The 71,637-nt window shown below is 36.7% G+C and overlaps 1 protein-coding gene and 2 non-coding genes across 3 annotated transcripts; all 3 read left to right on the top strand.

Moving 5' to 3' along the window:
* The first annotated feature begins 533 nt into the window (after positions 1 to 533).
* LOC112764244 (small nucleolar RNA R71) lies at positions 534 to 641 on the top strand. Its single transcript, XR_003183065.1, has one exon. It is a non-coding gene; the product is annotated as a small nucleolar RNA R71 (small nucleolar RNA).
* A 12,672-nt stretch (positions 642 to 13,313) lies between these two features.
* LOC112765803 (small nucleolar RNA R71) lies at positions 13,314 to 13,421 on the top strand. Its single transcript, XR_003183925.1, has one exon. It is a non-coding gene; the product is annotated as a small nucleolar RNA R71 (small nucleolar RNA).
* Positions 13,422 to 26,426: 13,005 nt separating this feature from the next.
* LOC112746940 (probable serine/threonine-protein kinase PBL9) lies at positions 26,427 to 28,978 on the top strand. Its single transcript, XM_025795050.3, has 6 exons — positions 26,427 to 26,591; positions 26,892 to 27,274; positions 27,504 to 27,642; positions 27,729 to 27,871; positions 27,987 to 28,110; positions 28,470 to 28,978. Exons 2-6 carry the CDS (start codon positions 27,008 to 27,010, stop codon positions 28,847 to 28,849), a joined length of 1,053 nt encoding a protein of 350 aa, XP_025650835.1. The 5' UTR covers positions 26,427 to 26,591; positions 26,892 to 27,007; the 3' UTR covers positions 28,850 to 28,978.
* Positions 28,979 to 71,637: the final 42,659 nt, after the last annotated feature.

The following is a 71,637-nucleotide window of genomic DNA, read 5'->3' as shown; positions in this document are numbered from 1 at the left end:
GATGATGGAAAAGGCTTGCCATTGCTAAACCTGTTTCTTCCACCATTACTATTGTTGAAACCTTGTTGAGGTATCTGTTGATCCTTCCATGAGAGATTTGGATGATTTCTCCATGAAGGATTATAGGTGTTTCCATAGGGTTCTCCCATGTAATTCACCTCTTCCATTGAAGGGTTCTCTGGATCATAAGCTTCTTCTTCAGATGAAGCTTCCTTAGTACTACCTGGTGCATTTTGCATTCCAGATAGACTTTGAGAAATCATATTGACTTGTTGAGTCAATATTTTGTTCTGAGCCAATATGGCGTTCAGAGTGTCAATCTCAAGAACTCCTTTCTTCTGACTAGTCCCATTGTTCACAGGATTCCTTTCAGAAGTGTACATGAATTGGTTATTTGCAACCATTTCAATTAGTTCTTGAGCTTCTGTAGGCGTCTTCTTCAGATGAAGAGATCCTCCAGCAGAGCTATCCAAAGACATCTTGGATAGTTCAGAGAGACCATCATAGAAAATACCTATGATGCTCCATTCAGAAAGCATATCAGTGGGACACTTTCTGATTAATTGTTTGTATCTTTCCCAAGCTTCATAGAGGGATTCTCCTTCCTTCTGTCTGAAGGTTTGGACTTCCACTCTAAGCTTACTCAATTTTTGAGGTGGAAAGAACTTTGCCAAGAAGGCATTGACTAGCTTTTCCCAAGAGTTCAGGCTTTCTTTAGGTTGTGAGTCTAACGATGTCCTAGCTCTGTCTCTTACAGCAAAAGGGAATAGCATAAGTCTGTAGACCTCAGGGTCAACCCCATTAGTCTTAACAGTGTCACAGATTTGCAAGAATTCAGCTAAGAACTGATGAGGATCTTCCAATGGAAGTCCATGGAACTTGCAATTCTGTTGCATTAGAGAAACTAATTGAGGCTTAAGCTCAAAGTTGTTTGCTCCAATTGTTGTTTTCGGCTGCCATGTGTTCTTCTTCTTTGAAGATTTCTGTTAGGTCCTCTACAGAGAATTGTGCCTTAGCTTCTCTTAGTTTTCGCTTCAAGGTCCTTTCAGGTTCAGGGTCAGCCTCAACAAGAATGCTTTTGTCTTTGCTCCTGCTCATATGAGAGAGAAGAGAACAAGGAAATATGGAATCCTCTATGTCACAGTATAGAGATTCCTTGAGGTGTCAGAGGAAAAGAAGAATAGAAGGCAGAAGTAGAAAATTCGAACTTATCAAAGAAGATGGAGTTCAAATTTTGCATTAAGGAGTAGTGTTAGTCCATAAATAGAAAGATGTGAGAAGAGGGGAAGCAATTTTCGAAAATTAAGTAAAAGATTTTGAAAACATTTTGAAAAACACTAATTGATTTTCGAAAATAAAAGAGGGAAAGAAATCAAGTGATTTTTGAAAAAGATTTTGAAATTAGAAATTAAAAAGATATGATTGAAAACTATTCTGAAAAAGATGTGGTTAAGAAGATATGATTAGTTTAAAAAGATGTGATTGAGAAGATATGATTTGAAAAACATTTTAAAAAAAGATTTGATTTTAAAAATTAATGACTTGGCTAACAAGAAAAGATATGATTCCAACATTAAACCTTTCTCAACAGAAAAGGCAACATACTTGAAATGTTGAATCAAATCATTAATTGATAGCAAGTATCTTTGAAAATGGAAGGAAATTGATTTTGAAAAAGGTTTGATTGAAAAGATTTGATTTGAAAAAGATTTGATTTTGAAAAGATTTTGAAAACTTGAAAAAAAATTGCATTGAAAACAAAATCTTCCCTCTTGTGCCATCCTGAACGCCTAGAATGGTGCACATTCTGGCGTTTAACGCCCAAAACTCTACCCTTTTGGGCGTTAAACGCCCAACCAGGCACCCTGGCTGGCGTTTAAACGCCAGTCTGTCCTTCTTCACTGGGCGTTTTGAACGCCCAGTTTTTTTTCTGTATACTTCCTCTGCAGTATGTTCTGAATCTTCAATTCTCTGTATTATTGACTTGAAAAGACACAAATTAAAAATATTTTTGGATTTTTAATAATGAGGAATAATCAAAATGCAACTAAAATCAAATAACAATGCATGCAAGACACCAAACTTAGCAGTTTGTATACTACTGACACTAATGAGAATGCATATGAGACACATAAACACTCAAGTCAAGAGAATTCAAAGATCAGAGTAAGAAATCATCAAGAACATCTTGAAGATCACTAAGATACATGAATGCAAGAAAAACAGAAACATGCAATTGACACCAAACTTACAATGAGAATAGAGTCTCAATAGGAAAAATATTTTTGGTTTTTATGATTTTGTAATTTTTTTGTGTTTTTTTTTCGAAAATTAAGTGGAAAAGAAAATAAAGGTATCAAAATTCTTAATGAGAATTCCAGGAATCATGCAATGTTTAGTCTAAGACTCCAGTCCAGGAATTAGACATGGCTTCACAGCCAGCCAAGCTTTCAAAGAAAGCTTCGGTCCAAAACACTAGACATGGCCAATGGCCAGCCAAGCCTTAGCAGATCACTGCTCCAATAGCAAGATTGATAGAAATCAACAAGCTCTTGTGATGATAAGTTGAAACCTCGGTCCAATGAAATTAGACATGGCTTCACAGCCAGCCAGACTTCAACAAATCATCATGAAACACTAGAATTCATCTTCAAGAATTCTGAAGAAAAAAAATACCTAATCTAAGCAACAAGATGAACCGTCAGTTGTCCATACTCGAACAATCCCCGGCAACGGCGCCAAAAACTTGGTATGCGAAATTGTGATCAATACTTTTCACAACTCAAATAATCCCCGGTGATGAATCCAAAAACTTGGTGTTCAATACCATGGCATAAACACAACTTCGCACAACTAACCAGCAAGTGTACTGGGTCGTCCAAGTAATAAACCTTACGCGAGTAAGGGTCGATCCCACAGAAATTGTTGGTATGAAGCAAGCTATGGTCACCTTGTAAATCTCAGTCAGGCAAACTCAAATGGATATGGGTGATATACGAATAAAACATAAAGATAAAGATAGAGATACTTATGTAATTCATTGGTGGGAATTTCAGATAAGCGCATGAAGATGCTTGGTCCCTTCCGTCTCTCTGCTTTCCTACTGTCTTCATCCAATCCTTCTTACTCCTTTCCATGGCAAGCTTATGCAAGGGTTTCACCGTTGTCAGTGGCTACCTCCCATCCTCTCAGTGGAAATGTTCAACGCACCCTGTCACGGCACGGCTATCCATCTGTCGGTTCTCAATCAGGCCAGAATAGAATCCAGTGATTCTTTTGCGTCTGTCACTAACGCCCCGCCTTCAGGAGTTTGAAGCACGTCACAGTCATTCAATCATTGAATCCTACTCAGAATACCACAGACAAGGTTAAACCTTCCGGATTCTCTTGAATGCTGCCATCAGTTCTAGCCTATACCAAGAAGACTCTGATCTCACGGAATGGCTGGCTCGGTTGTCAGGCGAGCGCTCGGTTGTCAGGCGATCAACCATGCATCGTGTATCAGGAATCCAAGAGATATTCACCAAATCTAAGGTAGAACGGAGGTGGTTGTCAGGCACACGTTCATAGGTGAGAATGATGATGAGTGTCACGGATCATCACATTCATCAAGTTTAAGAACAAGTGGTATCTTAGAACAAGAACAAGCGGAATTGAATAGAAGAACAATAGTAATTGCATTAATACTCGAGGTACAGCAGAGCTCCACACCTTAATCTATGGTGTGTAGAAACTCCACCGTTGAAAATACATAAGAACAAGGTCTAGGCATGGCCGAATGGCCAGCCTCCCAAAGTGGGTTCAATCATAAAAACATGATCAAAAGCTCTCTAAATACAATAGTAAAAGGTCCTATATATAGAGAACTAGTAGCCTAGGGTGTACAGAGATGAGTAAATGACATAAAAATCCACTTCCGGGCCCACTTGGTGTGTGCTTGGGCTGAGCATTGAAGCATTTTCATGTAGAGACTCTTCTTGGAGTTAAACACCAGCTTTTATGCCAGTTTGGGCGTTTAACTCCCACTTTGGTGCCAGTTCCAGCGTTTAACGCTGGGAATTCTGAGGGTGACTTTGAACGCCGGTTTGGGCCATCAAATATTGGGCAAAGTATGGACTATCATATATTGCTGGAAAGCCCAGGATGTCTACTTTCCAACGCCGTTGAGAGCGCGCCAATTGGGTTTCTGTAGCTCTAGAAAATCCACTTCGAGTGCAGGGAGGTCAGAATCCAACAGCATCTGCAGTCCTTTTTAGTCTCTGAATCAGATTTTTGCTCAGGTCCCTCAATTTCAGCCAGAAAATACCTGAAATCACAGAAAAATACACAAACTCATAGTAAAGTCCAGAAAAGTGAATTTTAACTAAAAACTAATAAAAACATACTAAAAACTAACTAGATCATACCAAAAACATACTAAAAACAATGCCAAAAAGCGTACAAATTATCCGCTCATCACACGCCAAGTTTGTGAAGCCAAGATCTCAAAGAAGGTGTGCCACTTGATGTTTTGGACGTGGCACGCTAGGCTTAAGTTCCAGAGGAGTGATTTTGAGCCCCACTATGGGCGTGGCACGCCAAGCTTTAACGTGGCACACCGGGGCATATACCAACCTGACCTCTTCTCATTCAAATGAAGATATCTTGAGCTAAACAACTTCAAATGAAGTAATTCTAGTGTCATTAGAAAGTAGACATCTAGAGCTTTACAACCATATATAATACTTTATAGTGGACACTAGAATTAAGGATGATATTGACCTTGAAAATACAAGAAGGAAAACACACCACTGCAGAGTTACCAGCCTGACCTCTTCATCTTAAAAGGAACATAACTTGAGTTGTAAATGTCTAAATGATTTGATTTTGGTGGCTTTGAAAAGCTGACATCAGGAGTTTTCCAACAATATATAACATTTTATGGTAGACATTAAATATGGAGGTGAAAAAGGCCATTATTTCAGCATTGCAAAACCTGGGCGTGGCACGCCAACTCCTTTCCTACAATGGGCGTGGCACGCCAGGTCTTGGGCGTGGCATGCCAGTTCTAATGGCCAGAGAGGAATATTTTGTGTATCATTAAGGGTGTGGCATGGTGCACGAAATTGTGATCTCAATGGCGCCAACAACTTGGTACGCACGATTGTAATATCATTCTTTTTCACAACTTCACACAACTAACCAGCAAGTGCACTGGGTCGTCCAAGTAATAAACCTTACGTGAGTAAGGGTCGATCCCACAGAGATTGTCGGTATGAAGCAAGCTATGGTCATCTTGTAAATCTCAGTCAGGCGGATTCTAATGGTTATAATGGTTTTCGAATATAAAGATAAATAAAGCATAAAATAGAGATAGAGATACTTATGTAATTCATTGGTGGGAATTCCAGATAAGCGCATGAAGATACTGTGTTCCTTCTGAATCTCTGCTTTCCTACTGCTTTCATCCAATCATTCTTACCCCCTTTCTATGGCAAGCTGTATGTAGGGTGTCACCGTTGTCAATGGCAACTTCCCATCCTCTCAGTGAAAATGGTCCAAATGCGCTGTCACAGCACAGCTAATCATCTGTCGGTTCTTGATCATGTCGGAATAGGATCCATTGATCCTTTTGCGTCTGTCACTATGCCCAACACTCGCAAGTTTGAAACTCGTCACAGTCATCCCATCCCAGATCCTACTCGGAATACCACAGACAAGGTTTAGACTTTCTGGATCTCAAGAATGCTGCCAATAGATTCTAGCTTATACCACGAAGACTCTGATCTCACAGAATGGGAGGCTCGGTTTTCAGGTGAGGCAACCATGCATCATGGATCAGGAATCCAAGAGATACACACTCTAGCTTTCGCAGGTAGAACGGAAGTGTTTGTCAGGCACGCATTCATAAGTGAGAATAGTGATGAGTGTCACGGATCATCACATTCATCAGGTTGAAGTGCGAATGAATATCTTAGAATAAGAATAAGCATGAATTGAATAAAAGAACAATAGTACTTTGCATTAATACTTGAGGAACAGCAGAGCTCCACACCTTAATCTATGGTGTGTAGAAACTCCACCGTTGAAGATACATAAGTGAAAATAAGGTAGGCATGGCCGTGAAGCCAGCCCCCAATGTCTAAGGACAAACAATAATCAAAGATGTTCCAAAAGCTCGTCCAAAGATTCATTAAAATATAATAGTAAAAAGTCCTATTTATACTAGACTAGTTACTAGGATTTACAGAAATAAGTCTTAGTGTAGAAATCCACTTCCGGGGCCCACTTTGGTGTGTGCTTGGGCTGAGCTTGAGCTTTACACGTGCAGAAGCTTCTCTTGGGGTTAAACACCAAGTTGTAACGTATTTTTGGCGTTTAACTCTGGTTTGTGACGTGTTTTTGGCGTTTTACTCCAGAATGCAGGATGGAACTGGCGTTGAACGCCAGTTTGTGTCGTCTAAACTCGAATAAAGTATGGACTATTATATATTGCTAGAAAGCCATGGATGTCTACTTTCCAACGTAATTGAGAGCGCAGCATTTGAAATTCTGTAGTTCTAGAAAATCCATTTCGAGTGCAGGGAGGTCAGAATCCAACAGCATCTGTAGTCCTTTTTCAGCCTCCTATCAGATTTTTGCTCAGGTCCCTCAATTTCAACCAGAAAATACCTGAAATCATAGATAAACACACAAACTGATAGTAAAGTCTAAAAATGTGAATTTTGCATAAAAAACTAGTAAAAAATCCTAAAAGTAGCTAGATCCTACTAAAAACTACCTAAAAACAATGCCAAAAAACGTATAAATTATCCGCTCATCACAACACCAAACTTAAATTGTTGCTTGTCCCCAAGAACCTAAAAATTAAATAGGATAAAAAGAAGAGAATATACTATAAATTCCAAAATATCAATGAATATTAGTTCTAATTAGATGAGCGGGACGTGTAGCTTTTTGCTTCTGAACAGTTTTGACATCTCACTTTATCCTTAAAAGTTTAGAATGATTGGCATCCATAGGAACTCAGAGTTCAGATAGTGTTATTGATTCTCCTAGTTAAGTATGTTGATTATTGAACACAGCTATTTTTATGAGTCTTGGCCGTGGCCCTAAGCACTTTGTTTTCCAGTATTACCACCCAATACAAAAATGCCACAGACACATGACTTGGTGAACCTTTTCAGATTGTGACTCAGCTTTGCTAAAGTCCCCAGTTAGAGGTGTCCAGAGCTCTTAAACACACTCTTTTTGCTTTGGATCACGACTTTAACCACTCAGTCTTAAACTTTTCACATGGACCTTCATGACACAAGCACATGGTTAGGGACAACTTGATTTAGCCACTTAGGCCTGGATTTTATTTCCTTGGGCCCTCCTATCCATTGATGCTCAAAGCCTTGGATCCTTTTTACCCTTGCCTTTAGGTTTTAAGGGCTATTGGCTTTTTCTGCTCGCTTTTTCTTTTTCTTTCTTTAAATTTTTTTTCGCAAGCTTTGTTCTTCACTACTTTTTCTTGCTTCAAGAATCAATTTTATGATTTTTCAGATCATCAACAACATTTCTCTTTTTTATCATTCTTTCAAGAGCTAAAAATTTTAACATTCATAAACAACAAAATCAAAAATATGCACTGTTCAAGCATTCATTCAGAAAATAAAAAGTATTGTCACCACATCAATATAATTAAACCAATTTCAAGGATGAATTCGAAACTCATGTACTTCTTGTTCTTTTGTATTAAAAACATTTTTCATTTAAGAAAGGTGAAGGATTCATGGAATTATTCATAGCCTTAAGACATAGTTACTAAATACTAATGATCATGTAGTACAGACTCAAAACATAGACAAACATATAGCATAAAATCGAAAAACAGAGAGATAAGAACAAGGAAGTTAAGGAATGAGTCCACCTTAGTGAGGGTGGCGCCTTCTTCTTGAAGGACCAATGGTGTTCTTGAGCTCCTCTATGTCTATTCCTTGCCTTTGTTGCTCCTCCCTCATAGCTCTTTGATCTTCTCTAATCTCATTGAGAATGATGGAGTGCTCTTGGTGTTCCACCCTTAATTGGTTCATGTTATGACTCAATCCTTCTAGAGAAGTGTTGAGTTGTTCCCAATAGTTGTTTGGAGAAAAATTCATCCCTTGAGGCATCTCAGGGATTTCTTGATGATGAGCTTCCTCATGCGTCTCTTGAGATCCATGAATGGGCTCTCTTGTTTGCTCAATCCTCTTCTTAGTGATGGCCTTGTCCTCTTCAATGAGGATGTCTCCTTCTATGACAACTCCAGCTAAGTTGCATAGATGGCAAATGAGATGAGGAAAAGCTAGCCTTGCCAAGGTAGAGGGCTTTTTGGCTACTTTATAGAGTTCTAGAGAGATGACTTCATGAACTTCTACTTCCTCTCCAATCATGATGCTATGGATCATGATGGCCCGATCCACAGTTACTTCAGATCGGTTGCTAGTGGGGATGATAGAACGTTGGATGAACTCCAACCATCCTCTAGCCACAAGCTTAAGGTCCAGTCTTCTCAATTGAACTGGCTTGCCTTTTGAGTCTCTTTTTCATTGAGCTCCTTCCACACATATGTCCATGAGGACTTGGTCCAACCTTTGATCAAAGTTGACCCTTCTGGTGTAGGGGCGTGTGTCTTCTTGCATCATAGGCAAGTTGAACGCCAACCTTACATTTTTCGGACTGAAATCTAAGCATTTCTCCTGAACCATTGTAAGCCAATTCCTTGGTTTTGCGTTCATGCTTTGATCATGGTTCCTAGTGATCCATGCGTTTGCATAGAATTCCTTAACCGTTAAGATTCTGACTTGTTGAATGGGATTAGAGAGAACTTCCCATCCTCTTCTTCTAATCTTTTGTCAGATCTCCGGATATTCGCCCTTTTTGAGCTTAAAAGGGACCTCAGAGATCACCTTTTTCTTGGCCACAACTTCATAGAAATGGTCTTGTTGGGCTTTTGAGATGAATCTCTCCATCTCCCATGACTCAGAGGTGGAAGAAATTGCCTTCCATTTCCTCTTTCTTGAGATTTCTCTGACCTTAGATGCCATAAATGGTTATGGAAAAACAAAAAAGCGATGCTTTTACCATACCAAACTTAGACTGTTGCTCGCCCTCGAGCAAAAGAAGAAAGAATAGAAGAAGAAGAAGAAGATATGGAGGAGAGGGAGAGAGGTGTAGGTTTCGGCCAAGGGGGAGAAGAGAGGGTAGTGTTGTGTGAAAATGAATAAGGATAGAGGGGTTTATATAGTGGAGGGAGAGGGGTTTGGGTTCGGTCCTTTAGGGTAGTGATGAGCGGATAATTTGTACGCTTTTTGGCATTGTTTTTAGTATGTTTTTAGTATGATCTAGTTAGTTTTTAGTATATTTTTATTAGTTTTTAGTTAAAATTCACTTTTCTGGACTTTACTATGAGTTTGTGTGTTTTTCTGTGATTTCAGGTATTTTCTGGCTGAAATTGAGGGACCTGAGCAAAAATCTGATTCAGAGGCTGAAAAGGACTGCAGATGCTGTTGGATTCTGACCTCCCTGCACTCGAAATGAATTTTCTGGAGCTACAGAAGCCCAATTGGCGCGCTCTCAACGGCGTTGGAAAGTAGACATCCTGGGCTTTCCAGAAATATATGATATTTCATACTTTGCCCAAGATTTAATGGCCCAAACCGGCGTTCAAAGTCACCCTCAGAATTCCCAGCGTTAAACACCGGAACTGGCACAAGAATGGGAGTTAAACGCCCAAACTGGCACCAAAGCTGGCGTTTAACTCCAAGAAGAGTCTCTACATGAAAATGCTTCAATGCTCAGCCCAAGCACACACCAAGTGGGCCCGGAAGTGGATTTTTATGTCATTTACTCATCTCTGTAAACCCTAGGCTACTAGTTCTCTATAAGTAGGACCTTTTACTATTGTATTTTCATCTTTTGATCACTTTAGATCTCTAGATCATCTTTTGATCATGTTTTTATGATTGAACCCTCTTTGGGAGGCTGGCCATTCGGCCATGCCTAGACCTTGTTCTTATGTATTTTCAACGGTGGAGTTTCTACACACCATAGATTAAGGTGTGGAGCTCTGCTGTACCTCGAGTATTAATGCAATTACTATTGTTCTTCTATTCAATTCTACTTGTTCTTGTTCTAATATATCACTTGTTCTTCAACTTGATGAATGTGACGATCCGTGAATCTCATCATCATTCTCACCTATGAACGTGTGCATGACAACCACCTCCGTTCTACTTTAGATTGGGTGGATATCTCTTAGATTCTTTAACCGGAATCTTCGTGGTATAAGCTAGAATTGATGGCGGCATTCAAGAGAATCCGGAAGGTCTAAACCTTGTTTGTGGTATTCTGAGTAGGATTCAATGATTGAATGACTGTGACGAGCTTCAAACTCGCAATTGTGGGGCGTTAGTGACAAACGCAAAAGAATCACTGGATTCTATTCCGACATGATCAAGAACCGACAGTTGGATAGCCGTGCCGTGACAGGATGCGTTGAACATTTCCACTGAGAGGATGGGAGGTAGCCACTGACAACGGTGAAACCCTTGCATACAGCTTGCCATGGAAAGGAGTAAGAAGGATTGGATGAAGACAGTAGGAAAGCAGAGAGACGGAAGGGACCAAGCATCTTCATACGCTTATCTGAAATTCCCACCAATGAATTACATAAGTATCTCTATCTTTATCTTTATGTTTTATTCATCATCCATAACCATTTGAGTTTGCCTGACTAAGATTTACAAGGTGACCATAGCTTGCTTCATACCAACAATCTCTGTGGGATCGACCCTTACTCGCGTAAGGTTTATTACTTGGACGACCCAGTACACTTGCTGGTTAGTTGTGCGAGGTTGTGTTTATGCCATGGTATTGAACACCAAGTTTTTGGGTTCATCACCGGGGATTAATTGAGTTGTGAAAAGTATTGATCACAATTTCGTGCACCAGGTAGGTTTGGGTGGGAAAGAGATTTTGAATTTGAAGGTAGGTGGGGTTTATGGGAAAGAGTAGATGGATGTGATTGGTGAAGGGGTAATGGGGAAGAGAGATTGAGGTGATTGGTGAGGGGTATAGTGTTATTGGATTATGTGAAGAAGAGAGAAGTGGGGTAATTGGGGATCCTGTGGGGTCCACAGATCCTGAGGTGATCCTGTGGGATCCATAGATCTTGAGGTGTCAAGAATTTCTCATGCCTGCACCTTTTAGGCATGTAAAACGCCCTCTGTGTGTAATCCTGGCGTTTAATGCCAGACTGATGCTTGTTTCTGGCGTTAAATGCTCAAAATAGCTTGTTTCTGGCGTTTAACGCCAGCCTGATGCTTGTTTCTGGCGTTAAACACCAGCTTGGTGCTTGTTTCTGGCGTTAAACGCCAGACAGATGCTTGTTTCTGGCGTTTAAATGCCAGACAGCTCTTCCTCCAGGGTGTCCTTTTTCTTCTGCTATTTTTTATTCTGTTTTTAATTTTTGCAATTGTTTTGTGACTCCACATGATCATAAACCTAATAAAACATAAAAGAACAATAGAAATGTAGATAAATAAAAATTTGGGTTATCTCCCAATAAGCGCTTCTTTAATGTTAATAGCTTGACAGTGAGCTCTCATGGAGCTTCACAGATGTTCAGAGCATGATGAGGGCCTCCCAACACCAAACTTAGAGTTTGAATGTGGGGGCTTCTCAACACCAAACTTAGAGTTTGGTTGTGGCCTCCCAACACCAAACTTAAAGTTTGATTGTGGGGGCTTTGTTTGACTCTGTATTGAGAGAAGCTTTTCATGCTTCCTCTCCATGGTTGTAGAAAAAGATCCTTGAGCTTTAAACACAAGGTAGTCCCCATTCAATTGAAAGACTATCTCTCCTCTGTCAACATCAATCACAGCTCCTGCTGTGGCTAGGAAGGGTCTTCCAAGGATGATGCATTCATCCTCATCCTTCCCAATGTCTAAGATTATGAAATTAGTAGGGATGTAAAGGCCTTTAACCTTCAGTAACACGTCCTCTACCAATCCATAAGCTTGTTTTATTGACTTATCTGCCATCTCTAATGACATTCTTGCAGCTTGCACCTCAAAGATCCTCAGTTTCTCCATTACAGAGAGTGGCATAAAATTTATACCTGACCCCAGGTCACATAGAGCCTTCTCAAAGGTCATGGTGCCTATGGTACAGGGTATTAAGAATTTACCAGGATCTTGTTTCTTTTGAGGTAAAGTTTGCTAAACCCATGTATTTAGTTCACTAATGAGCAAGGAAGGTTCATCTTCCCAAGTCTTATTACCAAACAACTTGGCATTCAGCTTCATGATGGCTCCTAGATATTGAGCAACTTGTTCTTCAGTTACATCTTCATCCTCTTCAGAGGAAGAATAGTTTTCAGAGCTCATGAATGGCAGAAGGAAGTTTAATAGAATCTCTATGGTCTTTATATGAGCCTCATATTCCTTTAGGTCCTCAATAGGGAACTCCTTTCTATTTGAGGGACGTCCCATGAGGTCTTCCTCATTGGGATTCACATCCTCCCCTTCCTCTTTGGATTTGGCCATTTTGATAGTATCAATGGCCTTGCACTCTCTTTTTAGATTCTCTTCTGTATTGCTTGGGAGAGCACTAGGAGGAGTTTCAGTGATTTTCTTACTCAGCTGACCCACTTGTGCCTCCAAGTTTCTAATGGAGGACCTTGTTTCACTCATGAAACTTAAAGTGGCCCTAGATAGATCAGAGACTATGTTTGCTAATCTAGAGGGGCTCTGCTCAGGATTCTCTGTTTGTTGCTGAGAAGATGATGGAAAAGGCTTGCTATTGCTAAACCTGTTTCTTCTACCATTATTAAAGCCTTGTTGAGGCTTTTGTTGATCCTTCCATGAGAAATTTGGATGATTTCTCCATGAGGGATTATAGGTGTATCCATAGGCTTCACCCATGTAATTCACCTCTGCCATTGTAGGGTTCTCAGGATCATAAGCTTCTTCTTCAGAAGATGCTTCTTTAGTACTGTTGGATGCATTTTGCAATCCATTCAGACTCTGAGAAATCATGTTAACTTGCTGAGTCAAAATTTTATTCTGAGTCAATATGGCATTCAGAGCATCAATTTCAAGAACTTCCTTCCTCTGAGGCGTCCCATTACTCACAGGATTCCTCTTAGAGGTGTACATGAATTGGTTATTTGCAACCATGTCAATGAGTTCTTGAGCTTCTGCAGGCGTTTTCTTTAGGTGAATGGATCCACCTGCAGAATGGTCCAGTGACATCTTAGAGAACTTAGATAGACCATCATAGAATATATCCAAAATGGTCCACTCTGAAAGCATGTCAGAAGGACACTTTTTGGTCAATTGCTTGTATCTTTCCCAAGCTTCATAGAGGGATTCACCATTTTTTTGCTTGAAGGTATGAACATCCACTCTAAGCTTGCTCAATTTTTGAGGAGGAAAGAACTTGGCTAAGAAGGTCGTGACCAGCTTATTCCAAGAGTCCAGGCTATCTTTAGGTTGTGAGTCCAACCATGTTCTAGCTCTGTCTCTTACAGCAAAAGGGAAAAGCATGAGCCTGTAGACTTCAGGATCTACTCCATTAGTCTTAATAGTATCACAGATCTGCAAGAACTCAGTTAAAAACTGATAGGAATCTTTTGATGGAAGTCTATGAAACTTACAGTTCTGTTGCATTAAAGCAACTAGTTGAGGCTTCAGCTCAAAATTGTTTGCTCCAATGGCAGGGATTGAGATGCTTCTTCCGTAAAAGTTGGAAGTAGGTGTAGTATAATCACCAAGCATCCTTCTTGTATTATTATTTGGTTCGGCCATGTCTCCTTCTTTTTCGAGATTCTCTGTAAGGTATTCTCTGGATTGTGGTGCTTTAGCTTCTCTTAGCTTCTTCTTCAGAGTCCTTTCAGGTTCAGGATCTGCTTCAACAAGAATGTCCTTGTCCTTGCTCCTGCTCATATGAAAAAGAAGAGAACAGAAAAGGAAGAGGAATTCTCTATGTCATAGTATAGAGATTCCTTTATGTGAGAAGAAGAAAAAAAGAATAGAAGAAGGAGGAGAAAAATTCGGACACAGAGGAGAAGAGAGGGTTTGAATTTTTAGATGAAGAGAAGAGTTAGAAAATGAATAAATAAATAGAAGGAGGTGAGATAGAGGAGTTTTCGAAAATTATTTTTGAAAAAATGGTTAGTGATTTTCAAAAATTAAGAGAAGAAATAAAATAAAAAAAAATTGAAACAATTAGTGAATTAAAATGAATTTTGAAAAAGAGGGAGGTGATTTTCGAAAATTAGAAAGAGAAAAGTGGTTAGGTGATTTTGAAAAAGATAAGAAATAAACAAAAAATTAATTAGTTAGTTGAAAAAGATTTGAAAATCAAAAAGATAGGATAAGGAGTTAGAAAAGATTTTTGAAATTGATTTTGAAAAAGATATGATTTAAAAGATATGATTGAAAATATATTTTGAAAAAGATTTGAAAAGGAAATTAAAAATATTTGATTTTTAAAATTAAAATTGATTACTTGACTAACAAGAAACTAAAAGATATGATCCTAAAATTTAAAGATTGAACCTTTCTTAACAAGAAAGTAACAAACTTCAAATTTTTGAATCAATCACATTAATTGTTAGTAAAGTTTTCGAAAATCATGAAATAAAGATAAGAAAAAGATTTTGAAAATCAATTTTAAAAAAATTTTTGAAAATAACAAAAGGAAAAAGAAAATATTTGATTTTGAAAAAGATTTTGAAAAGATAAGATTTTTAAAATTGAAATCTTGACTTGACTAACAAGAAACAACTTATTTTAAAAATTTTTGACTAAGTCAACCTAAAGATTTCGAATTTTTGAGTAAAATAAGGAAAAGATATTTTTTGATTTTTGAATTTTTAATGATGAGAGGGAAAAACACAAATATGACCCAAAACATGAAATTTTGGATCAAAACCAATGATGCATGCAAGAACACTATGAATGTCAAGATGAACACCAAGAACACTTTGAAGATCAAGATGAACATCAAGACTTATTTTGGAAGAATTTTCAAGAAAAGAAAAAAATATACAAGACACCAAACTTCAAATTTTTGAATCAATCACATTAATTGTTAGTAAAGTTTTCGAAAATCATGAAATAAAGATAAGAAAAAGATTTTGAAAATCAATTTTAAAAAAATTTTCAAAAATAACAAAAGGAAAAAGAAAATATTTGATTTTGAAAAAGATTTTGAAAAAATAAGATTTTTAAAATTGAAATCTTGACTTGACTAACAAGAAACAACTTATTTTAAAAATTTTTGACTAAGTCAACTTAAAGATTTCGAATTTTTGAGTAAAAGAAGGAAAAGATATTTTTTGATTTTTGAATTTTTAATGATGAGAGAAAAAAACACAAATATGACCCAAAACATGAAATTTTGGATCAAAACCAATTATGCATGCAAGAACACTATGAATGTCAAGATGAACACCAAGAACACTTTGAAGATCAAGATGAACATCAAGACTTATTTTGGAAGAATTTTCAAGAAAAGAAAAAAATATACAAGACACCAAACTTAGAAATTTTTCATGTTTAGACACTATGAATTCAAAAATGCATATGAAAAATAACAAAAGACACAAAACAAGAAAATATGAAGATCAAACAAGAAGACTTACCAAGAACAACTTGAAGATCATGAAGAACACCATGCATGAGTTTTCTTTTCGAAACATGCACAAATTTTAAAAACATGCAATTGACACCAAACTTAAAAATTGACACTAGACTCAAACAAGAAACACAAAAATATTTTTGGTTTTTATGATTTTATTAATTTTTTTGGGTTTTTCGAAAATTTCTTTTTGGAAAAAACGAAAATAAAATAAAAATTTTTGAAAGATTTTTGAAAACTTTTTGAAAAGAAAATTACTTAATCTGAGCAACAAGATGAACCGTCAGTTGTCCAAACTCAAACAATCCCCGGCAACGGTGCCAAAAACTTGGTGCACGAAATTGTGATCTCAAAGGCGCCAACAACTTGGTATGCACAATTGTAATATCACTCTTTTTCACAACTTCGCCACGGAGATTGTCGGTATGAAGCAAGCTATGGTCATCTTGTAAATCTCAGTCAAGCGGATTCTAATGGTTATAATGGTTTTCGAATATAAAGATAAATAAAGCATAAAATAGAGATAGAGATACTTATGTAATTCATTGGTGGGAATTCCAGATAAGCACATGAGGATACTGTGTTCCTTCTGAATCTCTACTTTCCTACTGTTTTCATCCAATCATTCTTACCCCTTTCTATGGCAAGCTGTATGTAGGGCGTCACCGTTGTCAATGGCTACTTCCCATCCTCTCAGTGAAAATGGTCCAAATGCGTTGTCACAGCACGGCTAATCATCTGTCGGTTCTCGATCATGTCGGAATAGGATCCATTGATCCTTTTGTGTCTGTCACTATGCCCAACACTCGCGAGTTTGAAGCTCGTCACAGTCATCCCATCCCAGATCCTACTCGGAATACCACAGACAAGGTTTAGACTTTTCGGATCTCAAGAATACTGCCAATGGATTCTAGCTTATACCACGAAGACTCTGATCTCACGGAATGGGAGGCTCGGTTGTCAGGCGAGGCAACCATGCGTCGTGGGTCAGGAATCTAAGAGATACACACTCTAGCTTTCACAGGTAAAACGGAAGTGTTTGTCAGGCACACGTTCATAAGTGAGAATAGTGATGAGTGTCACGGATCATCACATTCATCAGGTTGAAGTGCGAATGAATATCTTAGAATAAGAATAAGCATGAATTGAATAAAAGAACAATAGTACTTTGCATTAATACTTGAGGAACAGCAGAGCTCCACACCTTAATCTATGGTGTGTAGAAACTCCACCGTTGAAGATACATAAGTGAAAATAAGGTAGGCATGGCCGTGAAGCCAGCCCCCAATGTCTAAGGACTAACAATAATCAAAGATGTTCCAAAGGCTCGTCCAAAGATTCATTAAAATACAATAGTAAAAAGTCTTATTTATACTAGACTAGTTACTAGGGTTTACAGAAATAAGTCTTAGTGCAGAAATCCACTTCCGGGGCCCACTTTGGTGTGTGCTTGGGCTGAGCTTGAGCTTTACACGTGTAGAGGCTTCTCTTGGGGTTAAACACCAAGTTGTAACATGTTTTTGGTGTTTAACTCTGGTTTGTGACGTGTTTCTGGCGTTTTACTCCAGAATGCAGCATGGAACTGGTGTTGAACGCCAGTTTGCGTCATCTAAAATCAAATAAAGTATGGACTATTATATATTGCTGGAAATCCATGGATGTCGACTTTCCAACGCAATTAAGAGTGCACCATTTGGAGTTCTGTATCTCTAGAAAATCTATTTTGAGTGTAGGGAGGTCAGAATCCAACAGCATCTGTAGTCCTTTTTCAGCCTCCTATCAGATTTTTGCTCAGGTCCCTCAATTTCAGCCAGAAAATACCTGAAATCACAAAAAAACACACAAACTCATAGTAAAGTCCAAAAATGTGAATTTTGCATAAAAACTAATAAAAACATCCTAAAAGTAGCTAGATCCTACTAAAAACTATCTAGAAAGAATGCCAAAAAGCGTATAAATTATCCGCTCATCATGGCACGCCAATTTCACAACACAAGGGGCGTGGCACACCAAGAGTGGGCGTGGCACACCGGGGTACTTGACAGACTGACCTCTTCACCTTCAAATGGGCATAACTTGAGCTATAGAGGTCCAAATGAGTTGATTCCAGTGGCCTTAGAAAGATGACATCCAGGACTTTCTAGCAATATATAGTACTTCATAGTAAACATTCAATTTAAGGCTCAAACAACTTTATATTTTTAACATTGCAAAGTGGGTCACAATCCAAAGAGCAAATTCTATTGGGCGTGGCACTTGAACCCACACGCCAACTTTTTCCTGCAGCCCCAACCTTCAACCAAGCGCATTCCAACTCTCATTCAAGCCACAATTGTCAACCAATCAAGGCCACAAGAAGTATCTAGAATAGTTTATTTCATTTCATTGTAATTTGCTTTCAATTTCACTTAAGTTTGTAATCTAGGAGAGCCTATACAAAGGCCTTAGTTTTCATAGAATGGGGGATCATAATTCTGCTAGAGAGGGGTCTTTAGACTCCCTCTTCTCACCCACAATTCTCTCCTCCTCCACTTTCTTACTTGTAAATATTTTAGTTATGAATCACTAACTCTTTCCATTGGGAAAGAGAGCTATATTATTTTTCAATGGGTTAGATTATTTTTATTCTTCTTCATCTCTTCATCTCTCTTTGATTTACTTGAAGGATTTTTGTTCTTCATGTTAGCATTCAATTATCTTGGAAAAGAGATTGAATGTATTTGGGTTTTATGTGAACCTTGGAAGAGGAATCATAAAACCATTCTTGAAAATCCTTCTCACACTTGAGTAGATTTGGGTTTTGGGTTGGATATTGTGACATTTAATCTACCGACTACTTATGTCTATGAGGATATGTGGTATAATCAGGGACAAAGCTTCATCTCCTCTCATGAGCAACTAGACCAAGGAATTGGCTTTTGATCAAGATTGGGGAGATTGAGTTACCAAGGAATTGGGACACAATCACTCATGATTACCAAGAGGTCAATGAGTTTTATCATTGAAGATGAGATGAAATCAATTAATCCGGAGAATGCAATATCTCTTGATCCTAATGCTTATTTTATCCTTCTTTCTTTTATCTATTTTATGGTTATTTACATTTTCTACACTTTACATTTTCAGCACTTTACTTTCTTGTACTTTACTTTCTTGCACTTTATAGCTTTCATTTACTTTCATGTAATTTACATTTTCTTGTTACTTATCATCCAATTATGCTTGTCTAACTAGGCTAATTAATCAACTATTGCTTGCTTAATCCGTTAATCTATGTGGGATTCGACTCCACTCCTAGTGGGTTATTACTTGACGATATTTGGTGCGCTTGCCAAAGAACAGATTCATTTTATATGGGGATTGAATTCCAAATCTCATCACTTCTCTTCCAGTTCCTTAACCTTCACCTCAGCAGAGGCGACATGCCCTCGTGCAGTGTTCACTTCCCGAGAAAGAGAGAGATCACATTCCACCAACCTATTAATCTCCGCAGCATCTTCCTTCGCCTTTTTCTCCTTCTTGTCAAGCTGGGTCTTCAGGGAATCCTCTTAGGTCTTTAAATTGGTAATATCCTTCTGGGAAGTTCGAAGTTTTTCCTCCAAAACTTGATAGTGGGCCAAGACAGGCTCCACTTTCCTAGCGATAGTTGCGGCCCGGAGGAGACTACGGTAAGTCCACCTCACCTGGACGGCAAGGTCTTCTTCCCGAAAAAACTCATCTTTGCCTGGAAAAAGTTGGGAATTAATGAATTGCCTGGTATCAAAGTTCTTCTCCATAACCGTCAGAGTCTTGCCAGAGGGTGCCTTTTACTTTTTGGGGTTAGTCACAATGATCAGGTCACCGTCATTTGCGAGATCCACCTCCTGTTCCTGAATCGGTTCATCAGCAGTGTGGTTCACCGGGGGGGTTCTCAGGCTGTGCATCACTAGAGGGCTGGGACTCCCCCTAGTCCCCGCAGCAGCTTGGCCACTTCCCTCACCGAGGAGTCTTCATTGCTATCAACCGCAGGAAGGAAGTGAAACATCAGCTCGGCCATTGTAGTCTTCCTAATAGCCATGGAAACTACAAAGAATAAACACGTGATGAAAACAAGAAACTAGAGAAGTTTGAATGCAAAGACAAGTAAACTAGCCAGGAAAATGGAAGAAAGGCAACCTACTTACATGGGCCCGACCAGTTTCCCGATCCCATCACCATGTGGGGAGTTGAGGTTTTTGGTGCCAAAGATCGCCAATAGGATGTCGGCAATCCAGCAGTTCTCCTTGCCAAACGTTTCGTAGGTCATTTTTATCATGTAATCAGAGCCAGTCTTAGAAACTTCAATAAGTCGGGATTCGCCTTTTTCCCTCCAAGGTAAGCTAGAAGGGGTGACGACCATGAATTGGCCTTACCTTAAAAAAAGTACCTTTGAAGCCGTGAAAAGAATCCTCGAAGAGCCCGAAGATCCTATGACCTTGCACGGCCCGGAAAGACATATAACCTTTATTTGTCTTACCCTCTCGAGAGGGGTTTGTGAGCAAGAAGAGATAGAGGAAGATGTTGACAGAGGCTAGGAGCTCTAAGTACTTGCACACTATCTCGGAACAGCAGATGACGGGCCAGCTGTTGGGGTGAAGCTATGACGGAGCAACGTCGCAGCAGTTTAACAAAGACATGACAAAGGGAGAGAAGAGAAGTCGATCGTCCAGTGTGGTGAACATTAGTTTATACACCCATAACCAATCAGCTACTCGGGGGGTCGCCATGTTTTTATGACAGACGCGCTCTCGTTCGCCTAGGACAAAAGCTTGATAATTTGCTTCCTCAGGGTCTCCTCCGCACAAGGACCCGAAATTGCGAAGCACCTGTAGCTCTTCTCGAGTTACCCAGGAAGTCGTGTCCTTGACATCCGAGTTGACCCAAATATAGCGATTGATAACATTCGGTGCCGGCAGTTGCTGAGCCATACCTATAGTGGGGCACAACTTAAGTTAACTCAGGAAATAGAAAACGCAGAGGAAAATGAAAAAACAAAACTACATTCTGCTACGCCAACTATTCTATGCTATTTGCACTAATATGAAGACTAATCCAAAAACAAACTCCTAATGGTACCCCCTAAAAACTCTCTAACCGAGGCTATGTCAATCTATTTAGTATAAATCAAATCAGGGAACGCCGTGCACTGATCAATAAAGAAAGCAAGAATAACAGATATAAAAAGCGATGATAAACACTCACCAAAAGAAATGCAGCAGAAATGACAAAGGAGAAGCAAATGGGAGGAACGCAGTAAATCTTGCACCGAACCGTGAAAAGAAGGAAGATTGGGTAGTGGCAGAGATAAGGAGAAAGTGTAGAGTGGCGAAAAGAAATGAGCAAGGAAGAAATTCGGAAGATAAAAGCAAGAAACGCAGAATGATAACTGTCAAATGGAGCGAGAAAATTAAAGGTAGGGGTATAATGGCCTTTTTCTCTGGCTTTCAAATCTGCCATAAAGAGAATTAAATGCTCTCGACACGGAAATCCAAGTGACATCCCAAGCCGCAATAGAGGCGACTCACTCACATAAAAACAACGACCCCGTCAACGGATTCCCGTTCTCGACGGGATTCGTCTAGGGCGAGCGCGAGTAGCTTGAACGCGCTAACCACGAGCTTCTGGCCTCACGGTTGGCATGTTGGGGGCACTGTTCCAGTCCAATCCATTAGGAATCCGGGTCCAGCTACGGACCACCGACCCGACGGGTCGACTAACCTTGGATGTGGGTCGACCCGCGCGTTACCTCACATTACAAAGAGGCTCGCAGGGGGTTCACTCGAGTACATAGTATAAATGGGGAGGGACCTATCTCTCTCCAGGGATATGTTACCTTGCTAACCCTAATTAGCCTTCTCTTTGTATGGATTCTGACTTTGACATCGAAGTGTCCTTGCAGGTGGTCCCACCCGCCAACGCGCTGACGCATAGGCCGAACACACCGCTCCAGTAGCCCACATCTAAGTCTGAATCCTCTCATCCTCTTGCTCTGTCACCCATCTTACCAATCCACCAAACACCCAAGCAATCAAACAAAAGAATTATCTCAATTAATTCGGATTCAAAATTAATACACATAATATTTTAGGAACCATTTAACTATTAAATCATAATTTCATTGTATTAATGATTTATCGAACATTAGAATGCAAAATGAAAAAAAAAACTGAATTTTAATTTGTTTATACAACCATCAAATTATATTTATCAATATAATAATACAATCTCATCCAATTTTTATTAAAAAATATACTTTTTTCACGTTCACATCTCACGGATAAAAATTATTTGTATCTAATTATTTATGTTTGATTTTCCATACAATTATTTATATCATTGTAATCCCATGCATAGTCATATATCATAATGTAACTGCATGCAACCATAAACAAAACAATGTATATAATCGAGATGTAAAACAGATTAAGGGAACAAATATCATTAAAGATAAGCTTGAAAATAACAAACTCATGCTCTCCACAGGTCCAATGTGAATCCATGATGAAACATGTAATTAGATGATATACGTTGAAATGCAACAATATCATAATTACCAAAAATCCTTGATTGGAACCCGCTCATATTTTGAGAGCCTCCACCCATCACTATGGTAGGTTGAATAATTGATATCCAATAAGCATCTATTGCTGCTAATTTAATAGGCATAACTAACATATATTAGAAATTAGGCATAATATATTGATAGTCCTCTTAAATAAATCCAAATACATATACTGACATAAATTTGGACAACTCAGGAATTGAATGACAAGAATGTTGTTGTAGAAAAGCCTAGTTGGTGTTAATGATTTCATCCGCCATAACTAAAGGTGTAAAGGAGAAACGAGCTGTGCACTAAGACTTGGTATTTTGTCTGATATAGTAACACAAATATGGTTTTGTAACTTAACTTATCAAGTAATTTATAGACTTGAACAGTTGCACTAGATTCGTAATAATACTATAAAAAAACCTTAATGAGCAAACTTCTTTAGTCTTTCTTTGAATTTTATATTTAAAAGTTGTATTAGTTAACAAGTTAACCAAAATAATTTACCTAAGATAAAGAGTCAAAATGATATGAACATAATTAATATACAGGTCCACACGGTGAGATCTGAATTGAGAGGGTTGAATTTTGTAAACAATATTTAGTATATAGTAGTAATCTATATTAATTAATAATTTCACTACGAGTATATCTTTTATGATAAATACTATTTTGATATTAATATTTTTTTAACAACTAAATATACATTTTTTATTTTATTAATTAAAGAATAATTTCAATACATAATTAGTTGTGTATATCATGTTATCTTTTTTGTAAGACATACATATTTTGTCGATGTAATTTTTTTTTTTTTGGGCAATCTAAATTGGTTAGAGTTGTTTGCTAGTGAAATAATGGTTTTACGTTCTTGAAAAATTTACGTTAAAAATTTATAGTAGAAGATTTATAATGTAATGCTTCTAAAAATTTAAAAACGTTATATGAACCACAGTGCCACGCATATTTTTTTTTTAATTCCTTTTCCCCTTGTAGAGGTAGCTCGGTGAACTACTCTCAGTGAACTACTTGATACTTCTCGGTAGAAATTAAATTGTTTTTGTTTTTTTTTTGTTGGTTTATTCTTGCATATTTTGAAATTTTAAAATAAATTGAAAAATAGGACATACTCGGTAAATTAAAAAAATATATTATTGATGACTAATAATAATAATATTTGCAGTATAGTTAGCATCGTTCTTTTTATTTATGATGTACGCACACTAACACTAACATGAGACACAACACAGAACACACCGAGTCAACACACAAATTTTAAAATCTTATAAAACACGAGGGCACACACACACACAAATATATATATATATATAAAATACTTTTTAGATAAATTATAATGATGTTTTGATATTTTATTGATATTAAAATATAAATTAATTTTTTAATTATTTTAAATTTTTATTTTAATTATATAAATATTTAAAATATTTCTTTTAATAAATAATAATATATATTATTTTTAAATTTATTTTAAAAATACATGTTAAAAATAATATTAAACATAGGTAATACAAAAATATGTAAACTATAAAAACGAGTCAAGGTAGATTGTCCTATACTAGCACTTCCCCTTAATAATTCCATGACAGACGATCCTATTCCGGGAATAGCTTCGGATACTCCTGTTACAATTTTGACTGCCCAATAACCAATTTGGTCCTAAGGTAAGGAATAACCAGTTACACCAAAAGATGCGGTCAATACAGCCAAAACAATGCCCGTAACCCACGTCAATTCACGAGGTTTTTTAAAACCGCCGATAAGATACACACGAAATACGTGCAGGATCATCATTAAAACCATCATACTTGTCGACTATCGATGAACAGATCGAATTAACCAACCAAAATTAGCCTTAGTCATTATATATTGAACCGATAATAGTATTTAGATCGGTGCAAGTATTCAGATCGGTGCAAATATATTTAAAAATATATTTTTATTTTGACAAAATATCGGTGCTTCCTAGCTCTTTATTTATTTGCACAGTAGTGCGTACTCGGAAGCATTAAGGAGACCAGTTGTTTGTCTCATAGCGTGAAGTTCTTATTCTTAGGAAAGTGACGGCTACGGTTCCATCACTATTTATGTTTAATTTCCGAATGTTGACCACGGTGTCGAAAAGTTCAATTTAGGCAGTAGACTATAGATTAGGGAAAATTATGTAGACCGTAATTTATCTAGTTTAAGAAATTACGTGAAGATTATTTGTATCGAAGTTGACACGCTACAAGGAGGATCTGCTACTTCTTTTTCATCATTGAATCAATTGGGCCTTTGACCATTTTTAGTAGGAACTCATCTCAATTCCTGTTTATAGTTCACCTGTTATAAAAAGTAACTCCATATCAGCTTTTGCATCATAAACAGTAAATAAGAACTCAAAATATCTCTTTTTTTCCATTAGGAGGAACTAACTTTAGTCCTTATTGTGGTCTCACTTAATTAATTAATCAAAATACTTGAAATTAATGTAATTAATTTTTTTTAATAATGTAATTTAAATTTATAAATAATTCACTATTAAAAGATATTAATATTAAATAAATTCATATATAATAATAATACACAATATATAATTCGGGGTTACATTAATTTTGTAAACTTGGAAAAAGATGAAGAAGAGTAGTAGAAAGTGTGAGAATACAAGCGTATCTAAGTGATATATATAGAGTAATAAAATATTAATTTATTAATAATAATGGTAACATAGTAAGGACTAGTTTCTAACGGCTAGTTTTGCAACGGCTAATTTAATATAATAATATAAATATAAATAATATTTAATATTATTTTTGATATAAATTATTAATAAATTATTAATTAAATAAGAATATCAATATTTAATATAATTAATTATTATAATTATTATTACATTAATTATTATTTAATTATTTAATATAAATAATTATTATAATTATTACTAAATTAATTATTATCTATTTATTTAATATAATTATTTATTATAATATAATTATTTAATATAATTAATATAATTTTATATAATTATTTATTTAAATAATAACTTGCCACTTGGCAAGTTATTATTGGTTTGCCAAAGTCCCTACTCAGAGGGCCTGACTCTCCTAGAAATATGTATGGGGACTTTCACTTGATTTGCTCCAACGGTTGAAATCTACTGGTGTCAGAAAAAAGCAAAATTGGATCTTTCCATTGGACTTGCTCTTAGAGACCATTTTGTTTCTCTATATATATAGAAAAAATTTCACTTTCTCTTTTTATAAGATTTTAAAATGATATTTTATCTTTTTTATTTTATAAATGTATATATTTTTTTTTAATTTTTAAAAAATCTCTTTTTTAATGTATTTTAAATTTTTTATGTTAATTAATATTAATTTTATCTATTTTTTAAAAAAATAAATTATTTTTAAAAAAATACCGATTAATAAAAAATTTATTTTTTATTATTAAATTTTGCTTACTAAAATATTCTTTAATAAATTATTTTTTTATTGATTAAATTATATTTTTATTAAAATACTTTAAAAATTAATAATTAAATTATTTTTTCTAAAATACCTACTATTTAATAATTTTTTAATTATTAAATTGTGATTACCAAAGTTTTTTTAATAATTATTTTTATATTTTACTATTAATTTTTTGATATCAGTATATATTATTTTAACATTAAATAAAAAAATCTTATCACTATTAATATATAATAATTAATATATATTGATATTGAAAAATAATTTTATTAAAATTTTTTATTTAATGTTAAAATAATATATATAGATATCGAAAAATTAATAGTAAAATATAAAAAAATTGTTCACAAAAATTTTGGCAAAATTATAATTTAATAATTAAAAAATTATTGAAAGGTATTTAAAAAAATAATATAATTATTAAATTAAAAAAATATAATTTAATCAATAAAAAATAATTTATTAAAAGATATTTTGTTAAATAAAATTTATTGATAAAAAATAAAATTTTTGTTAATGGATATTTTTTTAAAAAATAATTTACTTTTTTAAAAGATAAATAAAATTAACATTAGTTAACACAAAAAATTTAAAATAAATTAAAAAAAAAATTTAGAAATAAAAAAAAATTTAAATTTATAAAATAGAAAAGAGTAAAATATCATTTTGACATCTCAACAGAAAGAGAGTGAAATTTTCTCATATATATATATATCAAAACATTTTCGGTCTCTGTCCACGAATCATAATCTTGAAGCGTACAATGACTTTGGTCTCATTGTAGGTTTATCATTTGGAATTGTTTTGAATACACCATAAACCCACAATCATCATTTTCTTAACCAATTCAGTTTCCTCTATTGCCACCTCTCTCTTGCGTTCTCTTCCCTCTCTCTGTGGTTCGTAACTCAGTTTCTGTTCCAGTGTTCCTAGCCCTTTTTTTCTTTCCCCATAGGTTCCGTGTTATAAATTATAAACCTCGTCATTTGTTGGTTTAAGAATTAAGAACATGATGAGACAATGACTTTGGTGTTTCTTTTGAGTTTTTAGTTTAAGTTCTATATCTTATGTTTTATAGTGTGTTATGACTTGATGTTATGCTAATTTGTTGAATTTATTGCTGCATATGCTGAACTAAATGTCTTATGAGTAGAAAATTGTTTAAATTGATTAGATTTTTCTGCATGTTTATTGTGCAGGTAATCTATCATAATTTTATGATGGACTTTTGGCTGAACGTCATGAGCTACCATCCGCAATCAAAATCTATTAACGCATAAACAAGGATTCAGTAATTGAGGAAGTTGTTTCTAGAATGGGAGTTTGTCTGAGCGCCCAAGTTAAAGTTAAGAGAGAGGGAGAGATCTTTCACTGTTCTAATTTAAAGAGCTTTAGTTTATCAGAACTTAAGAAAGCCACAAGAAATTTCCATCCGAACAGTTTGTTAGGCGGTGGTTTTGGTTCTGTTTTTAAGGGTTGGATTGATGAGAATTCTTTGGTGCCTGCCAAACCTGGCACTGGCATTGGTATTGCGGTGAAGAGACTTAAACAAAGTGGCTTACCGGATCACACGGAGTGGTTGGTGAGTTTATGTCCCTTGGACTGCATTTGGTTTTGAGAACATGATAAGATTGACACACAAAAATTAGTAATTTTATATTTTGTGTCTCTGTGTCCATGTTTCAGTGTTCTGTAAACAAACGCAGCCTTGCTTATGTTAGTCTCAAGTTGCATTATCTCATCCATGATCTTCTTCTAAGTTAAACTGAGTCTGTCTGGATGACAAAGGGGAGTTTATTTTTCATTTTCAGGCCGAAGTAGATTATTGTGGACAATTTTCTCATCCTCATCTAGCGAGGTTGATTGGATATTGCCTTGAAGATAAACACCGCCTTCTCGTCTTTGAGTTTATGCCTCGCGGTAGTTTGGACAATCATTTGTTCAGCAGGAGTGAGTTTTTCTGCCCCATCATTGCACATAATCTTAAAAGTTCAACTTAGGACTAGTTTTAACATTTGGATATACTATTGTAACAGGACACTCACACTTTCAACCTCTATCATGGAGTCTCCGTTTAAAGGTTGCTCTTGATGTAGCCAAAGGGCTTGCATTCCTTCACAGTGCAGAAACAAATTTGATGTGTGTTCATTTTAACACTACCAGTGTCTTACTTGACTCGGTATGTGCTTGCAGTATATGACAGATTCATGACACAGTTTGTTTTGGTAATTTGTTAAAAGCAGGGGTAATTATTTGGACATCATAACTGAATATACTTCTTGATTTGGTTACAGAATTACAATGCAAAACTTTCGGCCTTTGGGTTGCTAAAGCATCGACAGATAAGCAACATAGGTCATTGCATGCAGTTGGAGTTCAGCTCTGGTGGATATATAGCTCCCGAAATTTTATTAACTGGTACGGTTGGTTTCAAGTTGCTGAACAATTTTTGCTCCCAATTTATATTAACAGAAAATCTTAGAGACCAGCAGTTTTCAATAATTTTGGTTATCATTTGGCCAACACAACAATGAAATTGTTTTTAACAAATAAATTTTACTAATGTGGGTAAATTCTAATAAATGTGGGTGCAAGCTATGTTTAAACTTTAATATAGGTGTAAATTATGTGTTTTATGTGTATAAATGTGGGTGCAAACTATTAAAAGCCAAATATTGATCTAAAATAATAATATTTTTAGTCATGTAATATTACTGTGATATTAATTCATGATTAATATCTTTTTGGTTAGTTGGCTAAACACAATGTTAGTGCAGGCTTTTATACTGCTAAGGGTACTGTCTACAATTTCGGAGTAGTCCTACTTGAAATGTTTACCGGCGAGAGGTTGATGGATAGGAATCGACCAACTGGGCAACAGAATCTGCTGGAGTGGGTTAGACCATACCTGGCTAACAAACGCAAGGTCTTAAAAGTTTTGGACACGCATCTCGAAGGGCAGTATTCAGTTGAGGAAGCCTATGAACTAGCCACACTCACCTTGCGATGCATATCAACATCACCCCGTTTCAGGCCAAAGATAGATGAAGTTGTTACATTACTGGAGCAGCTGCAGGCTCCTAATAATGCTGATTCAGGCAACCAAATTCCTTCTTCTAGCGAGTCTCGGCCCTCTGCCTCAATTCTATATACTTGAAACTTAACACAGCCTAATAATATAAAGGAGATACTACAATGAAAACTTTAAATTTTTTTTTTTTTACTTTTGGATGTTGGATTGTATGGTTAAATTTTAATATGATATAAAAATGTGTTTTTGTTTAAAGCGTGACTAAATAAATAAATCATACTTTTAAACAAAGCATCTTCATGAGTTCATTTGAGTAGTTGCCATAAAATAATGCTTCCACGCAGGGTAAAAACCATGATGCATGAACTCAGGCACTTCTGTAACTAATAAATTTTGCACATATGATATAATTCAGCTAGTGTTGCAAGTATGCTGAGTTAGTTCAGTGTTTGTAACAATTCAAAATGGCTAGGAGTGTAAGTACCTCTATCACGATGAGCATATTTTGGGGTGGTGTAGTTTTCTAGTCTAATTATGTAACACCTGATTTCAAACACAAGAAATACACATGGCATTATTTAATTAAAAGAAAAAGAAAGTCTTACATAAAAATATAAAACACACTAGAACGATCCTGTTGACAAAATTATTATCAGAGAATAGACTTCACGACTCTAAATTCCGTATTTTTTAAAATTTAAATATAAATAAGTTATGATTTATTTTATTAAGTTTAATTTTTTTATTTTATTTTTAAAATTTATCTATTAAAAATAATTAAATTGATTGTATGATAACTAAAATTTAAATTAATTAAAATTTTTATATAATTTTTATTATAATGAAATCTTTTAAAAAAAATATAATAATAATAATAATAATAATAATAATAATAATTATATTAATATTTTATTTTTATTTACTTGAATTAAAATAAAAATTTGTTTAATAATATTATTATCAAGTTCAAAATTTACCGATATGAATAAATATCAATATTCTTCGATAAACTTAACTTTGCTAATGTTTCATCAAATATCTTCTATTCTTATAATCATTATGTTACTAATATCATTTATATTAGTAACTTATATATATTCATTCCTATATATATTATTATTTATATTTTAATATATCAAATTTTCATAATTATTCGTCTAAGATATTTATAATTTAACTCACTCACTCATCAGCCCTAATGCTTCGCACCCAACTCCCACCCTTGCCGCCCAATCATCATTAACACCATTAATTATTATCAAATTGTATGTCTGAATTCATTTTGAAGAAAAAAGAAGGGGAAGCTGAGAGAGAGGAGAGAATCGTGATCCTTCCAAGAACTTTCAACCTCGATTTTGAGTTTCGTAATTCTAATAAAAACTCTAATCCGATTAAAGTGTTTGTATTGTTTTTCTTTTCACGTTGACGTCATTTTTGTTCAGGAGATATCGATAGTAGAGTTTTTTCCCAAGTTTGCATTATTCGACCAAAGTGAAAAAAATGTTGAGTAGCCGATTTTTTACGTTTATTTTCAATTGTTCGGTCAGAGACCTTTCCTAGAATTTTGGTTGTTGTAATTTTTGTATGGAGGTAGAGTTTAATAAATTAATTAAGAATTAATTGTGTTTTTGAAGTTTAATTGATAATTGATTGTTTGGTGGTTGAAATTGAGTGTTTATGTGTTGATTTAATAATGTTTTTTTGATGAAATTAAGCTTGGAAGTCACTGCTGTTGTTGAACCGTGAGTTTCTAAGACTTGAATTTAAGCTTAATTTATGTATTTTGATGTGTTTATGATGGTTGAAATATTTTTTTTTGGTTTGAGAAATATTGCATAAAATCGGTTATCAAAAAAGTTGAAAAATTAATTAAAATTAAGTAAAAATTAATGAATTTTTTATGAGTTTGCTTTGGTTTCTTGAAGAAGACTAAACCCTCATGTTTTTAATTATTTCATGACTAAATTATAATTAAAAAAATTTTGGGATTGAAAGTTAATTAAAAAAAATTGAGAGTTAAAATGAAATTTCTAAAAGTTCAGTGATTAAAGTAGAAGAAAAGTTTTAGGGGTCAAAATAAATTTTTAAGAGTTTTGAGGAATTAAATATTATTAAATAAATTTTTAACTCTGAAATATTATAATATACTATTATTATCATTTAAATAATTATCTTAATAATAAAAGAATGAGGTTAAAATAATTAATGAAAATAGAGCATTGATAAATAAAAGCATAACTGAGGATAAATTACTGATGACCGAAAAAAAATATTGTACAAGTTAGAAATTGAGAATTTTATGACTAGACACTGAATGATTTACTGAAAATTGAAAAATGATTTAAAAAAACTGTATGTGAGAACTGATTGTTTGATTAGGCCATGGCCAAACACAGGAACAGAGACACTTGTAAATTGTGTGCTACTTTTTTATTAGTCCTAAAGATTCTGTAAGTCGAAGTTCACTTATAGAGAGGCGTTATTCTTATAAGTCAAAGTTCACTAATTATAGAAGTGTTATTTCTGTAGACCAAAATTCATTTACAGAGGATTGCGATATTGTGTTTAGTTCTGGAACAGCCATATCCAGCTAAAAATAATAGGTTATGTCGGGAGTGGGTAGAAACTGATACATGAGCTCATGATCTACACTAGAACTAAACATGCATCATACTTATTTGCACATATTTCTCTGTGAAATATATTCTGTGTATATGTGTGGGTGTTTTGTATGTACTTTATGATTGTTTGACTTTTGCGTTCTTTATTTATTAAGTTAAATATATTATGTTACTTGTTGTTGTTGGCTAATAATAGTAAAATGAACTTAACTTCTAACTCCAACTCTACTATGGATTTTCCAGTTCTTAAACTCCCTCCTCCCTCCCCCTCCTCCCTCTTTCTAGCCTTTTCAAATACAGGTAGAAAGGCTTATTGCGAAGTTGTAGAAACATGAAAGAATTTATTTACGAGTTGAATTGTTATTAGAATTTATTTCTTCTCCCTCACTTTATTAGTTGAAGTTTTATTCAGAGGGGTAAGTTTGTATTATTATTCATTGATTAACTATAATGTATCACTTGTAATTATGTAATTATTTTTTATTGGAAGTCTATGTTAAATGATTTTTAATGAATAGAAACAAAAAATTTACTAGTTTTTACCTAAAACCGGGAATGTGTTAACATATAAAAGCTCAATATTAAATAAATAATAAAAGAAATAGGTTTGTAACATCTTAATTTTAGTACGATCATGATGTACTGAAAGTTGGACCATTAAATAAATAATATTTAAAATTAGTTAATATTTTAATTGGCTATGTTATTATGTGTACACTAAAATCAGTCATCAAAATCAGCCATCAGTATAAGATATATGTTGAAATATAAAGGTTTAATTACTCCGTTGGTCCCTATAGTTTGGCCGAATTTTTAATTAGGTCCCTATAATTTTTTTCCTTTCAATTGAGTCCCTATACCAATTTTTTTTGTTTTAATTGGGTCCTTACATGACAAAAAATGTTTGGAGTAACGGAATATTCCGTTCCAAAATTGGATATACCCAGTTACAAACGTTTTTTGTAATCCTAAGTGAATTTACTTATTTTATATTGTCAAAATTGCCCCTATCTTAACAAAGGACTAACCTTTGATCTTCAGTAATGGAAAAATAACCCTTGCTCTTCATCCCTTTTCACTGAGGCAAAAGAAACCCTTCCTCTTCACCACATTTCTGTTTCTGATTATTCGATAACGCGTATGCATTCCACCATTGTGTGATCGAGGTTTGTTATTGTCTATCGTGGCCTCCTTTGTCGAAGGAGCTATTGTCGTCGTTGTTGCAAAGGTACGAGTTATACTTGTTTTCATTCTTCATTCTTTCAAAAGTAGCCAAACGTTATGGCGTTAAAGTCATTAGCATTGTTTGGTGATGTTTGATTAGGAGATGACTAATCATCATTTTTCATTTTTTTTTGTGTAGCAATGGAAGAATCAGAGTTCACAATAGGGCTCCATCACGGAGGAAGATTTATTGACATAGGACATGGACTAGAATATTTAGGTGGGTTGGTTGTGGAAGACTTGCATTATGAACTAGATGAATGGTCTCTGCAAGAGAGAGTGAGTTTGCTGAAGGGTCTAGGCTACAAGGGTTATGTGAAGCTATGGTGGAATAAACCTGAAATGGACTTGAAGTTAGGTCTCAAAGAGTTAAGGTCAGATAGGGATGCTGTTAGAATGGCTAGGGCTTTAGTTAATGATTCTGTGAAGCATGGTATAGTGTATGCTGTGATGGTTACAGAGAAGGTAATGGGGTTGAAATCACATCAATGGATTCAGATTATGTCCCAAATGAAGGCGAAGATAGTGGACTGATAGAAATAGAAGTTGATGCTGAGTCAAAACCCTCTACTGAGGAGGATAGGTTTGATGACAGTGCTGATGATGGTGAACATGAGGATTACTTTGGGTTCGATGTAGAGGATGGTGTTGATGGTGGACAATCAAATGTGTTTGGTGGGTTCAATGGCCCACTAAATCAAGAAGGGACAATAGATAAGGGTACTGAGGATAATGAAACTGCTGGAGAGATGGATGAACAAATTGGAGACATTTCGGATGGCTATGCAACTGAAGACATAGATAGTTAGGAGGGAGATTCTGATGACATGATTAAGAAAATAAGGTTTCCTAAGTATGATGAGGCAGAAATGTGTAGAGAGTATGAGTTTAAGGTTGGGTTGGAGTTCAAAACACTGTCCCAGTTTAAAGATGCAATTAAAGAGCATGTCTTATTGAATGGGAAAGATGTTAGGTACAAGAAGAATGAGAAGTTGAGGTGCAGAGTAGTGTGTAAGGGACAAAAAGGAAAGTGCAAGTGGATTTGCTTTGCAAGTAAGGTAGGAGGATCTGATTGTTTTAGGATAAAAACCTTAAAGGGCAAGTGGTGGACGAAATTGTGATTCATATGTTATTGCATTTTGTAAAATTCATTGCTTTTTCTTTCCCTGGCAATGGCGCCAAAAACATGATGCCAATACCATGGTTTACAACTATGTGTGGTCACAACTCCGTTCAACTTAACCAGCAAGTGTACTGGGTCATCCAAGTAATACCTTACTTTAGTAAGGGTCGATCCCACAGAGATTGTTGGTATGAAGCAAGCTATGGTTACCTTGTAAATCTCAGTTAGGCAGATTAAATGGTTTATGATAAGTTCGAAAATAAATAATAAACAGAAAATAAAATAGTTAATAGTTAATAGTTACTCATATAATTCCATGGTGAGAATTTCAGATAGGCATATGTAGATGCTGTGCTCCTCTCGAATCTCTACTTTCTTATTACATTCATCCAATCCTTCTTACTCCTTTCCATGGCAAGCTGTATGTAGGGCATCACCGTTGTCAATGGCTACATCCCATCCTCTCAGTGAAAATGGTCCTATGCTCTGTCACAGCACGGCTAATCATCTGTCAGTTCTCAATCAGGCTGGAATAGAATCCCTTGATTCTTTTGTGTATGTCACTAACGCCCAGCCTTCAGGAGTTTGAAGCTTGTCACAGTCATTCAATACCGGAATCCTACTCGGAATACCACAGACAAGGTTAGACTTTCCAGATTCCCGGAATCCTACTCGGAATACCACAGACAAGGTTAGACTTTCCGGATTCCCATGAATGCCGCCATCTATCTAGCTTATACCACGAAGATTCTGTTGGGGAATCTAAGAGATATGCGCCCGGCCTAAGGTAGAACGGAAGTGGTTGTCAGTCACGTGCGTTCATAGGTGAGAATGATGATGAGTGTCACAGATCATCACATTCATCAAGTTGTTGTGCAACATATATCTTGGAATAAGAATAAAAGAGAATTGAATGGAAAATAATAGTAATTGTATTGAAACTTGAGGTACAGCAGAGCTCCACACCCTTAATCTATGGTGTGTAGAAACTCCACTGTTGAAAATACATAAGTGAGAGGTCCAGGCATGGCCGAATGGCCAGCCCCCATGATCTGAGAACTAATCGTCCCAAGATGATCCTAAGATCTATAGTGATCAAAAGATGTCCAATACAATAGTAAATTATCCTATTTATACTAGACTAGCTACTAGGGTTTACATGAGTAAGTAATTGATGCATAAATCCACTTCCGGGGCCCACTTGGTGTGTGTTTGGGCTGAGCTTGATCTATCCACGAGCTAAGGCTTTTATTGGAGTTGAATGCCAAGTTATAGCGTGTTTCTGGCATTCAACTCCGGGTTGTGACGTGTTTCTGGCGTTTGACTCCAGACAGCAGCATGTACTTGGCGTTGAGCACCACTTACGTCGTCAATTCCCGAATAAAGTATTAACTATTATATATTGCTGGAAAGCTCTGGATGTCTACTTTCCAATGTCATTGAGAGCGCGCCATTTGAAGTTCTGTAGCTCTAGAAAATCCATTTTGCGTGCAGGAAGGTCAGATTCCAACAGCATCAGCAGTCCTTTTGTCAACCTTTTTCAGAGTTTTGCTCAAGTCCCTCAATTTCAACCAGAAATTACCTGAAATTACAGAAAAACACACAAACTCATAGTAAAGTCCAGAAATGTGAATTTAACATAAAAACTAATGAAAACATTCCTAAAAGTAGCTTGAACTTACTAAAAACTACCTAAAAACAATGCCAAAAAGCGTATAAATTATCCGCTCATCACAACACCAAACTTAAATTGTTGCTTGTCCCCAAGCAACTGAAAATCAAATAGGATAAAAAGAAGAGAATATACTATAAATTCCAAAATATCAATGAATATTAATTCTAATTAGATGAGCGGGACTTGTAGCTTTTTGCTTCTGAACAGTTTTGGCATCTCACTTTTTCCTTTGAAGTTTAGAATGATTGGCATCTCTAGGAACTTAGAATTTCGGATAGTGTTATTGATTCTCCTAGTTAAGTATGTTGATTCTTGAACACAGCTACTTTTATGAGTCTTGGCGCCCTAAGCACTTTGTTTTCCAGTATTACCACCGGATACATAAATGCCACAGACACATGACTGGGTGAACCTTTTCAGATTGTGACTCAGCTTTGCTAGAGTCCCCAGTTAGAGGTGTCCAGAGCTCTTAAGCACACTCTTTTGCTTTGGATCACGACTTTAACCACTCAGTCTCAAGCTTTTCACTTGGACCTGCATGACACAAGCACATGGTTAGGGACAGCTTGATTTAGCCGCTTAGGCCTGGATTTTATTTCCTTGGGCCCTCCTATCAATTGATGCTCAAAGCTTTGGATCCTTTTTACCCTTGCCTTTTGGTTTTAAGGGCTATTGGCTTTTTCTGCTTTCTTTTTCTTTTTCTTTCTATTTTTTTTCGCCATTTTTTCGCAAGCTTTTTACTTTTCACTGCTTTTTCTTGCTTCAAGAATCAATTTTCATGATTTTTCAGATTGTCAATAACATTTCTCTTTGTTCATCATTCTTTCAAGAGCCAACAATTTTAACATTCATAAACAACAAGATAAAAAATATGCACTGTTCAAGCATTCATTCAGAAAACAAAAAGTATTGTCACCACATCAATATAATTGAACTAAATTCAAGGATAAATTCAAAATTCATGCACTTCTTGTTCTTTTGATTAAAACATTTTTGATTTAAGAGAGGTGAAGGATTCATGGAATTATTCATAACTTTAAGACATAGTTACTAAACACTAATGATCATGAAGTAGAAACACAAAATATAGATAAACATGAAGCATAAAAATCAAAAAATAGAGAAATAAGAACAAGGAATGAGTCCACCTTAGTGAGGGCGGTGCCTTCTTGAAGAACCAATGGTGCTCTTTGAGCTCCTTTATGTCTCTTTCTTGCTTCTGTTGGATGATCCCTAATAATTTTGGTGCTCCTATCCTTAGTTGCTCCCAATAATTGTGTGGAGGACAATTTATCCCCTGAGGTATCTTAGGGATCTCTTGATTTGCAGTCAAATGTTCTACCACTGAGTTATAAACCCTTTAGATGAGTCTTTCCATCTCCCATGACTCAGAGGTGGAAGTTGTTGTCTTCCTTTTTCTCTCTCTTTAGAGGATTCTCTGGCCTTAGATGCCATTGATGGTAATGGAAAAACAAAAATCTTATGCTTTTACCACACCAAACTTAAAATATTGCTCGCCCTCGAGCAAGAGAAGAAAGAAGAGAAGAAGAAGAAGAAGAAAATATGGATGAGAGTGAGGGATGGTGTTTCGGCCAAGGTGTAGAAGAGGGGGTTTGTGTTGTGTGAAAATGAAGTAGAATGGAAGGGTATATATAGGGAAAGGGGAGAGGGTAGGGTCGACCATGTAGGGTGGGTTTGGGTGGGAAAGTGTTTTTGAATTTTGAAGGTAGGTGGGGTTTATGGGGAAGAATGGATGGATGTGAGTGGTGAAGGGGGTAATTGGGAAGAGAGATTGAAGTTGTTGGGAAGTGTGACATGGGGAAGAGTGTTATAGGATTAGGAGGTAAGGTGGGAATATGTTAGGTGGGGATCTTGTGGGGTCCACAGATCCTGAGGTGTCAAGGAATTACATCCCTGCACCAACTAGGCATGCAAAATGCCTTTGCATACCATTCTGGCGTTTAAACGCCGAGGTGATGCACGTTCTGAGCGTTCAACGCCCATGTGTAGCATGTTTCTGGCGTTGAACGCCAGTTCCATGCTTGTTACTGGCGTTCAGCGCCAGCTTTCCTCAAGGCACATTCCTGGCGTTCAAACGCCAGAATGTTGCTTGTTTCTGGCGTTCAGCGCCAGATTCATGCTCTGTTCTGGCGTTGAACGCCAGCCAGATGCTCCTTACTGGCGTTGAACGCCAGTATGTCCTCCCTCCAGGGTGCGATTTTTCTTCTGCTATTTTTGATTCTGTTTTTAATTTTTATATTTTTTTCGTGACTCCACATGATCATGCACCTAATAAAACACAAAATAAAAATAAAATAAAAATTAGATAAATAAAAATTGGGTTACCTCCCAACAAGCGCTTCTTTAATGTCAATAGCTTGACAGTGGGCTCCCATGGAGCCACAAAGGTGATCAGGTCAATGTTGTATAGTCCCAACACCAAACTTAGAGTTTGGATATGGGGTCTTAACACCAAACTTAGTATTTGGTTGTGGCCTCCCAACACCAAACTTAGAGTTTGACTGTGGGGGCTCTTCTTGACTCTGAACTGAAAGAAGCTCTTTGTGCTCACTCTCTTTTGTCACAGAGGGATGGCCATGTGCCTTAAACACCAGGTAGTCCCCATTCAATTGAAGGACTAATTCACCTCTGCTGACATCTATCACAGCTCCTGCTGTAGCTAGGAAAGGTCTTCCAAGGATGATGCATTCATCCTCTTCCTTCCCAGTGTCTAATATTATGAAATCAGCAGGGATGTAAAGGCCTTCAACCTTTACTAACACGTCCTCTACTACTCCATAAGCTTGTCTTAATGACTTGTCTGCCAATTGTAATGAGAACAAGGCAGGTTGTATCTCTATGATCCCCAGCTTCTCCATTACAAAGAGTGGCATAAGATTTATCCCTGACCCCAGATCACATAGAGCTTTTTCAAAGGTCATGGTGCCTATGGTACAAGGTATTAAGAACTTGCCAGGATCTTGTCTCTTTTGAGGTAAAATTTTCTGAATCCAGGTGTCTAGTTCACCAATGAGAAAAGGAGGTTCACTTTCCCAAGTCTCATTACCAAACAACTTGGCATTCAGCTTCATGATAGCTCCTAAATATTGAGCAACTTGCTCTCCCGTCACATCTTCATCCTCTTCAGAGGAAGAATAGTCTTCAGAGCTCATGAATGGTAGAAGGAGATTTAATGGAATCTCTATGGTCTCTATATGAGCCTCAGATTTCTTTGGATCCTTAATAGGAAACTCCCTCTTGCTTGAGAGATGTCCCAGGAGGTCTTCCTTACTAGGATTTTCGTCCTCCTCCTCCCTTGTGCATTCGGCCATATTGATTACATCAATGGCCTTGCACTCTCCTTTTGGATTCTCTTCTGTATTGCTTGGGAGAATACTGGGAGGAGTTTCAATGACTTTCTTACTCAGCTGGCCCACTTGTGCCTCCAGATTTCTGATGGAGGATCTTGTTTCACTCATGAAACTGAAAGTGGCCTTTGACAGATCAGAGACTAGATTGGCTAAATTAGAAGTGTTTTGTTCAGAATTCTCTGTCTGTTGCTGAGAAGATGATGGAAAAGGCTTGCTATTGCTCAGCCTATTGCGTCCACCATTGTTAAAGCCTTGTTGAGGCTTTTGTTGATCCTTCCATGAGAAATTTGGATAATTTCTCCATGATGAATTATAGGTGTTTCCATAAGGTTCACCCATGTAATTTACCTCTGCTATTGCAGGGTTCTCAGGATCATTAGCTTCTTCAGAAGCTGTCTCTTTAGTACTATTGGATGCATTTTGCCATCCATTCAGACTTTGAGAAATCATGTTAACTTGCAGAGTCAACACTTTGTTCTGAGCCAATATGGCATTCAGAGCATCAATTTCAAGAACTCCCTTCCTCTGAGGCGTCCCATTACTCACAGAATTCCTCTCAGAAGTGTACATGAACTGGTTATTTGCAACCATGTCAATAAGTTCTTGAGCTTCTGCAGGTGTTTTCTTTAGGTGAATGGATCCACCTGCAGAATGGTCCAGTGACATTTTCGAGAATTCAGATAGACCATAATAGAATATATCTAATATGGTCCATTCTGAAAACATGTCAGATAGACACCTTTTGGTCAACTGCTTGTATCTTTCCCAAGCTTCATAGAGGGATTCACCATCTTTTCGTTTGAAGGTCTGAACATCCATTCTAAGCTTGCTCAGCTTTTGAGGAGGAAAGAATTTATCCAAGAAGGCCGTGACCAGCTTCTCCCAGGAGTCTAGGCTATCCTTAGGTTGTGAATCCAACCATATTCTAGCTCTGTCTCTTACAGCAAAAGGGAAAAGCATGAGCCTGTAGACTTCAGGATCTACTCTATTCGTCTTAACAGTCTCACAGATCTGCAAGAACTCAGTTAAAAACTGATAAGGATCTTCAGATAGAAGTCCATAGAACTTGCAGTTTTGTTGCATTAAGGCAACTAGCTGAGGTTTCAGTTCAAAATTATTGGCTCCAATGGCAGGAATGGAGATGCTTCTTCCATCAAATTTGGACGTTGGTTTTGTGAAGTCACCAAGCATTCTCCTTGCATTATTGTTGTTGGGTTCGGCTGCCATCTCCTTCTCTTGTTCTAATATTTCTGAAAGGTTACCTTTAGATTGTTGTGATTTAGCTTCTCTTAGTTTTCTCTTCAGAGTCCTTTCAGGTTCAGGATCAATTTCAACAAGAGTGCCTTTTTCCTTGTTCCTGCTCATATGAAAGAGAAGAAAACAAGAAAAGAAGAGGAATCCTCTATGTCACAGTATAGAGATTCCTTTATGTTAGTAGAAGAAGAAAGGGGAGAAGAGTGAAGAAGAATAGGTTCGGATTTTTAGATGAAGAGAGGTGAAGAGAATTGTTAGTAAATAAATAATTAAATAGAATAAGAAAAGAGAGGGAGAATTTTGAAAATAATTTTGAAAAAGAGGTTAGTATTTTTGAAAATTAAAGATAAGATATGATTAAAATTAAAATTTAAAACAATTAAAGAGAATTTTTGAAAAAGAGAGAGGTATTTTCGAAAATTAGAGAGGGAAAAGTAGTTAGGTGGTTTTGAAAAAGATAAGAAACAAACAAAAAGTCAAATAGTTAGTTGAAAAAGATATTAAAATCAAATTTGAAAAGATAAGAAGATAAGAAGTTAGATAAGATATTTTGAAATCAAATTTTGAAAAAGATAAGATAAAAAGATAAGAAGATAAGATAAAAAGATAAGATTTTTAAGAAAAAGATATTTTGAAAAAGATTTAATTTTTAAAATTAAAATTAATTACTTAACTAACAAGAAACTAAAAGATAAGATTCTAGAATTTAAAGATTGAACCTTTCTTAACAAGAAAGTAACAAACTTCAAATTTTTGAATCAATCACATTAATTGTTAGCATAATTTCGAAAATATGATATAAAGATAAGAAAAAGATTTTGAAAACAAATTGAAAAAGAGTTTTTTGAATTTTTCGAAAAAAGAGGAAAAATTGGAAAAGATATGATTTTTGAAAAAGATTTTGAAAAGATAAGATTTTTAAATTTTTGAAAATTTTACTTGACTTGTAAGAAACAACTAATTTTGAAAATTTTTGACTAAGTCAACTCAAATTTTCGAAAATAATGAGAAAAACAAGGAAAATATATTTTTTTGATTTTTGAAATTTTAATTATGAGAGAGAAAAATAATGAAAATTAAAACGTCATAATTGTGTTTTTCTCTTTTCTTTTTGGATCAAAACAAGGAATGCATGCAAGAACACTATGAATGTCAAGATGAACACCAAGAACACTTTGAAGATCATGATGAACATCAAGAACATATTTTTGAAAAATTTTTGATGCAAAGAAGACATGCAAGACACCAAACTTAGAAATCTTTAATGCATGGACTCTAACAAACGAAAAATGCATATGAAAAACAACAAACAACACAAAACAAAAAAACATCAAGATCAAACAAGAAGACTTGTCAAGAACAACTTGAAGATCATGAAGAACACTATGAATGCATGGAATTTTCGAAAATAATGCATAAATTTTAAAAAAATATGCAATTGACACCAAACTTAAAAATTGACTCAAGACTCAAGCAAGAAACACAAAATATTTTTGATTTTTATGATTTTATTATTTTTTTGTATTTTTATTATATTTTTTGAAAATAAAGTTTGGAAAAACGAAAAAGAAAAGAAAAATTTTGAAAAAGATTTTTGAAAAATTTTTGAAAAGAAAATAAAAACAAAATTACCTAATCTGAGCAACAAGATGAACTGTCAGTTGTCCATACTCGAACAATCCCCGGCAACGGCGCCAAAAACTTGGTGGATGAAATTGTGATTCATATGTTATTGCATTTTGTAAAATTCATTGCTTTTTCTTTCCCTGGCAATGGCGCCAAAAACATGATGCCAATACCATGGTTTACAACTATGTGTGGTCACAACTCCGTTCAACTTAACCAGCAAGTGTACTGGGTCATCCAAGTAATACCTTACGTGAGTAACGGTCGATCCCACAGAGATTATTGGTATGAAGCAAGCTATGGTTACCTTGTAAATCTCAGTTAGGCAGATTAAATGGTTTATGATAAGTTTGAAAATAAATAATAAACAGAAAATAAAATAGTAAATAGTTAATAGTTACTCATATAATTCCATAGTGGGAATTTCAGATAGGCATATGTAGATGCTGTGCTCCTCTCGAATCTCTACTTTCTTATTACATTCATCCAATCCTTCTTACTCCTTTCCATGGCAAGCTGTATGTAGGGCATCACCGTTGTCAATGGCTACATCCCATACTCTCAGTGAAAATGGTCCTATGCTCTGTCACAGCACGGCTAATCATCTGTCAGTTTTCAATCAGGCTGGAATAGAATCCCTTGATTCTTTTGCGTCTGTCACTAACACCCAGCCTTCAGGAGTTTGAAGCTCGTCACAGTCATTCAATACCGGAATCCTACTCGGAATACCACAAATAAGGTTAGACTTTCCAGATTCCCAGAATCCTACTCGGAATACCACAGACAAGGTTAGACTTTCCGGATTCCCATGAATGCCGCCATCTATCTAGCTTATACCATGAAGATTCTGTTGGGGAATCTAAGAGATATGCGCCCGGCCTAAGGTAGAACGGAAGTGGTTGTCAGTCACGCGCGTTCATAGGTGAGAATGATGATGAGTGTCACGGATCATCACATTCATCAAGTTGTTGTGCAATGTATATCTTGGAATAAGAATAAAAGAGAATTGAATGGAAAATAATAGTAATTGTATTGAAACTTGAGGTACAGCAGAGCTCCACACCCTTAATCTATGGTGTGTAGAAACTCCACCGTTGAAAATACATAAGTGAGAGGTCCAGGCATGGCCAAATGGCCAGCCCCCATGATCTGAGAACTAATCGTCCCAAGATGATCCTAAGATCTAAAGTGGTCAAAAGATGTCCAATATAATAGTAAATTATCCTATTTATACTAGACTAGCTAATAGGGTGTACATGAGTAAGTAATTGATGCATAAATCCACTTCCGGGGCCCACTTGGTGTGTGTTTGGGCTGAGCTTGATCTATCCACGAGCTGAGGCTTTTATTGGAGTTGAACGCCGAGTTATAGCGTGTTTCTGGCGTTCAACTCCGGGTTGTGACGTGTTTCTGGCGTTTGACTCCAGACAGCAGCATGTACTTGGTGTTGAGCGCCACTTTACGTTGTCAATTCCCGAATAAAGTATGGACTATTATATATTAATGGAAAGCTCTGGATATCTACTTTTTAACGTCGTTGAGAGCGCGCTATTTGGAGTTCTGTAGCTCCAGAAAATTCATTTTGAGTGCAGGGAGGTCAGATTCCAACAACATCAGCAATCCTTTTGTCAGCCTTTTTCAGAGTTTTGCTCACGTCCCTCAATTTCAGCCAGAAATTACCTAAAATTACAGAAAAACACACAAACTGATAGTAAAGTCCAGAAATGTGAATTTAACATAAAAACTAATGAAAACATCCCTAAAAGTAGCTTGAACTTACTAAAAACTACCTAAAAACAATGCCAAAAAGCGTATAAATTATCCGCTCATCAGCAAGCATACCTGTGGGAGGAGTTATAGTGGTAGGCTTGCTTCTAGTAAGGGGATTTCAAAAAAGATTGTCAACAACATTAGTCGTGGAGAAGATATGCGGCTGGCCACTATTATTCAAAGAATTCAGGATAAGTATATGCCAAATGTTAGTGTTGGAAAGGCTTACTGGGCAAGGAGAAAAGCAAGGGAAGAAGTACATGGAAGGGCCATACTACAATATGCCAAATTGAGGGATTATTATGCTGAGATTTTAAGAGCAAATCCGGGGTCCAAGCTTAATATTATTGTGGATAGGCCATCTTTAACACACCAACCACAATTCATGAGGATGTAAATGTGCCTCGATTCGGTGAAGCAGGGCTTCTTGGTTGGTTGTAGGCCGATCATAGGAGTGGACGGGTGTCACTTGAAAAGGGACCATGGTCAACAGTTACTAATTGCAGTAGGGAGGGATCCTAATGACAATTATTTTCCAATTGCAGTTGCAGCAGTGGAGGCGGAAACAAAGGACAGCTGGGGATGGTTCTTTGATTTGTTGCTGGATGATATCGGTGAATCAAGAAGATGAGTTTTCATGTTGGATCAACAAAAAGTAAGGATAATATGACTTATGATTCTAACTATTTAATTGAATAACATGACTTATGATTCTAATTATTTCATTGAATAATATAACTTATGATTCTAACTATTTCATTGATGGTTCCTTGATTTGTTGCTGTACCAATTCTTTTATGTAATGTTGGCTCAATTCAATTGAACTTGCATCAGCTCCTGAACCCGCTGCTGCTGCATCTGATGTTGCAAATGACTCAGCTGAACCTGGAAATTGTGCACATGATGCTGGAGCTGTTGCAAGGGGGAGAGGCAGAGGAAGGAGTGCGAGACTTGGTAGAGGAAGGGGCAAAAGAAGAGGAACTATTGTCATAGGTAATTCTTGGATTTGTTACTGCATACTAGACGAAAAAAAATGTTCTATTATGAAATGAGTTAATTATTATACTTTTATTCCATCAGCCTCTGCACCAACTACTGCTGCTGTTGAATCTGCTGCTATGAATGGCACTGCTACTGAATCTGGTGCTGTAAATGGCTCACCTACTGTTGCTGCTGGTGCACGAAATCACAATCACACTATTGTAATTCCGCACAACTAACCAGCAAGTGCACTGGGTCGTCCAAGTAATACCTTACGTGAGTAAGGGTCGATCCCACGGAGATTGTCGGCTTGAAGCAAGCTATGGTTATCTTGTAACTCTTAGTTAGGATATCAATAATTCTCAGGTTTAATTGTAAAAAGTAAAAGAACATGAAATAAATACTTGTTTTGCAGTAATGGAGAATAGGTTGAGGTTTTGGAGATGCTATATCTTCTGAATCTCTACTTTCCTACTGTCTTCTTCTTCATGCACGCAAGGCTCCTTCCATGGCAAGCTGTATGTTGGGTTTCACCGTTGTCAATGGCTACCTCCCATCCTCTCAGTGAAAATGTTCAACGCGCTCTGTCACAGCACGGCTATTCATCTGTCGGTTCTCGATCATGTCGGAATAGAATCCAGTGATTCTTTTGCGTCTGTCACTAACGCCCCACAATCGTGAGTTTGAAGCTCGTCACAGTCATTCAATCCCTGAATCCTACTCAGAATACCACGGACAAGGTTTAGACCTTCCGGATTCTCAAGAATGGCCGCCAAATGATTCTAGCTTATACCACGAAGATTCTGATTAAGGAATCCAAGAGATATCCACTCAATCTAAAGTAGAACAGAGGTGGTTGTTAGGCACACGTTCATAGGTAAGAATGATGATGAGTGTCACGGCTCATCACATTCATCAAGTTGAGGAACAAGTGATATCTTGGAATAGAAGCAAGCGTGATTGAATGAAAAACAGTAGTAATTGTATTAATCCATCAAGACACAACAGAGCTCCTCACCCCCAACCATGGGGTTTAGAGACTCATGCCGTAAAAGATACAACATGAAATGTGTATTGTGTCATGAGGTACAGATACAATAGCAAAAGGTCCTATTTATGGTGAACTAGTGACCTGGGGTTTACAAGAATGAGTAAATGACGTAAAAATCTACTTCTGGGGTCCACTTGGTGTGTGTTTGGGCTGAGCATTGAAGCTTTCATGTGTTAAGACTTTTCCTGGAGTTAAACGCCAGCTTTTGTGCCAGTTTGGGCGTTTAACTCCTATTTTTGTGCCAGTTCCGGCGTTTAACGCCGGGAATTCTGAAGCTGATTTGAAACACCGGTTTGGGCTATCAATTATCGGGCAAAGTATAGACTATTATATATTGCTGGAAAGCCCAGGATGTTTACTTTCCAATGCAATTGAGATCGCGCTAATTGGGTTTCTGTAGCTCCAGAAAATCCACTTCGAGTACAGGGAGGTCAGAATCCAACAGCATCTGCAGTCCTTTTCAGCCTCTGAATCAGATTTTTGCTCAGGTCCCTCAATTTCAGCCAGAAAATACCTGAAATCACAGAAAAACACACAAACTCATAGTAAAGCCCAAAAAAGTGAATTTTAAATAAAAACTAATAAAAATATAATAAAAATTAATTAAAACATACTAAAAACATACTAAAAACAATGCCAAAAAGCGTATAAATTATCCGCTCATCACAACACCAAACTTAAATTGTTGCTTGTCCCTAAGCAACTGAAAATCAAATAGGATAAAAAGAAGAGAATATACTTTAGACTCCAAAATATCAATGAAACTTAGCTCCAATTAGATGAGCGGGACTAGTAGCTTTTTGCCTCTGAACAGTTTTGGCATCTCACTTTATCCTTTGGAGTTCAGAATGATTGACTTCTATAGGAACTCAAAATCCAGATAGTGTTATTGATTCTCCTAGTTAAGTATGTTGATTCTTGAATATAGCTACTTCATGAGTCTTGGTCGTGGCCTAAAGCACTCTGTTTTCCAGTATTACCTCCGGATACATACATGCCACAGACACATAACTGGGTGAACCTTTTCAGATTGTGACTCAGCTTTGCTAGAGTCCCCAATTAGAGGTGTCCAGAGTTCTTAAGCACACTCTTTTTGCTCTGGATCACGACTTTAACCGCTCAGTCTCAAGTTTTCACTTGACACCTTCACGCCACAAGCACATGATTAGGGACAGCTTGGTTCAGTCGCTTTAGGCCAGGATTTTATTCCTGTGGGCCCTCCTATCCACTGATGCTCAAAGCCTTGGATCCTTTTTATTCTACCCTTGCCTTTTGGTTTAAAAAGGGCTATTGGCTTTTCTGCTTGCTTTTTTTTTTCACTGCTTTTTCTTGCTTCAAGAATCAATTTGATGATTTTTCAGATCCTCAATAACATTTCTCGTTTTCCATCATTCTTTCAAGAGCCAACAATTTTAACATTCTTAAAATAACAAATTCAAAAGACATATGCACTGTTCGAGCATTCATTCAGAAAACAAAAAGTATTGTCACCACATCAAACTAATTCAACTAGTTTCAAAGATGAATTCGAAATCTTGTACTTCTTGTTCTTTTGTGATTAAAGCATTTTTCATTTAAGAGAGGTGATGGATTCATAGGACATTTATAGCTTTAATACATGATGAACTTTAAATTTTATTAATCAAAGAATAAGAACAAGACTCAAAGATAATTATAAGAGAAGACTAGAAAAACAGAAAATTAAAAATAGAAATTTAAATGACTCTAAAATTGATTCCTAATGATAGAGGTTATCACAGAGTTAGGACTCAACAACCTTGATTTTGAGAAGTGGATGCTCCCTCAACTTGTGGGGTGTTTGACCCTTCAAGGGAGAGCTTCTGGTGCTTCAGCTTCTGTAGCTCACGCCCCTGCTTCTCTTGTTCCTTCAGCAGTTTGCAGAGCATGCAGTTTTGATTCTGCTGTTCTTCCTTAAGTTGTTCCATAGCTTCTTGCAGCTTGGCAACAGATGCTTCTAGGCGGGTCCAGTAGTCAATTTCAGGAAGTTCAGGGAGGAACTCCTGCGCCCTCCTTTTGATAGAGTTATCTTGCATTTGTCCTTCCATTGACTTCTTGGTGATTGGATGTTCAATTGGGATGAATTCATCTACTCCCATCCTCAACCCAGCATCTTTACATAGCAAAGAGATTAAGCTTGGGTAAGCCAGTTTGGCTTCAGTGGAATTCTTGTTTGCAATTGTGTAAATCTCACAAGCAATCAGATGATGAACCTCCACTTCTTTTCCCAGCATAATGCAATGAATCATCACTGCTTTCTTGATAGTGACCTCAGAACAGTTACTAGTGGGCAAAATGGAACGCCCAATGAAGTCTAACCAACCTCTTGCAATTGGTTTGAGATCTTCCCTCTTGAGTTGGTTTGGGACACCTTTTGAATTGGTCATCCACTTAGTTCCAGGGAGGCATATGTCCTCTAGAACTTGATCCAACCCCTTATCTACTCTCACCATTCTCTTATTAAAGGATTCAGGATCATCTTGTAGTTGAGGCAAATTGAAGACCTCTCTTATTTTGTCCAGATGGAAGTAAATAATTCTCCCTCTGACCATGGTTCTGTAGGTATGAAAGGCAATTCCAGTCATTCTCTACTTATCTGTCAGCCACAGATTTGAGTAGAATTCCTGAACCATGTTTCTTCCAACCTTTGTCTCAAGATTGGTTAGAATTTCCCATCCTCTATTTCGAATTTGCTCTTGGATCTCCGGATATTCGTCTTCTTTCAGATCGAATTTAACTTCTGGGATCACTGACCTTAGACCCATTATTTTGTGGTAATGGTCTGCATGTTCTTTAGTTAAGAACCTCTCTTGACTCCAAGGATTCTTTGGAGTATTCTCTTTCTTGCCTCTTGAATTGGTTTGTTTTCCTTTGGGAGCCATGGTCTTGATGAGCCTTAGCTTAGTGATCACGGAAAAGCACACAAAACTTAGAGGTTTGCTTGTCCTCAAGCAAAAGAAAGGAAAGAGGAGAGAGAGGAGGAGAAGCAAATTCGAATGGTGAAAAGAAGGGGATGGCCGAATGTGTATTTATAAGGGATGGGGAGGGATTTCGAAAGTTTTGAAAGAGATTTGAGAAGATATGGAAAGAATTTGAGAAAATACTTGAGTTTTTTTTTTTTGAAGAAGATTTGGAAAAGATTTGAAAGAGATTTGAGAAATAATTTAGAAAATTGTTGGATTTTTGAAATTTGAGGGTGAATGATGAAAGTTTGTAATATGTTTATGTAGAAAATTATGGGTCAAAACATGAAAGTGTGAAAAAATTTGAAGTGGAAAGCAAAATCTCCTTCCCCTGCCTTTCTAGCGTTAAACGCCCAGAATGGTATCCATTCTGGCGTTTAACGCCCAATTGGTGGCCATTATGGGCGTTTAACGCCCAGCCAGGCACCCTGGCTGGCGTTAAACGCCAGAAACCCCTTTATCACTGGGCGTTTTGCTGAACGCCCAGGATGCTGCACTTCTGACGTTAAATGCCCAGAATGGTGCCCATTATGGTGTTTAACGCCCAAAATGGTGCCTTTACTGGCGTTAAACGCCCAGAATAGTATCCATTCTGGCGTTTAACGCCCAGGATGCCCCTTACTGGCGTTTTCTTGCCAACAAGCTCCTTTTCTCTGCTTATTTCACTGAATCCTTTTGTAACTCTGTGAATTCCTTCAGTTTCAATGATCAACCTTATAGAATATATATCAAACTTTTATAAAACAAATAACCTGCTAATGACTGGGTTGCCTCCCAGCAAGCGCTTCTTTATTGTCTTTAGCTGGACCTTTACTGAGACTCATTCAAGCCTCAGTTTTGAGCATTCCTGCTCAAAATTACTTTCAAGATAATGTTTAATCCTTTGTCCATTAACAATGAACTTTTTGTCAGAATCAGTATCCTGAAGCTCAACATATCCATATGGTGACACTCTTGTAATCACATACGGACCCCTCCACCGGGATTTCAGTTTTCCTAGAAATAGTCAGAGCCTAGAGTTGAAGAGCAAAACTTTTTGTCCTGGCTCAAAGACTCTGGATGACAACTTCTTGTCATGCCACTTTTTTGCCTTTTCCTTATAAATTTTTGCATTTTCAAAGGCACTGAGTCTGAATTTCTCTAGCTCATTTAGCTGGAGCAATCTTTTTTTACCAGCTAACTTAGCATCCAGGTTTAGGAATCTGGTTGCCCAGTAGGCTTTATGTTCCAGTTCCACGGGCAGATGACAGGCCTTGCCATACATAAGTTGGTATGGAGAGGTTCCTATAGGAGTCTTGAATGCTGTTCTGTATGCCCGCAGAGCATCATACAAGCTCTTTGCCCAATCCTTTCTACGAGCAATTACAGTTCATTCCAGGATTCTTTTTAGCTCTCTATTAGAGACTTCAGCTTGCCCATTGGTCTGTGGATGATACAGAGTTGCTACTTTGTGGCTAATTCCATATCGGACCATAGCAAAGTACAGCTGTTTGTTGCAAAAATGAGTGCCCCCATCACTGATTAGTACTCTGGGAACACCAAACCTGCTGAAGATGTGTTTTTGGAGGAATTTCAACACTATTTTGGTATCATTATTGGGTGTGGCAATTGCTTCTACCCATTTAGATACATAATCTACTGCCACTAGAATATAAGTGTTGGAGTATGATGGTGGGAAGGGACCCATGAAGTCAATATCCCATACATCAAACAATTCAATCTCTAAGATCCCTTGTTGAGGTATGGCGTAACCATGAGGTAAGTTACCAGCTCTTTGGCAACTGTCACAGTTACGCACAAACTCTCGGGCATCCCTATAGAGAGTAGGCCAGTAGAAGCCGCATTGGAGGACTTTAGTGGCTGTTCGCTCACTTCCGAAATGTCCCCCATACTGTGATCCATGGCAATGCCATAGGATCCTTTGTGCTTCCTCTTTAGGTACACATCTGCGGATCATTCCGTCTGCACATCTCTTAAAAAGATATGGCTCATCCCATAGGTAGTACTTGGCATCTGAAATTAATTTTTTTCTTTGCACCCTGCTGTACTCCTGGGGTATGAACCTCACAGCTTTATAGTTTGCAATATCTGCAAACCATGGTTCTTCCTGAATGGCAAAGAGTTGCTCATCTGGAAAGGTCTCAGAGATCTCAGTAGAGGGGAGGGACGCCCCAGCTACTGGTTCTATACGGGACAAGTGATCAGCTACCTGATTCTCTGTCTCTTATTTCTATATCAAACTCTTGCAGAAGCAACACCCATCTTATGAGCCTGGGTTTTGAATCTTGCTTTGTGAGTAAATATTTAAGAGCAGCATGGTCATTGTACACAATCACTTTTGACCCTACTAAATAGGATCTAAACTTGTCAATGGTATAAATCACTACAAGTAACTCTTTTTTGTGGTTGTGTAATTCTTCTGTGCGTCATTTAGAACACGGCTACCATAATAAATGATGTGCAGAAGCTTGTTGTGCCTCTGTCCCAACACTGCACCAATGGCATGGTCACTGGCATCACACATTAGTTCGAATGGTAATGTCCAGTCTGGTGCAGAGCTGACTGGTGCTGTGACCAGCTTGGCTTTCAGGGTCTCAAATGCCTGCAGACACTGTGTGTCAACCACAAATGGTGTGTCAGCAGCTAGCAGGTTGCTTAGAGGTTTTGCAATTTTTGAAAAATCCTTTATAAACCTTCTGTAGAATCCTGCATGCCCCAGAAAACTTCTGATTGCCTTAACATTGGCAGGTGGTGGTAATTTTTCAATTACCTCTACCTTTGCTTGATCCACCTCTATTCCCTTGCTTGAAATTTTGTGCACAAGGACAATTCCTTCAGTCACCATAAAGTGACATTTCTCCTAGTTTAAGATCAGGTTAGTCTCTTGGCACCTTTTCAGGACAAGTGCTAGATGATCAAGACAGGAGCTGAATGAGTCTCCAAATACTGAGAAGTCATCCATGAAGACTTCCAGGAACTTCTCTACCATATCAGAGAAGATGGAGAGCATGCACCTTTGAAAGGTTGCAGGTGCATTGCATAGACCAAAAGGCATTCTTCTGTAAGCAAACACGCCAGAAGGACAGGTGAATGCTGTTTTCTCTTGATCTTGAGGGTCTACTGCAATTTGGTTGTAACCTGAATAGCCATCCAAAAAGCAATAATATTCATGACCTGCTAGTCTCTCTAGCATCTGGTCTATGAATGGTAAAGGAAAATGATCCTTCCTGGTGGCTGTATTGAGCCTTCATAGTCAATACACATACGCCACCCTGTAACTGTTCTTGTAGGAACCAATTCATTCTTTTCATTATGAACCACTATCATGCATCCCTTCTTAGGGACAACTTGGACAGGGCTCACCCAGGGGATATTAGAAATAGGATAAATAATCCCAGCCTCTAGTAACTTAGTGACCTCTTTCTGCACCACCTCTTTCATGGCTGGATTTAGCTGCCTCTGTGGTTAAACCACTGGCTTGGCATTATCTTCCAATAGGATCTTATGCATGCACCTTGCTGGACTAATACCCTTAAGATCACTTATGGACCACCCAAGAGCTGTCTTGTGTGTCCTTAGCACTTGAATTAGTGCTTCCTCTTCCTGTGAATTTAAAGCAGAGCTTATGATCACTGGAAAAGTGTCACTTTCTCCCAGAAATGCATACTTCAGGGATGCTGGTAGTGGCTTGAGCTCGGGTTTAGGAGGCTTATCCTCTTCCTGAGGAATTTTTAGAGGTTCTTTTATTTCCTCTGGTTCCTCCAGGTCAGGCTGAATATCTTTAAAGATATCCTCTAGCTCTGATTCGAGACTCTCAGTCATATTGATCTCTTCCACCAAAGAGTCAATAATATCAACGCTCATCCAGTCATTTGATGTGTCTGGATGCTGTATAGCTTTGACAGCATTAAACTTGAACTCATCCTCATTGACTCTCAGGGTCACTTCCCCTTTTTGTACATCAATGAGAGTTCGTCTAGTTACTAGGAAGGGTCTTCCTAGGATGAGAGTTGCACTCTTGTGCTCCTCCATTTCCAACACTACAAAGTCAGTTAGAAAGGCAAATGGCCCAACCTTGACAATCATATCCTCAATTATGCCTGATGGGTATTTAATGGAGCCATCAGCAAGTTGGAGACATATCCGGGTTGGTTTGACTTCTTCAGTCAACCCAAGCTTTCTGATAGTGGATGCAGGTATTAGGTTGATACTTGCTCCAAGGTCACATAGGGCTGTCTTGGTACAAGCACCTTCTAATGTGCATGGTATCATAAAGCTTCCTGGATCTTGAAGCTTCTCTGGTAAGCTTTTCAGAATGACTGCACTGTATTCTTCAGTGAGAAACACCTTTTCAGTTTCTCTCCAATCCTTCTTATGACTTAAGATCTCTTTCATGAACTTAGCATAAGAAGGTATTTGCTCAAGTGCCTCTGCAAACGGAATCTTTATTTCAAGAGTCCTGAGATAGTCTGCAAAGCGAGCAAATTGTTTATCCTGTTCCGCTTGGCGGAGTTTCTGAGGATAAGGCATTTTGGCTTTGTATTCTTCAACCTTGGTTGCTGCAGGTTTATTCCCTACAGAGGTGGTTGGAGAAGCCTTCTTAGAGGGGTTACCATCAGCACTCTCAGGTGTCTAACTCCTCATTGGCGTTTGAACGCCAGGACTGGGTGTAGGATAGAAATTTAACGCTAGCTTTCCACCCTTTTCTGGCGTTTGAACGCCAGAACTGGGCAAGGAATGGGCATTTAACGCCAACTTTTCCCTTTTTTCTGGTGTTTGAACGCCAAAAGTATTCCTATCTGGGCTCTTACTGTCCTCAGAGGGATTTTGGGCAGTGGTTTGGTCATCCTCTGTCAGTTGTTCCTTTCTTGCATTTTTGCCACTTTGAGCTGAATTGTTCAATGTCTTCCCACTCCTTAGTTGAACTGCTTGGCATTCTTCTGTTATCTGATTAGATAGCTGCTGTTTTGTCTGATTCAACTGTGATTCTGTATTCTTGTTAGCAATTTTTGTTTCTTGGAGCATCTCTTTAAATTCTGCTAACTGTTTTGTCATCAGAAGTAATTGCTGATTAAGTTCAACCATCTGTTCTTGAGGGTTAGGTTTAGTAGTTACTGCCATGGCTTCTTTTTTTATAGAGGACTCACTGCTTGAGTATAGATGTTGATTTCTAGCAACCGTATCTATGAGCTCTTGAGCCTCTTCAATCTTCTTCCTCATATTTATAGATCCACCAGCTGAGTGGTCTAAAGACATCTGAGCTTTTTCTGTAAGCCCATAATAGAAGATGTCTAACTGTACCCACTCTGAAAACATTTCAGAGGGGCATTTCCTTAGCATACCTCTATACCTCTCCCAAGCATTATAAAGGGATTCATTATCCTCTTGTTTAAAGCCTTGGATGTCCAGCCTTAGCTGTGTCATCCTTTTTGGAGGGTAAAATTGATTCAGGAATTTGTCTGATAACTGTCTCCATGTTTTTATGCTTGCTGTGGGTTGATTATTCAACCACCTCTTAGCTTGATCTTTTACAACAAATGGAAACAGTAACAATCTGTAGACATCCTGATCTACTTCTTTATCATGTATTGTGTCAGCAATTTGTAAGAACTGTGCCAGAAACTCAGTAGGTACTTCCTGTGGAAGACTGGAATACTAGCAATTTTGCTGCACCATGATAATGAGTTGAGGATTTAGCTCAAAGCTGCTTGCTTTAATGGGAGGTATACAGATACTACTCCCATATGCAGCTGTAATGGAGTTAGCATATGACCCCAGAGTCCTTCTGGACTGCTCAATTCCACTTAGGCCCATGATGGAAAAAGGGAGATGATGTGGATATTATTATATTTTATTTATTTTTTTATCTTAATTAAAAGTGGCCGAAAATAATAAAATAAAATGAATGAAAAATAAAATAAAAATTCGAAAACCAAAAGAGAATAAAATCAAAGCAAATTGAAAACTAAAGTAATTAATTAATTAAAAAGATTTTGGAATTAGCAATTAAGAAGATATGATTGAAAATTATTTTGAAAAAGATTTGATTTTTGAAATGAGGAAAGAGAAAAACAACAAAATGACACCAAACTCAAAATTTTTAGAAAATCAAACACAAATTTTCGAAAATTTAAAGGAAAACACAAAGAAGACACCAAACTTAGAATTTTTATAGGTAAAGAAACAGCTAAGACTATGCAATTTCGAAAAAAAATTAAGAGAAAGTAAAAGCATGCAATTGACACCAAACTTAAAATATGAAACTAGACTCAAATAAAAGACTCTAAACCAACAAAAATAAAATATTCCTAATCTAAGCAACAAGATAGACCGTCAGTTGTCCAAACTCGAACAATCCCCGGCAACGGCGCCAAAAACTTGGTGCACGAAATCACAATCACACTTTTGCAATTCCGCACAACTAACCAGCAAGTGCACTGGGTCGTCCAAGTAATACCTTACGTGAGTAAGGGTCGATCCCACGGAGATTGTCAGCTTGAAGCAAGCTATGGTTATCTTGTAACTCTTAGTCAGGATATCAATAATTCTCAGGTTTAATTGTAAAAAGTAAAAGAACATGAAATAAATACTTGTTTTGCAGTAATGGAGAATAGTCTGAGGTTTTAGAGATGCTATATCTTCTGAATCTCTACTTTCCTACTGTCTTCTTCTTCATGCACGCAAGGCTCCTTCCATGGCAAGCTGTATGTTGGGTTTCACCATTGTCAATGGCTACCTCCCATCCTCTCAGTGAAAATGTTCAACGCGCTCTGTCACAGCACGGCTATTCATCTGTCGGTTCTTGATCATGTCGGAATAGAATCCAGTGATTCTTTTGCGTCTGTCACTAACGCCCCGCAATCATGAGTTTGAAGCTCGTCACAGTCATTCAATCCCTGAATCCTACTCAGAATACCACAGACAAGGTTTAGACCTTCCGGATTCTCAAGAATGGCTGCCAAATGATTCTAGCATATACCACGAAGATTATGATTAAGGAATCCAAGAGATATCCACTCAATCTATGGTAGAACAGAGGTGGTTGTCAGGCACACGTTCATAGGTAAGAATGATGATGAGTGTCACGGCTCATCACATTCATCAAGTTGAGGAACAAGTGATATCTTGGAATAGAAGCAAGCGTGATTGAATGAAAAACAGTAGTAATTGCATTAATCCATCAAGACACAGCAGAGCTCCTCACCCCCAACTATGGGATTTAGAGACTCATGCCGTAGAAGATACAATATGAAACATGTATTGTGTCATGAGGTACAGATACAATAGCAAAAGGTCCTATTTATGGTGAACTAGTGACCTGGGATTTACAAGAATGAGTAAATGACGTAAAAATCCACTTCCGGTGTCCACTTGGTGTGTGCTTGGGCTGAGCATTGAAGCTTTCATGTGTAGAGACTTTTTCTGGAGTTAAACGCCAGCTTTTGTGCCAGTTTAGGCGTTTAACTCCCATTTTTGTGCCAGTTCCGGCGTTTAACGCCGGGAATTCTGAAGCTGATTTGAAACGCCGGTTTGGGCCATCAATTCTCGGGCAAAGTATGGACTATTATATATTACTGGAAAGCCCAGAATGTCTACTTTCCAACGCAATTGAAAGAGCGCCAATTTGGCTTATGTAGCTCCAGAAAATCCACTTCGAGTGTAGGGAGGTCAGAATCCAACAGCATCTGCAGTCCTTTTCAGCCTCTGAATCAGATTTTTGCTCAGGTCTCTCAATTTCAGCCAGAAAATACCTGAAATCACAGAAAAACACACAAACTCATAGTAAAGCCCAGAAAAGTGAATTTTAAATAAAAACTAATAAAAATATAATAAAAACTAATTAAAACATACTAAAAACATACAAAAAATAATGCCAAAAAGCGTATAAATTATCCGCTCATCAGCTGCTAAATCTGCTAAATCAGCTGCTGGTTCTGCTGCAAGGGGAGAGGCATAGGAAGGGGTGTGGGACTTAGTAGAGGAAAATTAACTAGTTTCACAGGTATAACTATATGTTTCTATTTCATACTACATAATTGAAAGGGTTTAGTGATGGAATGCTTTAAAAATTTGGCTATTGTTGCATCGGCTCCTGCACCAAATACTCTTGATGCTAAATTTGGATCTACAACTGTGTCACCCCTTACTGGATTTGGTTCTGTAAATGACTCACCCATTGCTGGATCTGGTACACCTACTACTGGAGCTGCTGCAAATCCTCCTCATACACCAGTAACTCAACCAACTCCCTTCATTGAACCACTCATTCAGCCAACTCCACAAGTAGCACCAATTACACAACCTTTGCCTAAGACTAAGACTTTTGGAATGAGAAGAAATAAAAGATTGAAGATGGGAATAAGAAGGGGAGCTGCCAAACCTGCTAAGCACATAGACCTTACAGATGATTGAAATTTTTAGGGTTATGTAGCTCCTCCTACTGTGGATTTATGTGGGGCGGTTTTTTATGTATTATAGTCTACTGTGGAAGTATTTTGGTATTGGGAGCATCACTTTTTTAGTTTATTTTGTTTTGTGGTTGACCACTTTTGATAGTACATTTTAGCTGGAGCATTTATCTTGTGACTAGTGTAAGTTGGATCCACTGAACTTATCTAATGTGTGGAACATATTAAGGACCACTTTTGTGAATTATATTATTCTAATGATGCAGTTGTTTTTAGTTGTGTACACTTTTATTCAATATCACAACATTATGTTTATAACAGCAAACAAAAAAAATTTCATCCATTCAATCTAAATAACATAAGATACACTTTTTATAACTGTTCTGTTTACAGCCAACAATGACCACTTATCAGTAAACTTTACCACATAGCACTGCAACTATTAGGATTACACAACAACAAAAAAACATCATCTGCATCTTGGTCTGCTTCTTCATGTTTTCTTCCAACTTTCGAAGTTCTTCCTGGACCGAATTCAACTCTACACAGATTCTTCCAACACAGTCATCAACTTTTCCAATCTCCACTTTTAACCTCTCTGTGTCAACACTAAGTCTATCAACCCTCCTTTCTTGTGCATTTTCACCCCTAATTTCACCCTCTAGCCAACTAGAGTGATACTGTGAAGACAACAAGCAAACATCGCCAACCTTCTTTTCTTCATCAACCCACTAAAAAAATTTGAATCTTCTACTTGGGCAAGACATGAACCTTCTATTTGGATTCTTGGGTGTATTAGAACTTTTCAGAATCAGAGAGTCTCCACAGAAGCAACGACTCCTGCTCTGCTTCTGCTTCAACCGCTCACCTTTTATATCATCTTCATTATCAATCCACTCAAAAAAACTGCACCTTGGCACTCGTCCACAAGCTACATACCTCCTTCCATGGCTGGCCACTTCAAAAGAAGACAGAACTATAACTGCCTCCCCATAATAACACAAATGTCTTCTCTTATTGAGACTTCTTGCACTCGAATTTCTGGAAGAACGTTGAGTGGAATCGATGCAAGATGAGAAAATTTCAGCAACAAATAAGAAGAAAGGGAGAGAAGAGGAGAACGATGAATAGAATAGGATTCTGGAGTTTTAGGATGAGGGCAAGGATTATGCAGGGTAATACATAAAAAAAATAAAAAATTAAACTAAAATAAAAAATTGGTATAGGAACTCAATTGAAAGGAAAAAAATTATAGGGACCTAATTAAAAATTCGGCCAAACTATAAGAACCAATAGAGTAATTAAACTAAATATAAATACATATTAAAAATGAATTAAACTACACATGTATTTATATATAAATACATTAGTAATTGATTTTAATATATAAATAGTATTTTTATTTTTTTAATAGTTATGGAACTAATTAAACAAATTAATTACTTAAACTTAACCTGAATTAACTAATGGCTTGTCATTTGATTGCATTTCATTACCTTAGTAGATTTTTTTTCCCTAAAATGATTCTTGTTTATGTGAAGTTTAAAATTTTTCTTTTCATATTTTAATTTTTATCGACTAAAAAGGCCTATAGATTTGGCACCCGTAACTAGATAGAATGTGTTTGGTTTAATGTTAAAAATTTTAAATGCATATTTATTTTTTTAATTTTATTTTTTTGTTTGACTATTTTTTTCTATTCTAAATATGTGATTCTATAATTTAATTTACGACAACTAAAAGTTAAAAATTCTAGTTTTTATATTCACTTTTTTTGTTTGATCATTAATTAAAAAAATTATTTTTTATCTACTAATTCTACCCTTCATTATTTATATCATGAATTTTATTATTTTTTTATAATTTTTTTTCTAATACTCTCTATATATTATTATTTTTTATAAAATTTTTATTATTTTTTATTTATATAAATTTTTTATCACTCTTGTTATTTTTTTTAATGGAGCTTTCTATTTAGATATTATAATTCTATTAATTCCATTAAAAATATTAAATTAAATAAAAAAATAACATAAAAATAATATTAAAATCATAAGTAGTGAAAAATTATAAGTAAAAAAATACTAAAGAGTATTGATATTTAATTTATTATAATTTATTTTAATATAAATATCAATCATAAATTATATTAATACCAATTCATTTTTTTTCTTATGGGAAAGGGGACCTAAAACCCAATAGACACAAAGAAACTAATTGTTCATTACTCTAACAAACACAACATATCTTCTATCCGCATCCAGCGCTTGAACAAGGAAAGGAGGCGGGGCTGTGAAATGATGGAAGCCTACACATTATGGATTGCAATTCACTTCTAATTGAAATCAATTTTACAAAATTAATTTTATATAAATTTTATTTATAAACTTTAATTTAAACATATATAATCGTTAAATCAGTTAATATATATATATATATTACTAATTAAAAATAATTTTATAAAAAACATAAAATTTGAATTTTAATATATTTATTTTATATTTATTAAAATAAAGTATTTAATTATTTTATTAATAATAATCTTAACATGTTCTCTAAAAATACATGTTAACAATACCCTTTTAATAATTTCTTCGCATTAAGTGGAGCGAAATATTCACATTAATCCATAGTTATCATAACCGAATCGGTAATTAATCCAGTCATATGACCTCACCAACTCCCATATCTCCGTGTCGTACCATTTGTAGAAGTCATGAAAGCATTCCCAACGGGCACCCTGTGTCCACGTAACTCAAAGTGGTACGCCACGTCTTGCAGGTTGATAGTGGCCCCACCCCGCGACAGATGGAACATGTGAGTCTCCAGACGCCATCGCTCCACGAATGTCGTAATCAGGAAGTTGTCGAATATGAAATCTCTGAGAGGCACCACGTCACCGAATGCAATCTCCCTCAGACACAGGACGATGGCCTCGGGTGGTGAAAACTTGTGACTCACTCGCCGGAGCAAAAGCGGGCGAGGCCTTTGACAACAAAAAAATATTTCAAGATTATTAAAATTAGAAATTTGTGTAGGTCCATCAACATATCAAACTGTCTTCACTATTCTATACATTTGTTTAACAGAATTTTACACATAAATACTAACTGAATTTATATCGACACAACATTTTCTGTTAATATGTACTTACTTAACTAATAAATTTTTTCAGTACGTTACATGAAATTAAAATATTTAATAAAGTAATTAATAATCTAACTATCAAACTTTGACTTAGCTTAATGATCTAATTATCAAACTTGGATAGTTAGTAACTAAATTAATAAATTAACAAATGTGTGACCAAGAAACTAACGTCAACGGTCGGAAAACATCTACCCCAATATTTAAACTCTAAATAATTATGTACTTAACAACTTAATTACCAAAAAATAATAATCATATTCCTAGAATTATTAATTACTATCAGTAACATATTCTTAATGATACAGATTGTATTATAATTCTTGGCAAGTACCCTAACCATGGCTATACATTATGGAATTACATAAACCTCAAGTTAATAAAACTAACCGCAAAGTCAGCTGTCCCGGCGTAGTGCCATATCACGTTCAACCTATTGATGTCCCGATCACATGCATCTGCACGCACCATCTTTGTCTTATTCAATAATATAGTCAAAAAGGGATAGAAGAAAGGAGAAAGTAGTCGAAAGATTCGAACTGGGACCTAGAACCTTGTTGAAAATGATATCTATACATAGGCGTCCCCTAGCCTGTGTAAATGGGATAAGCTTGCACGTATCTCATTTACATTGTAAATGAGATATACACGTGTTAGGGGTATACATGGTCTAGTCTGACCCGAAGACCCGATCCAAGGCCAAACAATTTTGGAGCATGATGGTCCGGACCCGAAGTAGCCCGGGGCTGACCCGGGAAAAAGAAATAAAACCAGAGAGAGGGATGAAAACGGGACCGAGCCATGGCTCGGGTCACTCGGACCTGGCCCGATGACAATCATAATTAACAATGAAGAATGAACTAGGGCACACATTCATAGTTTCATACATCCATTAGCCTCACGTAGTCACGCCTCACAAGCCCTCTTCTACGCACCCTGCAACTGTGCCACAGTCCCCTCACAGCCCTTCCCCCTCAGGCCTTCACGGCACCGTCACCCACCTTCCCGTTGCAGCCCTTTCTGTGCCTCTCACCAACCGTCGCACTCTTTCCCTCTCAGCCCTCTCTATGTCTCTCACCAGCCACCATGACAGCGCCCATCACCACTCCCCATCCTCAAAGTCACGATGGTGGTGCACTGCTTCTCGCCTCCCCGTGATGACGTCCCTCGACGACTGCAAACGGCGACAGAGTTTCTGTGACCATTGAGACCTGAACAGTGACGACGACAACGACGACGACTGCTTCTGCCGCTGGTCTTCTTTTTCTTCTTCTTCTCTTCTCTGGCCCCTGCTCAAGCACAGATATATAATTAATGTTTCAAATTTCTAATTAAGGGTTTGATTATTGGAATTTTTTATTAGAAATTTTGATTATTGTTCTGATTAAGTGTTTATTATGCTTCCTTTTTTCAATATTTGATTATTGTTCTGATGAGGTGTTTATTGTTCTAATCAGAGTTTTGATTATTCTTCTGACTCTTGATTATTGAAACTTTTGATTAGGTGCAACTATGTTCTTCCTGTTTAAGTGTTTTGTTCTAATTATTACTAAAATTTTGATGTTTTGCTGATTATTGCTGAATTTGTTTAAGATATGAACAATGGGAGGAGGAGATAATTGTCTTTTTCCACCAATTACCGAAGAATACAAAACAATAGAAATTGAGGTTGAAAATCATGTTGCTCCTGCTCTCTACTGATTAATCGTTCTTGATATTTTTAAGTTAATTTTACTATGTGAATTGTGAAATAATGGTCGGAGATTTTCACATGCTAAAGGCTCAGTTTTTATCCGGTTTTTACCCAATTTTCACCTGGCCCGAAGGTGTGTAGGTTTCATCGGATCTAAGGCCAAGTTAAGGTCCAAAAGATAGGTGATAAACCCCAATTTTGTGCTAATCTTCTGTTGAATTTAGGGAATTTTATCAACTTATCTCACATTCGTTCAATGAAATAGCATGCTTTTGTAATTCTCCCTAATTTGAACGTAAGATTGAAAACATGCTTTTTAGGCGTTAAATTTGCCAATTTTAGTTCATTTTAATTCCATTTGATGCCTTGATATTTTTTTGAGTGATTTCAGACTTATAAGGCAAGGATTGGATGGAAAAAGTGAAGAGAAAAGCATGCAAAGACGAGAATTCATGAAAAAATGAGCATTTGGAGAATTCAAGGCCACGCGCACGCGTCATCCACGCGTACGCGTTAGGAGGAGATCTGCCAGCGACGCGCACGCGTCACCCACGCGTACGCATGAGGAGAAAATTTGCAAGGCGACACGCATGCGTCGACCACGTGCACGCGTGACGCTGATCACTTGACCTCATTAAAATGAAAATGCTGGGGACAATTTCTGAGCTTTTCAAGCCCAAATCCAACTCATTTTTGAGGCTATTTGATGCAGAATTCAAGATTGGACAAAAAGGGAGCAATTAGATTAGCTTAGGAGCACGCTTTAGGTAATTTTCTAGAAAGAGAAGCTCCCTCTTCTCTCTAGAATTATGGTAGAATTAGGTTAATTCCTCTTAGATATAGGGTTTAATTCTTGTTTTCATCTAGTTTTTTTTATTATTTCTTGTTCTTACATCTTTGTTCTTCTTAGTTCTCTTGTCAATTTCCCTTTTTATGCCTATTTTTAGTTTATGAACACTCTTGTCAATTTCAATTTCATTTAATGCAATTTGAGGTTTTATATTCTTTTCTTGCTTGTTTGAGTTGTTATTGTTGATTCCTTGCATTAGGTAGTTATAGATTTATTATTATTGCAATTTTATGACGCTTTCCTTTTATGCCTTCCAAGTGTTTGAAAAAAAATTCTTGGTTGGCCTTTAGAGTAGAATTTGAGCATTCTTGGTTTGGAAAGAGAAATTAGGCAATCTTGAGTCATTAATACCTAACCTATGTTGGTGATCTAGAGTTGTTAGTTAATAGTGTTTCCATTGACTCTAATCTCTTGCTAATTCAATTAGTGTGTTGATTAGGACTTTTGGATTGAGATTAACTATGCCTCTTTGACTTTCTTCCTATGTTGAAGATAACATTGTACCTTCTTCCGATGTTGAAGATGACTTAATAGGATTAGCTCTCGTTAATTATTGTATGATAATTAATGACTAGGATAGAAAGCCTATATTCTCAATCCTTGCCATGAATGCCTCTTTTTAGTAATTTCTTTCCTTAGTTGGTTGCTTTAAATGTTTTGCAATTTAATTTCTTGCACTTTAATCAACCCAACCCGTAAAACTCGTAACCAATAATTGAGTACTCGATTGTGATTCCTAGGGAGAACGACCCGAGACTAGTACTCTCAGTTATTTTCATTAGGTTGGACTTGTGACAACCAAAAATTAAACTTTGATTGAGTGTTACTTGTCGGTTTAGAACTATACTTGCAACGAAGTTATTTCCTCTATCTGAGAAGAAATTCTAAGCCGACGGGTTTTACTCTTTCAAGTTTTTGGCGCTGTTGCCAGGGAATTTCAATGTGTGCTTGTTATTGGTTATTGAATATATGTTAATATTGTAGATAGCTTATTTTTGGTTTGTTTGCTAGTTTTTGCTAGTTTTAGGATTTGCTTTTCTTTGTCTCTTGTTAGTTTTTGTTTTCATTTTCTCTTGCTACTATGAATTCTCACCATTTTGGCTATGAGTTCGGTTTAAACTATGTTGTAGGAAATGGAAGCATCAATGAAGATTTGTATCAAGGATTTGGGAATTAAATGCGGGAGGAGCCTCAAGCATATGGACAACCTTCTTGGCAATACCCTCCTCTGGTTTCTTATGGGTATGATAAACCTCATTTTTAGAGTTTATCTTGTGTTGAAATTAGAGTATTTTGATAACCTTTTCTCACATTTAGCCAATGAATTAGCATAGTTTTGTAATCTCTCCCGTATTTGTGTTTGAATGTAAAAACATGCTTTTTAAGCCCTTAATTTGGTAATTTTAATTCATCCTTGATTCCATAAGATGCCTTGATGTGTTTGCTAGTAATCTCAAGTTAAAACAGGCTAGGCATGGATCAAAGGAGTAAGGAAGGAAGCATGCAAGTGGAGAGAAGCATAAAAAGCCAAAGAAGTAATCTCGGTCAAGGACGCGCACGCGCACAGGGCGCTCGCGCGCACATTGCGATATTGGCCAGGGACGCGTACACGTACCGTGCATGTCCGCGCCGAAGGCCACACATGAGTTTTAAACAGAAAATGTGCCCAGCAATTTCTGGGAAGCTGTGGGGCCCAGTTACAACCAATTTTGGCGCTAAAGTACTTTAAAGGACCAAGGATTGATGGGGATTGACACACTTAGAATCATTCATACACATTAGGACTTTAGATCTAGTTTAGAGATAGTTTTCTAGAGAGAGAAGCTCTCACTTCTCTCTAGAATTAGGATTAGATTTAGGTTAATCTCTCTTCTTAGATCTAGGTTTAATTCATGCTTTGATTCACCTTTCCTCTATCAATTCTTACTCCTCTCTTCCTCCTCTTTCTAGTTTTGTACTTTAATTCTTGTAATTCTTTACTTTGTTTTGGATATATCTTTGTTCTCTTATTTTCTTTCAATAATGCAATTTGAGGTAATTCATAATAATTGTGTTTTCTTTGATTGTTGTTGTTAATTCTTTGCATTTGATTGTTGTTATAATTCATTCTTGTTGTGATTTACTATACTTTTCTTTTGCACCTTCCAAGTGTTTGATGAAATGATTGGAAGGATGTTAGAGTAGAAATTTATGTTCTTGGCTTGAGAAGATAACTTAGGGACTCTTGAGTTACTAATATCCAGGTGATTGATAGTTGATGACCATTGACTCTAGCCTTCATTAATTCAATTAGTGGAAACTAGGATTTATGGATTTGGATTGATATAACTCACTTGACTTTCCTTTGCTATTAGTTAGAGGATGGCTTAGTGAGATTGATCCTTGCAACTATCATAATTGTGATTAGTGATAATGATATAGGTCCTTGATCATCAAACCTTGCCAAGACTATTTTGTTAATAAAATTTCCTTACCATTTACTATTCATGTTTCTCATCTAAAACCCCAAAATAAACAAGTTCATAACCAATAACAAGAACACTACCCTGCAAGTCCTTTGAGAGACGACCCGATGTTTAAATACTTCGGTTTATAGATTTTAGGAGTTTGTACTTGTGACAAACAAATCTTTGTATGAAAGGATTATTGTTGGTTTAGAGACTATACTTTACAACGAGATTTCATTAGTGAAATTCTAAACCGTCAAAAATCTAATCATTAAAATGGCGCCGTCGCCGGGAATTTGCAATGGTGTTATGTTATTGGTTATTGTACATATGTGAATATTGTGAATAGGTCTTTTGCTTATCTACTAGATTTTGTGGGTTTTATTTTGTCTTTTCATAATGAATTCTCACTTTGGCTATGAGTTTGGTTTCACACTCGTCACACCGATTATTGGATAGCTAGTAACCATGACATTGATGTTATCCTTTCAATTGATTGCTCCTCTTGCAATTTTATATTTCATCATCAATGATGGCTTTGCCCTCATCGATGTGAACATCCTTGCTTTCTAAGCTTTGTGAACCATCATACCCCTAACCTTTGAACTAAATTTTCTAACTTCTAACTTGCTCACCTAGCCAACTTTTCTCTTGGTTTTAAACTAACCATTGACCTTTCTCTTGGGTATGATGCTTGTTGAGCTTAATAAGTAAGCGTGATATGTCTAAATGCTTGAATTCTTGATTTATGGCTATGTTTTCTGTGCTTCCTTGCTATCCAAGCTTTCGATTTTAGTTCACATCATGATTGCTTGCCATCCATTTTACATCTTGAACTTGTCCTACTTGCTATTTACCTACTTGCTTAATTGTTCATCCCTATTTTTCAGGATGTCAGACAAAGGAAAGGCCATAGCCACTACCTCCAAGAAGAGGAAACACTCTAGGACCTCTACCCCTTCTTCCTATGCGAATTATGCTAAGAATCCGTTGAATGAAACGGATAAGGAGAATCAGTTGCTACCTTCCACTGATCCAGAAAAATTTCTCAACCTTTACTGTGAGCTTCGCCTTCCCAGGTATCGGAAGAAGAACTTGAACATTGAAAAGAAACTAGTCTTCCCCAATGATGTGAGACGCGCCATCAACACCCTATTCTAGAGTTGGGTTTGGAATTTGTTGATAGAGATCTGGGAAACATCAACGTCTCATGGGTCAAGGAGTTCTATTGCAACTTCTTTCGTCCTACTCTGGATTCAGTACAGCTAAGGGGTAGAGAGATTATGATTACTGAGACTGCTATTGAAGAGGCATTACAGTGCCGACACCTTACTGATGGCACCTGCACTCATCAGCAGGCTGATGTTACTATCCAGTGCATGACCTTTGACTATGAGGCGCTTAAGCATGTGATTGCCACACCTGATGCTCCATGGGTAATGGATTCAGGAAACACAAAGCCCAAAGGGATGCTTTTCGCTCATTTGACTAGAGAGGCTAAGACTTGGAAGATGATATTCGCCCACTATGTCTTACCCACTACCCACTTTTCTGAGATCCCGATGGACATGTTACTTCTGATTGGCTATGTCATGGAGGGTAAGAAAGTATATTTTCCCCGATTGATCCGGCAGAGCATGTGGCGAGCACACATTTGTGGCCTACTCCAATTTCCTACACTGGTCACCAGCATGGCTGCATTAGCTGAGGTTCCTTGGCTGGATGATGATGCGACACCTCCACCTCCAGATGACGATGACAAGGAGGTTACTATTCTTTGGGGTGGTTGGGTGCACGAGAAGCCCCCAGCTAGACGCCGTTTTCAGGCTAGGGCAGCTAGACCTTCACTCGCCACAGCAGCAGCCCCATCCTCTTCTACTGCCCCTTCTTCAGCAGCCACAGCCCATGTGCTACCACCACCAGCACCTGAGCCGACATACCTACTGGTTCAGCGTTTGTTTCGGTTTATGGAGCGTAGTAAGCGCCAGCTCATGCGCCGCCTGGATCGGATTGATCAGGTGTTTATCTCACAGGGTATTGAGCTACCTCCGCTCCTAGATTCTCCAGCCTCCGATGAGCAGGATCAGGAGGAGTAGAATTTTGAGGAGCCGGCTCAACAGGAGGTACCACCTCAGACTCAGGAGACTCAGCCTCAGTCGGTACCACAGCCAGAGCCAGATCCTACCGGTGTACCTATCCCTGATCCTCAGGATTAGCATCGAGGACGATGCTTGATCTTAAGTGTGGGGAGGTTGCCGGTGGCACCATTAGAGGACCGGTGAACATTTTGGCATATTTCCTAGTTATGCTACCTAGCTATCTTATTTTGTGCACTATTGTATATATTTGTCATTTTGGATATTTTGGATACTTTTGCCTTAGTTGTTGCATATTTTGGATATTAGATATTTTGGATGCTAGATTTCATACTTTAGTTAGATTTTTCTTTATATAGTTATCTTTTTAGCTTGTGGTTGTGATTAGAAATTGTTTTGGAGTTGTTAAAACTTAGTTACCCTTTTTGCATAAGGAATTGTTTTTGATTGAAAAAGGAAAGGGTAAACTAAGGAATTTTTAGAATTTCTCAATCACAACAATGCTTAGTCAAATATTGAGATTTTCCAAGAAATTTAACTATAGGGAACTACCCCAATTGATTGGAAAATTTTTGTGAAACTTGCTGAATTCTATATTTTGTGAAGCATGTTTTGAGCTAAGAACAGAAGAAAGTGAGTTTTGAGCCTATTGATGTGGTTACATTTTATAACCACTTATTTCCTTCTTGTGTGCAATTGTTCTCTTTCTATGATTGTGATCCTTGATTTGCCCAATTCTATATGTCCATTTATTCCTTGTATTCATGCATTTGTATGATTGAGGCCATTATTTCATTAGCTCACTTAACCAAATAGCCTACCTTTTATCATCCATTACAACCAATTTTGAGCCTATGCTTAGCCCAATTATTCTTCATTTTAGCACATTACAAGTCCTAAAGCGGAAAACAATAAATGTCCTATTTGGATCTTTGATTAGCTTAGGCTAGTGGGAATGCTTATTTTCAAGATTAGTGAGGATTGGGAATATTGGTTGGGATAAAAGGGATGTTTTGTATTTTTATATTTGGGAATTGGTGTATGCTCCTATATTGATTAAATATAAAACCTTATGCATTGATATTCTTGAAAGAAAAGAAAGAAAAATGATGAGAAAATCAAAAGAAAAAAAAGAAAAGCGAAAAAGAAAAGAAAAGAAAAAAATATATAGAAAAAGAAAGGATAAGAAAAGTAATAAAAAAGGGGACAAAATGCCCCAAAGCAAAAAAGTTCAATAAAAGATCAATGCATAAGTGTTGTGAAATGAAAGGAACATGCATGAGTATATGAAAGGTGAAAGATGGGTAGTTAGGTTAGAATTCAATTATATAGGTCATTATATAGGTTAGGTGGGAAAGTTTAAGCTCATCAAAAGGTCCACATTCGAGTCCACTTATCCATATATGATCCTACCTTGACCCTAACCCCATTACAACCTATGAAAGACCTCATGATAAATGTATGCATGCATGGATTAAGTGTTGATTGTTAGAAGAAGATCAAATCTTGGAAAAGCATGATAAGGAGAGAATTGAGTGAATTAACCCTTAAACACTTGAGTGAAAAGAGCGGATACACATCCGGTAAGGGTTCAAAAGTTCAATTACATGTGTTCACCCATATTATCTATATTCTTGAAAGTTTATATTTCTTTTGATAGTTCCAATACAATTGTGGGTTGGATTTCATTGCTATTGCTCTAAGCCCTTGTGCTTGTATATGATCTCTTGAAAATTGATTTGTTTGACCAAGCATTTTCGTTCATTATAGGTAGTTGCATTTAGATAGGTTCATATAGTTTAGTTGCATTCAATAAATGCCATACCCCTTAGTTCCCCCTTATTTTAGCATGAGGACATGCTAAGGTTTAAGTGTGGGGAGGTTGATAAACCCCGTTTTTAGGGTTTATCTTGTGTTGAAATTAGAGTATTTTGATAACCTTTTCTCACATTTAGCCAATGAATTAGCATAGTTTTGTAATCTCTCCCGTATTTGTGTTTGAATGTAAAAACATGCTTTTTAAGCCCTTAATTTGGTAGTTTTAATTCATCCTTGATTTCATAAGATGCCTTCATGTGTTTGCTAGTAATCTCAGGTTAAAACAGGCTAGGCATGGATCAAAGGAGCAAGGAAGGAAGCATGCAAGTGGAGAGAAGCATAAAAAGCCAAAGAAGTAATCTCGGCCAAGGACGCGCACGCGCACAGGGTGCTCGCGCGCACATTGCGATATTGGACAGGGACGCGTACGCGTACCGTGCGCGTCTGCGCCGAAGGCCGCACGTGAGTTTTAAACTGAAAACGTGCCCAGCAATTTCTGGGAAGCTGTGGGGCCCAGTTACAACCAATTTTGGTGCCAAAGTACTTTAAAAGACCAAGGATTGAAGGGGATTGACACACTTAGAATCATTCATACACATTAGGACTTTAGATCTAGTTTAGAGATAGTTTTCTAGAGAGAGAAGCTTTCACTTCTCTCTAGAATTAGGATTAGGTTTAGGTTAATCTCTCTTCTTAGATCTAGGTTTAATTCATGCTTTGATTTACCTTTCCTCTATCAATTCTTACTCCTCTCTTCCTCCTCTTTCTAGTTTTGTACTTTAATTCTTGTAATTCTTTACTTTGTTTTGGATATATCTTTGTTCTCTTATTTTCTTTCAATAATGCAATTTGAGGTAATTCATAATAATTGTGTTTTCCTTGATTGTTGTTATAATTCATTCTTGTTGTGATTTACTATACTTTTCTTTTGCACCTTCCAAGTGTTTGATGAAATGCTTTGAAGGATGTTAGAGTAGAAATTTATGTTCTTGGCTTGAGAAGATAACTTAGGGACTCTTGAGTTACTAATATCCAGGTGATTGATAGTTGATAACCATTGACTCTAGCCTTCATTAATTCAATTAGTGGAAACTAGGATTTATGGATTTGGATTGATATAACTCACTTGACTTTCCTTTGCTATTAGTTAGAGGATGACTTAGTGAGATTGATCCTTGCAACTATCATAATTGTGATTAGTGATAATGATATAGGTCCTTGATCATCAAACCTTGCCAAGAATATTTTGTTAATAAAATTTCCTTACCATTTACTATTCATGTTTCTCATCTAAAATCCCAAAATAAACAAGTTCATAACTAGTAACAAGAACACTACCCTGCAAGTCCTTTGAGAGACGACCCGAGGTTTAAATACTTTAGTTTATAGATTTTAGGGATTTGTACTTGTGACAAACAAATTTTTGTATGAAATGATTATTGTTGGTTTAGAGATTATACTTTACAACGAGATTTCATTAGTGAAATTCTAAACCGTCAAAAATCTAATCATCAGGGTACAATCCAACTCCTAATACATATCAACCTAATGGATGTGGTGATCCTCACTGTGGTTTTCAACCATAATCACCATATACATATGACCCTTTCCCTCAACATAGCCCCCAACAACCCTACTCACAAGTCTTATACCACTATTCACCTCCACATGATCTTAACCCATATCTACCATACCAACCACCATATGAACCACACTTAGAGCCATCACCATTCCAACACCAATACTCCCAAGAACCACCATTTTCTTATACACCACCTTAAAACTTTCACCAACATGAACCACCTTCCAACTACAATATTTTTCCTCAAACAATGAACCCTCTCTTCTACCACCTTCTTTATTTTAGGAAGCTCTCCATGCCTTCATGCTAGAACAACAAATAGATATTAACTCTTATATCTAAGGAAAAAAGAGGAGCAAAAGGAGCTAAAGAAGCTAGAAGTCATGGTTGCTACCATGGCAGAAGCCATCAATCACAGGGCCTTCCACCTTTGCTCATGCATCCCAAGTACTCCCATTGACAAATGTGGAGGATCAACCAAGGAGTATAGTGAAGGAGTGAACTTGAAGTTTTAAGGTGAAGAAGAGGAGTTGAAGCAAAAATTTCAAGAAGAGGAGGAAGTAGAGATAATTGAAACGAAAGAAGTGGTTGAAGATTTAGGAGATGTTGAATGCAAAGAGGAATTTCAAGTTGAAGAATCTTTTTCCATGGATTTTAAAGGTGATGTTGAGGAGGATAGTGCACAACCTCCAAGGCATGATGTGATTGAAGAATTAGAAGAAATAGTACAAACAACAAGTCCTCCTATCTATGATGATTTTGCATCAACATATGATCCTTTTGAGTTTGATAAATCCTTTCCCATTGAATCTGAGATTGATGTTGAGGTATATTTTACTCAAGCCCCAAGATATGATTTGAGTGATGGGGAAGAGCTAGAAGAAATTTGTGAGGAAGCATTTGAACTTGAGGAAGCTTGGCAAGAGGTAGAGCTTCACGAATCTTGTCAGTAGTGGAAGCCCCTAGAAGAGGATGGATAGGAGTAGAATGCGCTTTATCAAGGTCATTGGAAACTTCTCTATCTAGGCCGCCATCTAATCCTTCATTTGAGTGGGTATAACTTATATCTCTTAACTTTATTATCCCACTTGAATTTGGTTTACTTAAAACGGATGGCCAACTTAGGGCGTTTTGTGGAATGAAGTGTAAGAGAAGGATGTAAGTGGTTCACGTTGTAAATCTAGGCTCATTATGGT

This window comes from Arachis hypogaea, chromosome 2 (genome assembly GCF_003086295.3).
Source record: "Arachis hypogaea cultivar Tifrunner chromosome 2, arahy.Tifrunner.gnm2.J5K5, whole genome shotgun sequence".
In the NCBI taxonomy this organism is placed as follows: Eukaryota; Viridiplantae; Streptophyta; class Magnoliopsida; order Fabales; family Fabaceae; genus Arachis; species Arachis hypogaea.
The sequence above is the reverse complement of the archived record's forward strand: the minus strand, read 5'-3'. Positions and strand labels throughout refer to the sequence as shown.

Bases quoted from the DNA above. Each gene is read 5' to 3' on its own strand.
- LOC112746940 (XM_025795050.3), top strand. From the start codon at position 27,008: ATGGGAGTTTGTCTGAGCGCCCAAGTTAAAGTTAAGAGAGAGGGAGAG. The intron at 27,275-27,503 runs GTGAGTTTATGT...TTTCATTTTCAG, and splicing joins CGGATCACACGGAGTGGTTG to GCCGAAGTAGATTATTGTGG. The intron at 28,111-28,469 runs GTACGGTTGGTT...ATGTTAGTGCAG, and splicing joins TCCCGAAATTTTATTAACTG to GCTTTTATACTGCTAAGGGT.